Genomic DNA, 72,089 nt, shown 5'->3' with positions numbered 1-72,089 from the left:
TTTGCTTTAAAAAATGTTTTCTCTCCCATATTTGGATTGGTTTATTTCCTCCTCATTGCATGGCAGGAAATAATTAATGTAGTTATTTTTCATTCACTCAAGAGATATTTTTTTAAATTGCTTTCCTATATAGCAGGCTTAGGCTGAGAAATAAAGTCACAGTTACCCAGGTATAATCCCATCCTACAAGGAAACTGTGGTCTGGAGAAGACAGAGGGGTCAACAGTAATTAGCACAGAATGGGCACCTAACCGAATTTGGGTAATGAGAAGACGGAAATGATATACAGAAACCATAATAATTATTAGGCTTTATCCTGGTGAAGGAATGGTGAAGGATTTTTAAAATAAGGTACATTAGTTGCAAAGGTGCTGCGTGTGCATCTGATAGATTCCAATGAGTTCGGTAGGATTGATGGGAAAAGATTAAAACATGAAAATTGATTAGCAAATGGGACCCATATCATGAGTGGTTTTATAAGGTATGTCAAGGAATTTGGACTTGATACTGAAACTATGGTGACATGGATGTAAAATGGTTAAAATTTTTGTTTCATTAAAGTCAATCTGACTCTGGCCAATGGTTCAGTGATCAGAGCATGGGCCCTCACACTGAAGGAACCTGAGTTGGATTTCTGGTCAAGGGCATGTGCCTGGGTTGCAGGTTTGAATCCCCAGTCTTGGTTGGGGTGCCTGTAAGAGAGACACGTTAACTGAGGCAAGCAATCAATGTGTCTCTCTCACATCCATGTTTCTCTCTCTCGCTCCCCTCTCCCTTCCTTCACTCTCTCAAAAAAATCAGTGGAAAAAATATTCTCGGGTGAGAATTAAAAACAGCAACAAAATGCCCTAATTTGTTTGGCTCAGTGGATAAAGCATCAGCCTGCACACTGAAATGTCCCAGGTTCGATTCCAGTCAAGGGCATGTACCTTGATTGTGGGCACATCTCCAGTAGGGGGTGTGCAGGAGGCAGCTGATCAATGTTTCTCTCTCATCAATGTTTCTAACTCTCTATCCCTCTCTCTTCTTCTTTGTAAAAAATCATTAAAAATAAACAAAAGAAAAAACCCCTCACAAAACAGCAACAAAAAGTCAGCCTGGCTGGATGGTGGAAATTGGGAATAAATCTAAATAGCAAAAGCCTTAGCAGATGCTAGAAGAGAGAAGAAACATGGAACAGGTGTTTGACTAAGCTTTGCTGTGAGTAATGGGTAGAGAAGGATAAAAGAAAGAAAAACAGATTTTAGTTGTAGCCCATAATACTTAGAAGAATGCCTTCCCTGAGGTAGGAAACTCAAGTGAAATTGAAAACATAGTTGTTGACTTCAGTTTTTTTTTTTTGTTTTTTTTTAAATATATTTTATTGATTTTACACAGAGAGGAATTGAGAGGGACAGAGAGTTAGAAACATTGATGAGAGAGAAACATCGACCAGCTGACTCTTGCACACCCCCCACTGGGGATGTGCCCGCAACCAAGGTACATGCCATTGACCAGAATCAAACCCGGGACCTTTCAGTCCACAGGCTGACGCTCTATTCACTGAGCCAAACCGGTCCCGGCTGACTTCAGTTTTTATTATGTAAATAAGTTTGAGCTCATTTGGCATGCCTCAACCTATGAGTGTCAACCTATGAACCAGGAGGTCACAGTTTGATTTCCAATCAGAGCACATGCCCAGGTTGCAGGCTAGATCCCCAGTATGGAGAGTGTAGGAGGTAGCCGATAAATGATTTTCTCTCATCATTGATGTTTCTATCTCTCTCTGAAATCAATAAAAACATTCTTTCTAATTGAGTTTGAGATACCTGTGGAACATCCAGTTGAAGTGATCCAACAACATTTGCATGTAGGGATGTGGAGCCAAAAGGAATGGCTCCTGGCTAGAGATGGAGTTTGGAATTATGAGGATATACAAGAATGTAAAGCTCAGTTCTCAACCCTATAGTTGTGAGTGTGGAATTCGGGCCTGAATGGCTTAAGTTGAAATCATCAGTCTACTTCCCCTTCTTTTGTGACCTTGGTGGGGGTGAGGATGGTGGTGGGGGGGAACCTTTTCTGTGCTTCAGTTTCTTGGTCTGTAAAACATGTTTTGTTTTTTCATTTTCTTTTTTTTAAAAATATATTTTATTGACTTTTTACAGAGAGGAAGAGAGAGGGATAGAGAGTTAGAAACATCGATGAGAGAGAATCATCGATAAGCTGCCTCTTGCACACCCCCTACTGGGGATGTGCCCACAACCAAGGTACATGCCCTTGACCGGAATCGAACCTGGGACCTTTGAGTCCTCAGGCCAATGCTCTATCCACTGATCCAAACCTGTTTCGGCTATAAAACATGTTTATCATCATACCACATTCAGGGTTCTCTTGGCTTACTACCATCCATTTAATAGTACCCCACATAGAGTAAGAATAAATAAATAAATAAAAACATCAGTTACATATAAGAAATGTAACTTCCTGTTTGTATAATTCTACTTTGGTATATATGGGAGATATATATATATATATATATATATATATATATATATATATATAGAGAGAGAGAGAGAGAGAGAGAGAGAGAGAGAGAGAGGGAATTTCTAGAGCTAGGATTTAAAGTTAAACTTAATTAAAATCATAAGGACCCTCCGTTTCAAATACTGAGCCAGAATCAATATTTATATTTCAAGTGTGATCTGCTATTCCTGTTATTATTATTATTTCTCAATATTTTTATATCAGCTTTGTGTTAGTGCTTGGAAAATGGTGCTCTGTGCGACCAATCAAGCACAACAATGTTGAAACCAAGAGTACAAATTGCTTCTGTTCTTTAAAGTAAAGGTTCCTTTTGTAATCTCTGTCACAGTATTTTTATAGATAAGAGACATAAATTGTTTCCTAAGAAAACTCAGAAACTTCTTATACAAATAATAAGTGGCTTGTTTTCAAAACACAAAGTTTATTTCTGAAGTCAAGGTTTATGTTCCATGAAACATCTTAGCCCGAAAATGTAGTTATGGGAAATTCTTTGTGGAGCCCCAAAGTAGCTGCTATAAGCATTGAAGTACCCCCCTGAGTGAGACATTCCCAGCTTGATGACTTGATGGCTTAATTCACTTATATGGTGCTCTTCAGAGTGATTTTGTAGCTTTAATTTACTTATATGCTGCTCTTCAGAGTGATTTTGTAGCTTTGCGTCGAAAACTAAAACCAAAGTTACTGAGTCACAGATAAGTGAAATTTACACTCATGAACAAGGAAGATTGCTATGATCATTTTTCAGGGTAAAAAAAACCACTGACAAGACATCAAACTTCAAATATAGAAGTTTTACTCTGGTGTTAATAAAGCCAATGGATGAACTGAGCACTAGTTCATAGACATAATTACTGGCAAATGGCTTAATTAAGGTCCTGTTGACTGTTTATTAACACTTTGAGTAATTTGCCTAATTTGAATGAAGACTTCCTAGAATACACAATCCATGACTTTCTGTACTTAAAAGATAATTGCTGATTCCTGCTTTCAAATAGCATCTGCCCAGTGATCTCCACGGGCGTTCTATTCAAAACCACACTGGACCATCCAGGATAATACTTAAGGGAGAAAACAAAATAGCTTTGAAGGAAAACACAGATAAAGTATTTGCTGCTAATTGTGGAGCAGAGTTGAGAATAGAGCCCACTCATTCTTTTGCTTTTGGCATTAGCTGGTTTTATTACTTGAACTAGAAATTGTTTCCATAAACATCAGAGTGAATATCAGAAATCTGAACCCCCCCTCTCTCTGCCTCTTGGTTGCTCTTCTATAAACTGTGACAATGGGAGAGACTGTTGCTACCCCAACCCTCATTTTACCCTCACCAATACATATGCCATACGGAGACTCCAAATTGAGATAATTTCTTTGAGAACCATGGAAAATCTGTTTCTCATGATATATTTTGCCCATTAATCCCAACAATCACTGGTGATTCTAATCTAGACAGAGACAATTACTAGTAGGAATTTGGTCAAATGATGTTCATTAAAATGACTATACAACTCAAGGCAATCTATAGATTAAAGCAATTCTTGTTAAAATACCAATGGCCTATTTCATAGATCTAGGACAGATTTTCAAAAAAAAATTTATATGGAACCCAAAGAGAGCCTGAATTGCCTCAGCAAGCTTGAGAAAGAAGAGCAGAGATGGAAGTATCACAGTGCCTGATATATCAAATTACACTACAAGACCATTGTTACCAAAACAGCCTGGTGATGGCCAGAAGGAGGATGCCCACAGCTGGCTGGAGGTGAACAATAGGGAGGCGAAGGAATGGGAAACATCTGTAATAGTGTCAAGAATAAAAAAAAAAAAAAAAGATTTTAAGATTTTGTCATTATATTTTAATATTAAAAAGAAAAAAGGAAATCTGAGTATATTTAGGTATTTGATGTTATATTTTAATGAAAGAATAACAAAATTGTTGTATATAATGAAATTGTACTTATATTAATTTTTAATTTTAGTTTCCTGTAATTTTTAAATGTTCCATAAATAATACAGAAAGGATAAAAATAATAGTGATATTAATGTAAAAATTAGTGTGAGATAACCAATTTTAATGAACAAGAATATATACAGAGTGTCCCCAAAAATGTATACACAATTTGAATAATTATTAATTCTAATAGGTTAAATTTGAAAAGAAAAAAAAAATCAATTGAGCTATCAGCTGTTAAGTATGCATATGTTTTTTGGGGGATATCCTATGTATGTTACATCTATTTTTAATATCTTTGTAAGATAAAAATTATTAGAAGGTATGTATTAAAATTAAAATTAAAATGGGTTTAAATTTCATCTCTAACTGTTGGCTTCCAGAGTGATGCAGGGCAGGCCATATCCTTTCTTGGCTAGTCAGATATTGTTCCAAATAAATAGGAAATTTTTATCTTGAAATGGCGTAAGCCACTGGTGAGAGCATCAGTCTGCACACTGCACCTAAGGGTCTCGGGTTTGATACCTGGGTTAGGGGTTCACTTGTGCCCCCTCCCATCAGATGGGGCTTGTGTGAGAAGCAACATTGTGTGTTTCTCTCACATTGATGCTCTATCTCCTCTCTCTCTCTCTCTCTCTCTCTCTCTCTCTCTCTCTCTCTCTCTCTTCCTCTCTCTGCCTCCTTTGCTGCCTTCCACTCTCTGAAAAGCAATGGAAAAAAACATTCTGGGGTCAGGATAAACAAAAAAATAAAATAAAACTAAAGACAAATATAACTAACTAAATAAATGGGGTTAGTGTATCAACAATCATAAAATGTTGTCAAAAGTAAATGGGTGGATTGCCCAGAAGAGCTCTGAGTGCAAAGTAAGGCCTAAATAGTAAGTAATTATTTTTAAATTATTCTTTATAATTTTAAATAACACTTTATGAATAATGACAAATGTTGCCAAATAGAAGGGTATAATTCATAAATACTTCTATTTAGCACTTATACTGTATACTTTTAGAATATCCTTAATTCTATTAACATAACTTTTAAAAATGTGTCTTGTGTTTTTCCCTCTCCTTGATAAAATAAACTTGTAATGCTAGGATAAAGGCATTGCAGAATCATAGAAGCAGTCTCGCATGGATAAACGTTTCTGTCATTCTGTGGCTGGGATCAAAGGATCAGAGAGCAATGAGAATCCAAATCAGAGGGCCACAGCACTCAAATTAAAAATATTTAGCAAGTGATAGAATTTGATCATTGATAATACAATCAGTTGATCTGTAAACAACAGTGAATAAGTTGCAAGATTAGAACCCAATACTCTAATATCCAGGACTATTGGTAGGAGCAACATCCTATACACCAGAGGGTTGTGGGTTCAATTCCCTTTTGGGGCACTTATATAGATTGTGGGATTGGTCCCACTTGGGCTGTGTACAGGAAGCAACTGATAGATGTTTCTCTCACATCTATGTTTCTCTCTCTAAAATCAATAGAAAAACAATGACAAAAACCATATCCTTGGTAAGGTTAAAAAAAGAGGGGGAGTTTCAGAAATTTCAATGTCTTAAGCCAAAGGATTTTATCATAAACTAGAGGCTCAGTGCACAAAATTCATGCAAGAGTAGGCCTTCCTTCCCCCAGCTGCCAGCACTAGCTCCCTCTGGCACCCGGGACCCAGACTTCCCTCTGGCTGCCAGCATGTGCCTGGGACCCAGGCTTCCCTCAAGGCCCTGGCTTTGTCCAGAAGGACTTCCAGTCTAATTAGCATATTACACTTTTATTATTATAGATGTTCAATTGCAGGAACTGTGACATAGATTGGATGAAATCCTTGCCTAGCGGAGATCTTTCCTAAGTGCCTCTCAAATAACCCTATATAACTATCTAATCTACATACATGTAAGACTGCTTGCTTTGGTGTTTAGATGACAGAGTAAATTTTCTGAATATTCACTTGGTTCTATTTATGACCCTACATGAGGCCATTTTTGATGTTTATGACAATTCAAATAGTCTATGAGATAAATGTGATGAACTATAATGCCCACCTTTAGTCACACAGGTGATAAAAGATAAATTGATGAATGATAGAACAATTGGAAAATATTGGAGACATAAAAAGTAGCAGATCTGAAAATTTGTTAAATTCAGAGTTACTTCATCCATTACTGTAAAAACACTTAGCACAAATTGAGGCTTGCTACTTCATCTTATCAAGAGATTTGTATAAATAACATATTGGGACAAAGTTATTAGTTATTTCCCTTTCTTCTATCTGTATGAATTAGCTTTGGTAGAGCATTTTTCCCCCTCTTCATTATGCATACACACACACAAAAAAAAAACTATCCTCTAGTAATTACAACTTGTTTTTTTTTTATATTTTATTATGAATTTTCCATAGTCTAAATGGTCTGAAAAATGAATGTATAAATATTTTTATGGTTTACTGTGAAGTCATTACGGTGTTAAAATATTTCAAAATATAGGCCGCAGAAGGGAATTTTAAATTTTGTACTGCTTTAAACATCTCAGTATAAAACAGATTATAACTTAATATGGCCAAAAAGCAAGAAGTAAGATGGATTTTAAAAAATATCAGTGATTTGTATTTAGCCACAGATTTTTATCTAAACAGGTTATACTGGCTTTCGTGCAAAACACAACAAAACAAACACCAGCATACTCATTTCTTCCCTGTTATTTAATTTAAATTCTTGCTTTTTAAACACCAACTGATTCCCAGGGCTAGCTAGAGCTCAAGTCATCTGGGCATTTATGAAATAGGATACAATGTTAAATGTCAGAAGAGATATTGCTGGATTCTTCCATGGTATGACAGGAAATGCGTTCAGGATTCTGCATAGAATTGGAGGTATAGTGGAGGGATTTATTAGAGCAAAAACAAAGGACTGCCCCAGGGACACCAAGCCCGAGGCCTCCTCTAGGACAAGAAGGTCCAGCTCCATTTGGCTGTGGGAGAAGTCCAGCCTCGGAGGCCACAGGCCCAGACTTGTCCCCTGCAGTCCAGGAGGACTGCCAGGCCCCAGAGCTGCCATGCCATTAGCTGGGCATCTGAGGCTCCAGTAGTCCTGCACAGTCTTTGCTCCTGTCCGGCCTGTGATCAACACCTGTGCTTTGGCCTGTACAACTGCTGGAGAGAGAGAGAGAGAGAGAGAGAGAGAGAGAGAGAGAGAGAGAGAGAGAGAGAGAGAGAGAGAGAGACAGAGAGAGAGAGAGACAGAGAGAGAGAGAGAGAGGGAGAGAGGGAGGGAGAGAGACTGGCCTTTGTTAAGCTTTGGTTGTATTTCCTGGGGCTTGGAAGAGAGTAGGCTTACTTTCAAACTATTCAATCTATTTCTTGGCTCTTCCCTGGGAAATGCTGGTGCCTCCCCCTGCCAAGCCCCTTTCCTGAATCTTCTGGGGTTTGGAGCCCTTATCCTATTGGCCTTTTCCCCCAATTTTCCCAGGCTGGACTCCTCCCCTTTATTATGGGGGCTCTCTTGGTTTCCACAGGGCAGGCCTCAGCAGAGGAATTTCCATTCACTGGTTATCCCTCCCCCTCATCACACTGGGAGAGTGACCAGTCATTCCAGGCTATTCAGGGAATAGTGTCCTTAGGGCAGAGCCTGAGGCTATTTCCTGAAGTGTCTCTGAAGCTGGTGTTTTTTTGGTTATTCTGATTTAATTAGATGTCTGGCTCTCTTGTCTTTTATTAATATCTAACTAGCTTCCTACTGCATCAGCATGCATATTTGAAATTTCCATTATCTAATTGGGAGCCCATTATTTTCTTAGGCATTCATTTTATTTTCTTTACATTCATTTTAGTTTCTGTATACTTTTGGCGTTACTATGGAATGAAATGGATTCAATTATGAATGAAATTGGTAAAAAAAAAAAAAAAACTAATTAGAAAATTATTTAAATACTTTGTTTATAAAAATCTTTATTTTCACCCCTTTTCATACATCTAAAATATTTTAGAAACCCCATAGGAATTATGCACTGATCCTCACCATGCTCTCAGACCTTATGCAGAACTAAAATTCCATACAGGCGGAGAAAAAAAGAGGTGAGTTTATGCTAAGAGACATTTTTGTTTAGGGAAATCTTACAGATATTACAAATAGATGAAGACAAATAAATGTACCAACAAACCCTCGACTTTGAGGTCTTTGATTGAACAGACTTCGGATTTAACTGACCAAAGTTCTGGTCTGTATGTCATATGTGAAAATTAACACCCTGTTGCATTTAACATGCTTTTAACTAAGATTTACTTATAATTAAATTAACATGCTATTGTTTTTGTTATTAATTCACTGTTATTTTTAATAAATTTTAGAAAATAAACCTCATATTTAGAAAATATTTCACTGACATAAATAAATATTATATATCTACAGCTATAGCCTACATATTTAAATTCAAGAGTCACCGATTGTAAACAATGTTCAGAGAATAATTAGCAAGTGGTCACACCACATTGTCCAGGGTAAGTGGATCTGTTGGTATGACTTTCTGCAGCAGTTTTAACACACACTGGCAGATGTTCAGCATATGCTAAGGCATGCCCCAGTCATGTGCAGTTGCTTACTCCTGGTGACTGGTGAATGAATGCATGCCTTTCCTAGACCTATTCAGTATAAATGTGAAATTATGTATTCATTGTGAAACACATCCTTGCAACTCTAACCGTAAAATAGGGGCCACTGGAAAGAGTTAAATTAAAAAATTAGAAGTCATACAAAAGTTGGAGTCGGAAGTCTGTGTCTCATATTTGTGAGTAATATGACATAAAAAAGCAAACTGTATCAGACATTAAGAAAAAACAAAGACAAAATAAAAATATTGCATTGTATGGGATATAGGTGCAAACACCAATTCCAGAAAACATGATATTGGCACATGGAGCTTCATTTGAAGAAGCATTGTTGAAGTGGTATTCACAGCAACATTCTTTTAGGATTCCAGTTTGGTCAGTTGGATTGAAATATGAAGCAATTAAATTAGCAAATCATATGAATACACCTTTCAAAGCAAGTGATGGATGGCTTTGGCTTTTTGCAAAAGGCACAAAATTATGAACAAACGAATTTACAGCAAAGCTTCAAGCTCTACCAGAAAATATTGAACCAGTTAGCCAAAAATTAATAGAATGTGCAAATAACAAAATGCTATTACAGTCTCAGATTTACAATGCTGACAAAACTGGCGTTCTGTGCCTGAAAATACACAAGCCTCCAAATATGAAAAATCGACACCTGGAAGAGAAATCAGCAAGAATAGGATCTTGTTGCTGCTTTGTCAACGCCAATGGATCGAATAAACTGACACCTGTACTTGTTGGCAAATCTTGTAAACCAAGAGTATTAAAAAATATAATGAATCATCTGCCCATTTTGATTTATAACTCTAAAAAGGCATAGTTCAACTCGGACATTTTTCCAAGATTGGTTTTTCTTTTAAAGAATTTGTATCTGCAGTCAGGAGAAAGCTTGAAGTACCCCCAGAAGATGCAAAATGTTTATTGTTTATAGACAATACTTATACTCATCCATTCGGAAATACTTTATCTTCAGAAGATGACAAATTTAGATGTGTTTTTTTGCCAAAAAATACAACACACTTATTTAGCCCATGGATGAAGGGATAATTCTGGCAACCAAATAAATACACTGCAGTTTTTAGAGGAAATAATGGTAGTATTGTAGGGTAAAGATAAAATAATGAAGAAGTATTATACAAGAGGACAGTGTGCCTTACAAAACTTAAAGAGTTACAGTTTAAAATTGGCAATTGTTAAATTTGCTGTCACATGGAAGAAGTGAAAGGGTGAACACTGGGAAATGGTTGGAAGTATTTGCTTGATGAAGAAGATGCAGCCTTGGGTTTAGAAGGCCTAAAGGTTACTGAGAAGGCAGAACAGTGCAGAATATTAGTAGAGAAGTAGCTGAGGAAGATTCTTTCTAGTGGCCAGAAGATGAAGGGGATTCTGGGAACCACATCATGACTGAAAGTGGCAGAGCAGGTAAAGTTCTGACTTTGGAAGGTGGGGATAGGAGTGAAGACAGTGAGGAAGAAACAACATGCCCCAAAATAAAGTTACCAATGATTAGATTGCATCTCAATGATCAAATAATATTTCTTGACAATTGATCAGGCAATGGAATTTAGCTTTATTACACCCATTTTCATAATTTCAGATAATTAATTATAAAAAAAAAACAACACACAGCAGACTTCAACAGGTCAAGCAAAACTTGATAGTTTTTAATTTTTTCAAAGCAGGATTACCTACACCAAGCACTGCAACATCGCACATGAACGTCATGCCATAACAGAAGGGTCCGGATGTATCATCATCCCAAGACGATTACATAGGAAAACCTTTTTCTGTTTTAATAAAATTTAGATTTTGTTTTTTTAAGGACATTGTTTATTTGTTTGATTTAATATAATTAGTGTATTTTTAGAAAACTATTTATTTAGTTTTAGATTGCATACTTGTTTATTTCAGTCTCAAAACTACAATGAGTACATAAACAATAATGCATATAGAGAACTTTTCTGTGAAATTAAACTTTTCATACATACTTAATTTTAACTACACAAACATATCTAGTTAACTAATTTGTCAATTTTTTAACATACACATTAGGAAAACTTACTTTATTATATAGTAAACTTTTGGCTTTAATAGATACCCTCTCACCCAAATTGACCTATTCTATGGAGGCTTTACTATATGATTATTAGGGGAGACATAAAATATATAGAGATAAAATGAATTATTTTTAGTTCAGTGATTGCAGTTTATTGTATCTAGTTGAAGGCAGTAAAGATGAAAAACAAAGTAAATTAAAATTTTCAAAATATAAAGCATGGACTAAAAAGGCATATACATCACAATATGGCAATAATCATAAGAAATTGAATGGATTAGATTGAACCAAAGTGGAGATATTCCTGGACTAGACAACTACATGAGATCAAATACTTTGTAGTTTGAACAAACAAATTTTTAAATGAAAAGTATTCAGAAAACAATAAAATAAGAGATTAGAGATATATTAGGAGCAACAAAAAAGAAACTGGATAACAAATTTAAAATGAAAACAAATTTAACATAAAAATGATGGAGATGGTACGGAATGATGTATCTAAAATACTTTCTCCAAAATATAGGAAACAAACTATCAAAGACATGAAGAGAAATAGGCAAATGAACACTTATGTTGTAATATCAATCACTGACATAAAAATGATGAAGCAAAATATGGTAAGATTTGGTGTATGTGCATGACATATGCATAAAGCAATAAGATCCTATCAGTGTAAGTAGATAGAGGATAGATAGATAGATAGATAGATAGATACATAGATAGATAGATAGATCTTATCTTTAATGCAGTGAAAGCACTATCTTTTTTATTTGATCATTAATAAAAAACAAACAAACAAACAAACAAACAAACAAACAAACAAAAACAGCCTTGTAGGAGGCCAAAAAGAAAATCTCAGAAATATAATAAATATCAGAGTGTAGTCAGAACAACATATGTTACTTATTTTAAACTAGAGGCCCAGTGCACAAATTCGTGCATGGGTTGGGTCCCTTGGCCTGGCCAATGATCAGGGCTGATCCTGGCCATTTCACCCAGTCCCCATAGGGGCTGATGGGGCAAGCTGGCAGGGGTGAGAGAACACGGGAGGTTGGCCAGCCATAGAGGTTGGCTTGGGAGTGCACTGACTGCCAGTGCATGTCATAGGGGGGGCAGATGCTCAATGCATTGAGTGTCTGGCCCCTGGTGGTGGTCAGTGCACATCATAGTGACCGGTCATTCTGCAGGTTGTTCTGCTGTTCAGTTGATTTGCATATTAGGGTTTTATTATAGAGGATAAGTGAACAAAACTGAAATGTCTATAACAAAAGAAGGAAAACACTCAGTCAAGGAATATGAGAGCTGTCATTCAATTTAATGTGACTTCAGTCACTACACATAGAGCTAGCAGAAGAAATAGGATGTCTATATGCTAAGTGATGAGTTTTGTGACCCTAAATAAAGCCATGGGAGATTTAATTTAAATGGTGGTTATTACAAATCAAAATATGCTCTTCAATAGCATGGAACTCATCTGAGATCCAGTAACAGTTCTTACAGACTTGCCATTGCAAGTAACATTTTTATGACAAAAGAAGAGGAATCAAATGAGTAGGATAGCACATCTTTTGATAATCAAGTCTAGAAATTGTATATAACAGTATTTAACATTTTGGATGGGCTTGATAGCCTTGTACTATATTTGGGCAGCAGAGCTTTGGAGATTGTTCCTGAGATAAACCAAAGAGAGCAAGAAAGCAGAGAGGATGTGACACAAACTAGCATAGGGCACTACAGGTAAAGACAGTGAAGGATATCCAAAATTCTGTTCAGGAGGTCAACTCTGCCATTGCCTGGTGTTTACCGCACATAGAATGCCTTTGTCACTGTTTCTCAAAGGACAGTTCAGTTTGAAAATTTATCAACCATATATTAGTACAGAATATATTAGTACCATATATTAGTACCATATATTATCAACCAACCATATTATATCAGTACCTTGGCTTTTTAAGAGGAGAGGGTGTTTTCATTTACACAAGTTGGTATTTTTGCGGTTTCAACGAGTGCTGATACTATGAGATGTACTTCATACTCTCTGTTAGTTGGTGTGATTATTTCATTGCTTAGTAAGGTGGCTTAGTTGAAGGCTAGTGCAGGAATACAAATTCTGATTCTGTTAAAATTTTTCATGTTCATGTTTCTCTCCTTCCCCCACCCCCCACCCACCCCCTAACAAAGCAGAAGCAAGGACAGCTTCATCTATATTTAGGAAGGAGATTAAACAGCCTCCACAGTCATTCCAGGATTTACTAGCCGTATCTGATGAGCATCTTCTTTTAATTAACCATAATCACGACTTCACTGTCTTTATTTTGGTGATGGAGAATAGCCAATCAGCATCCTTCAGCGTTTGTTTTCCTGATTCAATAATCGTGGTTTTACAGTTCATCACTATTGCTTGAAGGAGACTGTCTTACCCTCAAAATCCAGAAGAAATATTTTCAACTTAATTTGTGATTTAGTAAAAACAATTATTCTTTTTCTTCAATGATGTATTTTAAAGTAATTTGATAAACATAATCTGATTAACTGAGTATGTAATTTTAGATAGTTTTTATGATTTTGTCATGTAGACAAAAACTAAATCAACTGCATACAATGTGGCAAGGATTAAAATACCCTTCATCTAAAATGAAAAGAAAATCAACTATTGTTTTGTCCTGGAGAGGCAGAATAAATGAAAACATTTTAATAGCCACTATAAGATGGCAAAAGAAAGTTAAATACAAAATTCTAATCTTAAATAAATAAAATCTAGCAAGATAAAAAAATTAGCTCAAGTTTATATTGTTACTAAGAAAATGTAGCATTATTTTCTATAACTGATATGTTTGCTTTCATTCTCCTACACCCCAAATGGGAGCAGGAGATGTTTAAATATCTACTTATAAAGTAGATATTTAAACATGCCACTCAACGATAAATCAGGGATGTCTGGTTTAAATGTCCCTTTAATATGAAATATTTCCCTTTTTTGGTAAATTGAAATCAAGTTTCCTAATAGAGTTAATCTTTCTTCCCTCTTTTCTCTCACAATTCTCAGTCCTAGTGGAAATGAGTCTTCATGGTGACTCTTGGAAAGAAAGAGGAAGCACAAACTCCACCTTTCTCTGTGGGGCTCCAGCTGAGCTTCTGTAGCTCACTGACATCTAGGCATCAGCCCCTGCTGCATTCACCCCACTTGTGAGATATCAGGTCTTATCTGTCCTTTGGGTCCATGTGGTATCCATTGCTACTGACAATTGACTATATGTTTGTTAATCTCTCTCTCTCTCTCTCTTTTTTTTTTTTTAATAAGTTTACCACACAAGGCAGCCTCCTCTTTCCAACCACAGTCCTTGACAGTCTTTTCCATATTCCTGTGTTCTTCTATGTGAGTTAGGGAAGAAAATTCGTGTCATTGCCATGTGCATAAGCCATGGAGAAGTAGCAACATTATCCTATCTGATGCATCTCACCAACTTCCTTCTGCCAAATGTGCTCTATTGCTCGGCACCTTTTTAAACATAATACTAAATAAATGTGGAACTTTTCCCAAGACTTGTATCCCACCTAAACTCTACCCAGTACCCAGGCCAATAGGATATTGGCTTCAATATTTTCAGGGTTCCCCCCTACACCTGGATATTTCCATTAGTTACAAGTCCTCACTTCTTTCCACTGCCGCTAAGGGTTAAGAGATGGAATTTTTGTCTTCTGTATATTTCAGCAATGTTCTTTATGTCCTATCATAACTGTTTATCTTCACTTATCATCACCTATCTTCCTACTAACTGCTTCCAGTCTTTACTCTGCAGCAGAATCACCTGGAGGGCTTGATGAAGCATATATTGTAGGGCCCTAATCCCAGAGTTTCTTATTGAATAGTGTAGGAAAGCACCTCAAAATTTCCATGATACTAATGCTACTGGTCCAGAGATAACACTTTGAGAAGCACTGTCCAATGGCAAAGATGACATTTAAGTTCAGAACCATTGCTTTACTAAACAACTTTATTGAGGTATAATTGACATAAAACATTGGCATGCATTTATTTTATACAATTTGGTGAGTTTAAAATATGCATGCACTTGTGAAACTATTACCACATCAAAGCAATGTACGTATTTATTACCGCAAGAAGTTCCTTTGTGCCATTTATTTTTGTTTTTGTTTGCTGTAGTAAGAAAACTTAACATAAGATCTAACACATTTTTTTTATCAGCCTCTAACACATTTTTCAAGTGCACAATGCAGTGCTGTTAGCCACAATACTGCAGATCTCTAGACTTCATTCATCTTACATATATGACTTCATATCCATTGAACAACTACCCATTTTCCCTTTCCTGCCAAGCCCCTGACAACCATCATTCTATTCTTTGTTTCTCTGAGTTTGACTTTTTAGATTCCTCATATAAGTGGAATCATCTATAATAATAAAAGCATAATATGCTAATTAGACCAGACAGCTGAATGACCTTCAGGACTTTGTTCCAGACATCTGGATGAAGCCATGGTGGCAGGGGCTGAGGCAGAGGCAGTTAGGGGCAATTAGGCAGGCAGGTGAGCAGTTAGGGGTAATCAGACAGCCATGCAGAGTGGTTAGGGGTGATTAGGCAGGCAGCCAAGTGGTTAGGGTCAGTCAAGCAGGCAGAGGCAGCTAGGGGTAATCAGGCAGGCAGGCAAGTGGTTAGGAGCCAGTGGTCCTGGACTGCGAGAGGGTGCAGGCCGGGCTGAGGGACGCCCCCCTCCCCCATGCACAAATTTTGTGCACCAGGTCTCTAGTGCAGTATATAAACATTTATTGTCATAAGTTAGTGGTAGTTTAAGAAATTTGTAAAATGTTTAAAAATAGTAAAAAATACATGATATCTTTCAGACTGATTCCCTTTCAAAGAATAATAATTAAAAAAAAATAACAAGGGTGAGAAATGATGTTGTTTCTCTAGCTGGCAATCCATCCTTCCCTGGCAGCATGAAACCCATAGATTCAATGAAAAGGAAGCCAGAGGGCAAGAGGATTTTCAAGATGTGAAATATTTCAAAAAACATTCTTTCCCAAAAAAATGAACAAAAAATAAAATGGAAACTAGCCAATAATACCTCCACTACTAAAACTAAGGAAGGGTCAACTTATGCCATAATTTTTTAAAGTGGTGTCAAGGGAGAGAGAGAAAATATATATATAGCAGTAATAAAGTTTTAGTTTCCACTTCAATCTTCCCAGAAGCAGTTCAGAGAAACAAATGAGACATCATCTCATAAAGACTTCACATTTGGAGAAAAGCAGATAGAAGATGATTAGGTAGCCAGTAAGAAAGACATGAAAATCCCAGAAAAAAAAGTTCTTCTCAATCCTTCAGAGTCCATCAGGCATAGACATTCCCAAGATTTGGGATTTGTTTTTCCATTCTGTGAGGAAAATGGGAGAGAGACACTCAGTATAAATGTGCTCTTAGAGAGATAATTATTTTTGCCTAAACCAGGGCTTAAACATGAAAGAGAAATGAGATGTTTTCTGTTTCCCAAATTTTCAAGTTCCCCTTTGTTTTTTACCCTTCTTAAGTAAAGCTGTGAAACAAGGGCTGAAAAATTGGAGAAGAACAGTGTGTTGATTTTGTATTGTTGTGTAATAAAATTGTCGCAAACCCAGCAGTTTAGAATAACTTGGTTATTATCTGAAAGGTTTGGTAAATCAGTAGTCTAGACATGCTTTGCTGGGTCTTTTGATCAGGTTGGCCTCATAGTCTGCAAGGAAGATGTTGGCTGGTATTTATTCTCGTTTGGAGGCTCAAATGAGGAAACATCTACTTCCAAAATCATTTAGATTAATGGCAGAACTGACTTATTTGCTGCTCTATGACTGAGGGTTCTAGATTTTTGCTAGCTGTTGACTGTATTTTGCCTTTAGGTGCCTCACAATTTCATGCCACATAGAATCTCCAAATGTCCCTGTACTTCATTTAGTCCACAAGGAATGCTTTTAGATCCAGTGGGCTAAGATAAAACAACATGTAACAAACCAACTTAGGAGAGTGACATTCTCTCACCTTTGTCTTGTTCCAACTCAAAGGAATGGAATTTCACCGAGGTCTGAGCACCAGGAGGTGAAAATGATTGTAATGTGGAATGGAGAGAATGAGATTCAAACACACTATATTGAAGACAAAAGAAGGTGTAGAAAAACAATGACTCACTATATATATATATATATATATATATATATATATATATATATATATATATATATCCCAACAAACAAGACAAAAATTTAACTTAATGAGGGATTTATCCTATAGAAGATTTTACAGAGAAACACTTGCAGGGTAAAAGGATTAAAGCAGAGAGGCAAAGACTAGGGTAATGCTTCTCAAACTTGAGGAAGTAGCTAGAAGCACCAAGAAAACGTGGAGAAGATAAGATCTGGATTTAGTAGGTCTAAGTTGACACAGGGCTGGGGCTGTCCATCAGACCCGAGCTATGGATGAATGATTACTCTGACACAATGTTTGCTGTGAAAGAGGGGGCTAAGGGATTGCCTGGCTAAAGGAACCAGACAGCCTCTATCACCTGCTGGTTAAGCTTTTATTGTAACAGCAGTTTGAGATAAAGTTTATCTTTTAGATACAATCAGTAGGGTAAATAGTATTGGAAGGACACGTGTGTCTGCAGTGTCCTTTAAGCAAGGACACCCAAAGATTAACCTAAGGATTCCAGTGAACACCTGGGGGTATGCACATGCACAGACTTATTTGGAAAGGTCAAGGAATAATTAGGGGCACTGCCTTCGGTACTCCCCTAATTGGGAATAACTATAAACAGGGTGGGCTGCCTCCAGCACTCTTCCCTTATCTTGAAATGTCCTCCTTACAAACTTTCCAACCAAGTCCCATGCTTCCCCACACAATAACATGTGTTTCTAGAAGTTTTCTGTGATGTTGACATTGCTGATTCAGGGGCACCACACGTTGAGAACTATTACCCAAGGGAGTTTTAAATTTTTCAGACTTGAATTCTATATTGAAATAAGACAAGTCTAACATCAGTTTTCTGTCTTGTATATAAACTGATTCATAAGCTGTAGGTGATTTAAAATACCATGCTGGATGTTTGTGGTTGTTTTTGGTTATTTTTAAATTTTTTTGTTTGTTTGTTTCCAGTATTACAAATCTGATCCTTCTACAATTGTATTAGTATTTAAAATTGGGATATCATGGTGTTCTAAAATTTTTGATAAATCATATTTTCTCTAAAGATATGTACCTTTTTCTTTACACATCCTTGGATGCTTTTTTTCTGGTGAAATATGTTGACCAGAAGTCCAATTAGCATATGTGTAAGAGAATGTGCCAGCAAACGTAAAATGACTTAACAACAAAATTACCCATTAGCAACTTCAGGATAGGTCTTATGTCTGCTCATCCTGGCCCGTCCATCATCATTTCTGATACCTGTTCACTGTGATTACGTAATTTTCTCTACCAACCCTCAAACTCAGGTCAGTCAGAATCAGCACTACCACCAAGAGCTGTTATTTTAAAGCGACAAATTAAAATACAGATGTAAGTGTCTAAGGGACAGTACAACAAATTAATGAAGGTTTTTCCACCAACAGCATTGTGCTTTTGTTTCCTCTGTTGTTCATGTTAGAGATAATTGATTGAGAGGGAAGGCAGTAATGATAAGGAAAGGAACCTAATCAGACTAACATTTCTAGGAGTCTATAGAATGGAGATAATGAGATTTTTTCCTACCTGCATTACAAGAATTTTTTGTGAGAATCAAATAAATGATGTATGCAAAGGTTCTCTGAAAATAATTAATATCTGATTTTAAATAATTACTCCATGGATAAACAAGAGATTTTCAGTATTCTCCAGGAGTGAAAAAAGGCTTACAAGTAAGAGAGAGAGAGAGAAAAAAAGAAAGGTTAGAGCAAATAAAATATAGATGCAGCAAATAAAGAAGATTAAAAACCTCAAAAAATATGAATACACGGATAATGAAATAGAATGAGTTAACTTAGTCCAAGTGCATATAATCAAGGTACAATTGTTAATGGACTATATTCTCTATTTATTTTTTTAAAAAAATATTTTGATTAATTTTTTAGAGAGAGAGAAAGAGAGACATCAATGAGAGAGAAACATTGATGAGCTGCTTCTTGCACACCTCCTAATGGGAATGTAGCCAGCAACCCAGGCATGTGCCTCTACCAGGAATTGAACCTGTGACATCTCAGTGCATGGGATGATGCTCAACCAACTGAGCCACAGCAGCTAGGCAAACTATTTTTTTTTTTTTAAAGCACTCTTGAAGAATTGTGGATGTGTTCTTCAAGAGGTAGCTGTCTCATCAATGGAAGTCCAAAGTGAATGGATGAACAAACATAAGCGAAGCCAACTACAGAGAAAAAGAAGACATTGAAGTCACAATATCATAAGCAAAAAGCAGAATTCTTGAGAGCATACATCAAAAAGGAATGAGCCATTTGTATGAGAACTGCTATGCACCTGTCTTAGTCTTCTATTGCTGCTATAAGAAATGACCACAGGCTTAGAGGCTTATAACAACCAAATTCATGATCTCTGTAAGGCAGAAGTCTAAAAATGGGTATTATAGGACTAAAATCAACACGTCAGCAAGGACATGCTCTTTTGTGTCCTTTGATTGTGGCCCGACCTTCCACCCTCGAACCCAGCAGGGGAACATCTTTCGCTCTGATTTCTGTGACTATTGTCACATCTCCTTCTGCCTCTGACACATCTGCGTCACACCTGGGAATAACCTGTGCTAATGTCCTCATTCAGCATCCTTACACTTAATCCTTCTCTATCCCTTTTGCTCGGTAATGTACCATAGTCACCTGTTCCTGGGGAATAGCATGCAGACATCATTAGTGGGCCATTTTAGTGAAAGTCACTTGTTTATATGCCTTCATCATTTCAGCCATGGGAGTTGGAAGCCACTCTTGGTAAAGGGCTCAATTCAAACACATAAGTGTCAAATTTTTAAAATGTAAAATGATTAACAACTATTTATTTATTTATTTATTTATTTTATTTGTGAAAAGCAAGTGATGGAAATCCAAAATGTGGTTGATGTGAAGGCCAAAAACAACAAACAAACAAACAAATAAAGAAACACATAAACAAACAAACAAAAAAACACAAAAAAACTTAATTCTTGGTTTTTATCTGTTAATAGAATAAAAACAATAAATAATTCAAATATTAAAATTAAGAATATACACTACTATGTACTATGTTAACAAGGTAAGGGTAGTGGAAAGAATGACAGGCAAGGGCAAGGCAAGGCTGTTAGAAGAGATGCCATAGAGAATGTCAAAGGCTCAGAAACAGAAAAAGTAAAATCAATGAACCACTGAAGTACTAATGAGCTAAGAGTTGATTGTGCACATACCAAAAAGACGGTTTGCCAACAGGGAACACTCAAACCAGAACATGAAAGGAAGCTTAGAGTATCTGTGGTGAGGCAAAAGTATCTTTACAGTTGTTCATATGGAAATAATACAATAATTAATAGATAATAATATAGAAGTAAACTCTATGTTTTGCATGATCACAACTACAAACCTACTTGCCTATAAGCTGCTTGCCACAACCCGTATTGTTGGCAAGCAGCTTATATAGTGAGAAAAACAGTGATTGTTTATTCTTTACAGTGACGGTAATATAAAAGTTTTCAGTTATCTACTATCAATTTTGGAAAGAGTTTAATATTTACTCATGATTTCTAGAGGCATAAACAAGAAATGACCTAAGTCAAGTGAGTCTTGGAAAAAAAAAAAAAAAGCTATATTAAGCTGTGTCTGTATGTTTTTGTTTGTTTTTTGTTTCTGACTAAACTGATTTTGTCTGCTCAGGGAATTTTTAAGTTTGATATCTGTACCTTTTGGGTTTCTAACAATAGATTGCTAAGATATGGTCTCTCCCTGGAGGTGACATTTGATAAAGTTTCTAAAAATATGTGAGGGAGCAAGTAATATAAATATATCAGTGTTATGAGGCAAGTATTTTTCAGACATAGTAAATAGCAAAGATAAAGGCAATTCTAGAGAACAATCTTGTTTTCTGTTTTTGTTTTTTTGTTTGTTTGTTTGTTTGACTATTTGTTTTTTAATACTCATCTGAGGATATTTTTCCATTGATTTTTTTAGAGAGTATCAGAGAGGGGAAAGACAGAGAGAAATATCCATCTGAGAGAAAAACATCATTGGTTGCCCTGCTGACTGGGAGATGCCTGCAACCAAAGTACTGCCCTTTACCAGAATCAAACCCAGGACCCTTTGGTCCGCAGACTGAAGCTCTATCCACTGAGCCAAACCAGCTAAGGTTGGAGCCATCTTGGGTTATCTGAGGAACCGATAGGCCTGAATAGCTAACACAGTGAGCAAAGAATACATGTTTAGGAAGGTCATGAACAACCTCAGAAGGTATACTTCTTTTCCCTGAGTGTTATGGGAAGCCACAGAGAGCACTAAGAGTGTGAAATAAGAAAACCAAATAAAAACATAAACACATAGCTTTTATACAATATTGAAGTGTGAGAACAATTTTAAGGTAAGTGTTCTGAGTAAGTATAAAGCTTAAAGGTATTATAGACTAGATCGGGAAAGGCCAAAGTTCAGTTTCTTTGAGAATTTTGTTACCATTCAAATTCTCAGAAGGTATGGGAATATTTACTTTAAGTTAATCATGGGGCCAGATTTAAAACCAGCAAGACTGGGAGTCTTGTTTCCTAGCTAGTGGTTAGACATTTGTTTTGTTGTTGCTGTTTTGTTTTCATTTTAAAGATTGATTTCAGAGAGAGAGAGAAAGCTATAGGGAGAGAGAGAAACATTGATGTGAGAGAGAAACATTGATCAGCTTACTGGGGGTGGAACCTACAACCAAGGTAGGTGCCTAACCGGAAATCAATACTGCAACCCTTTGGTGCATGGCAAGATCCTCCAACCAACTGATCCACACAGGCCAGGGTAAGGATTTGCACTTACTAAGAGGGGTGGAGAATAATAACTGAGATCGAAAGGTCCAGTAAGGACTACTGTGAGAGAAACACATCAGTTGGTTGACTCCAGGACAAGTCTTTCAGAACCTTTCACAGGTGAGACACCAATTACTTTCTATTTCAGAAAGATCTTGCTTTTTATGTGGATAATTAAGTAGAGACATCAGAGCAGAAGAAAGACATCAATTAAGTGGCTCCCTAAATGTTCTGGCTCAGAAGTAATGGCAGTTTTGGCCAGATAGCACTAATGCAATGAGTGCAATGGAACAGATGTCCCTGCCAATTGCTGTTAACGTCTCTTTCTTTTCCAAAAACAAAACAAAAACACATGACCTTGTGAAAATATTGCAAGGGCCCTCCCAGAGTCTTGACAGGAGCTGATGAAAGCAAGGATCCTGGCACTTATAATTCATTAGTTTTACTGCATATCCATCTCTGTTCAGAATGTTTATTAATGTGGTTGGGAGGACAGCCCAATTCCGTTGAGAAGAAAACACAGAAGAAGAGAAAATAGCAAACTCCCTGAAGGACTTTGCCTCAAAATGGAGTAAAGAAATGGACTGATGGCTTCCTACATGGTACATGGAGAGAGTTAAGTTTTTGCTTTTTTATATGATTGAGAATATGGAGACATGTTTATATGCTTTTGTAAATGACCCAGTAAGGAAGAATTTGATGAAGTAGTAGAAAAAGAGATGTTATGGATACCAAACCTTTAAATAGAGTAAGAGAACAGACTGTCTTTAAGGAGAAGCAGGGATGCACACTCATTCATTGTCATATGAGGGAAAGCAGGGGTACCTGGGCATGAAATCGGGAGTTTGCTGGATATGGTAGAGGTAAGGTAAGGAAGTTTTCTTTATATGTTTTCATTATCTCAGTTAAATACTCATATTTGAGATAATCCCCTGAAAGGTTTGAAGACCAAAAGTTATGAAATTGCTATCTTGAAGCTGAAAGGATTGATGAGGAATACACAATAAATCACTGAAAGTCCTGAAGGTCTAGTTGTTGTTTATGGACATAAATTTAAAGTGAGACCTATCAGCGTGGCTTGAATGTTGCTCTAGATCAGTGGTTCTCAACCTTTCTAATGCCAAGACCCTTTAATACAGCTTCTCATGTTGTGGTGACCCCCAACCATAAAATTATTTTTGTTGCTACTTCATAACTATAATTTTGCTACTGTTAATGAATCATAATGTAAATATCTGTGTTTTCCTATGGTCTTAGGCTCTACAGATCCATCTGCCAGGTTGAGAAAGGCTAGCAGGGTTGCCATTGGAAAACACAGATATTTAATTATGATTCATAAAAGTAGCAAAATTACAGTTATGAAGTAGCAACAAAAATAATTTTATGGTTGGGGGTCACCACAACATGAGAAACTGTATTAAAGGGTCACGGCATTAGAAAGGTTGATAACCACTACTCTAGTGTCCAGAAGATCCGTCTGCCAGAACTACTATTCCCAGTATTCCTGGTACTCTCTGAGCCCTATGTTTTCCCTTCCTGCTCTGTCTCCTTTCCACGGCCTCACACTCTGCCAAGTCCTCCAAACAGCTATTTCTCCCTCTCTGCTTGCTGTCGTTAGAAAGGTTGATTAGATTCAGCCTCTTGTGTACAATCCCAGAATTAGAGAAATTGGTATAAACATGTTTTGGATTTTACCATTTGAATACACTAGTGGCCTGGTGCATGGATTAATGCACAATTAAAAGGAAATTAATTAGAAGGAATATTTTAATTTCACTACTCACCCTTTCTCTATAACAGAAGTTTCAACCAAATTCATGATCAACAATGACAGATTGAAACACACATGTGTGATTGGCACCAGCCCAAATCAACTTAGCCTTTTATAGATATAGAATAAACTTGCTTAATTAAACTTGCTTTCTGATTTATCTAAACTTTTTCCAGCCTAGTGAAGCACTCCAACTTCTCTTTCAGGTAATTGTCAGCAGCACAGCAGTAAACATCAACATGAAGCAAATTATTATTGTAGGTCAGACAGGGAGAACAAAGGATAAAATATTTAACTGCAGCAGTGTTTGACTATATTCTGTGCAGTGAGAAAACCTGAAGTCATTTTCAAGGTCCACCATGTCTTACTTCTTTTCAGTCTGGTCAATTTTCTAAGCTTTCTAAATCTCTGTTTTCTGGCTAATAAAAAGAAAATAGAATTTCACTGAGTCTCCTATGTACCTACTCCAGGACATCTCTGAGGATCAAATGAGATAAGGCACAGGAAAACACTTCACAGACATTTGGTGAAAATGTTAAATGTTTGTACCTGGCTATAAAACAAGCTGTGTTCCTAGGCTGAAGAAACTGCAAGGAGGCTAATTGTCTCTAGGGAGAGGACGCCTGGCGCGCCCATGTGGCATCATTACCAAGTGCCCACAGCAACTGTTTCCAGGCTGGGTGGGCTATAGGCTGCATTTTGCACCATAGGATCTCTGCAACAATGTCTGCAATTTGGTGAAGTGTCACTCTGGGGTGGTGGCGGATCCTGTGTCCCACTTGGGGGAAGCCAAATATTGCTTTGTGGGCACGAGGTCCACGATGTCCTGTCTCTGTAAATGGCCAGTGCATGTTATGGCAGCTCCTGAATTGAGCGTCTGCCCCCTGGTGGTCAGTGCACATCATGGTGACTGGTGAACAGACACTTAGCATATTAGCCTTATACATATATACTAGAAGCCCAGAGCATGAAATCACCCAGCCCCACGCACTGCGCGGGCTTGCTGTGCTCGCAGCCCTGCCCACCTGTGCTGGTCTTTGGTCCTTATGGCATTAAGACTAGTGGGCTTTTATAATATATAGATACACTGAATGAAAATCTGTGCAAGGATGTTGAGAGAGTATGTAAGGATAAAATTATAGAGATGAGCCACAGTCTCTAAGTCAGGTAAGAAAGGAAGAACATTTTCAGGCAGCTGATGTACAATAAAAAGCATAGTAGGATCAGTGACTAGAAGGCATTGGTGAGATAAAGTAAAGCTTGAATATGACTTCATGTAAAATAATGATAGATATGGAAGATTGATGAGCTGTCAGTGTGCCTGCCAAACTTTGTACCTGACAAAAGTCATATGCAATGTACTCAGTACTTATGAAGTATTTAAAAAGTCATTCATGCATAAGTCATAAAGAAAACCTCAAAAATTGTGAAATTAAAGAATTGAACCATTCAGCTTATCTAAAGAAATGCATTAAGTTAAAAAAGGAAGAAAAAAGTTTAAATATAAAAATGAATTCTACTGAATCTGTGACTTGTCATTCATGGCTGCTGAACATTTTGAACTTTACCACCACATTTTGAGGGTTATCCTTACTGTATCCTGAATTCTCATGGTAGCAAATGATTAACTGGGTAAAAGGAGGAATGAATGAATGAATGAATGAATGAATGGAACACAAAATCCTGCATTTCCAGTTTAATTTCCCATCAAAATGAAGGTCTATGATTAAGGCTATGTCAATCAGATATGCACATGGGGCTCACTTACTTTGATGTGGAAAAACGTCAAGTGAGAAAAATCAGGCTGAGAGAAGATTATTAATTTTGTGGTAATTTTCTGCAGTCCAGGGCAGCAATGGCAGTTTCTGCTTTGAGACATAGAATCACTGGAGCTTTAAGCAGTGGTAGCAATATCCAAAACCAACACAGTTCTAATTAAGGCAGCAATCTCTCAGATCAGTTCTATGATAAACTTCTAAGAATCATTTGTTCAGAAGCTTAGAGTCTAGCTCATTTCCCCATTCTTTCTAATAATTTTATAACATAAATTAATTCATATGTCCCTTTCTCCTAAAACTAGCTAAACTAGATTCTGTTGTTTAGAGCTAATAATACTAGCCAATACACCTCTACTTGGAACTTGATAAACTTAAAGACAGTTTTTTTTTTTTTATAGTTTGTATAAAAAAAGACAGGAACATTATAAACTGATGAACCAAAAGATAGATATAGAGACAGTAAAACAACAAGCAGACGTCAAATTACAGCGGGGAGGGTAGGGAGATCTGGGGGAGATAATAGATCAACCAAAGGACTTGTATACATGCATATAAGTACAACCAATGGACACAAAACTCTGGGGAGAGAGGATATGTATGGGGGGGGGGGGCAATGTTAAAATATGTACACAGATAATAATTTAATAAAAAAATGTAAAAGAAAAAAAAAGACAGGAAAAATTATAATAAATATAAAGGAGATAAAGGATAATGAAAATGCAGTATGTTCTAATTTATTAGAAAGTGGGAGTATTTATTCTTCAGAAGCAAATGCATAATTTTAAGTATTTCCATTCCTTAAAGAAAAATAATTAAAATCAATATACCTGTTGCTTGTTCGGGAGATTTTTTTGCTAAAGGATGAGTTGAGAACTAAAATGAAGTAATACTGCAAGGAAATTATTTTACACACTGCAAGGAAAGTAAGAGAACTTCTGTAGTGGTATCTATAATTATCAGCAGTGGAAATACTAATACAACTTTATCAGATAAACAGAGTTAAGTCTATGAAAATTCTTTTTTTCCCCCTCAACTAATGCAAAGTGACTAGGACGCAAAGTAAAAATGTATTTATGATAACATTAGTAAGTATTTTATAGGCATGTAGACGAGGTATAAATGAAACTTTAAAGAAATGTAAAACATTTCTAACAGTTGTGAGATTGTAGGGTCATTTTCTTCATTCTTTTGTTTTCAATCAATTTTATTAAAGTATAATTAAATACAATAATTATACTTTAAATATATATTTTTGAGTTTTAGCAAATCCATACATCCATGAAACCACCATACAATTGAGATATAGAACATTTCCATGAAATAATTGTTCAAGTATCTCATTTAATTAAAAATTATTTTTGTCTTTATGTCATCAGGTTATAGAGGTTCTTTATATATTCTGAGTGTAAGTCTTATGTTAGAAATATTTATTGTAAATATCTCCTCTAATCTTTGGCTTATTTTTTAATTTATGTAATACCTTCGTTTTATAAGAAAGTTTTAATTTTGGTGAGGTCCTATTTATCATATTTTCTCTTATGCTCAGTATTGTGTCCTAAAAAAATTTTAGCATCTTGGTTTCATAGGTATTTCCCTATATTTTGTTCTGGAATATTTATAGTGTTAGCATTTATGTTTATATTCCATCCTCCATTAACATTTTTATAGGGTGTGAGGTAGGGTCAAGGATTATTCCTTACAACCCCAAATAGATATAAAGTTGTTACATTACCATTTGTTCAAAAGTCTATTAAATTAATTGGTTGTAAATGTTGATTCTTTTTCTAGTTTTTTTTTATTCTATATATGTAATATATTCATTAGTTTTTATCTCAATACCACATTGTCAGCTTCAGTAAATCCTAAAAATAAAATAGTGCAATTTCTTGAATTTTGTTGTTTTAAAAAATTCTTCGGCTTTTTTAGATGCTTTTTTTTTCCTCTATAAATTTTAGATATACTGTCAATTTTAAAAAGCAAACCAACCAACAAAAACTCTTAGGATTTTTATTGGAATTGTATTTAACCTATAAATAAATTAGAGGAGAATTATTTTTACTGTAACAAGATTAAGTATTTCAATTCATAAACACAGTACATTTCTTAACTTATTTAGGATTCCCTTATTTTCCTTCTGCAATGTTCTGTATTTTCTGTGTATAGATTTTATACTTCTTTTGTTAAATTAATTGCCAAGTATTTTATGTTCAATACCAATTTAAATGGTAATTTAATTTTTTTCTTTTCTTATTGTTTATTGCCAGCATATAGAAATGTAATTGATTTTTTAATATTGACCTTCTATTTGCCAGATTCATAAATTTACTTAATAATTCTATTAATTTAAAAATAATTTTCTTTCATTTTTCTACTGAAATAATTTCCACCCTCATGTAGAGACAGTTTTAATGTTTTGTTTCTCTCCCCAAGATTTATTCTTTTCATTTCTTCCTTAAATTATTATATCAGTTGGGGCCTCCAGTACACTATAAAAATGAAAATGGGGAGAGTAGACAATTTGACTGTTTTCCTGATCTTAGGAAGAAAGCATTCAGTCTTTTTCAATTAAGTGAGGCCCAGTTCAAAGTAAAAATATGCTTCATGTTAAAAAATGATTTTAAGACAGCAATAGCATTAAACAAAATTCTGTAAGTTATTTTTATTAAAATATAGTTAATGCACAATATTCATTTGTTTTAGGTGTAGAGCATAGTTATTCAACAGTATACACCTAAGTGATCACCACAATACATCTAGTAACTATTTAACACTATACAAGGTTATTACGATATTATTGACTATATTCCTTATGCTGTACATCACATTTCCATACTTATTTATTTTATATTATAACTGGAAATGTGTATCTCTTATTCTTCTTCACCTTTTTCACCCTTCCCCACATTCTTTTTCCCTCTGGCAACTCTCAGTATGTTCTCTATATTATGAGTCTGTTTCTGTTTTGTTTTGTTTTGTGTTTTTGACTTCACATGTAAGTGCACTGTTGGTGGCATTGCAAATGGTACAGCCACTGTGAAAAACAGTAGGAAGGTTATCCAAAAAATTAAAAATAGAACTACCATATTTCACTTCTCAGAATCTTACTAAAGAAAACAAAACAAAACAAAACACTAATTCAAATGGATAGATTCATCCCCATGATCTTTGCAGTATTATTTACAACAGTTAAGCTATGAAAGCAACTTAAGTGTCCATCAATAGCTGAATGGATATACTACATGTTATACACTTGCTCCCCCCATAAACACACAATGGAATTTTACACAGTCACACAAAAGAATTAAACCTTGCCAATTGCACCAACATAGATGGGCCTAGAGGGTATTGTGATAAATGAAAAGTCAGACAGAACAGAACAAATACCATATGATTACACTTATATGTAATTTCTTTTTTTGCAATGGTTGTCTAGTTTTGGTCTTATGGTTTTGCTGGCCTCATAAAATGAGTTGGGATAAGTTTCCTCTAATTTTTAAGAGTGTGCACAAGATTGGTGAAATCCTATCTAATAAAGAGGGAATATGCTAATTGGCCATCACACCCTCATAAGGATGGCGGTGCCCACAGTCAATTAGGAGGAAATATGCTAATTGACTGCCACTCCCTAAAACACATGTGTCAAACACAAGGCCCGCGGGCCAAATCCAGCCTGCCAGGCCTTGCAATGTGGCCCGCACCGTGCTGTCATCACTGCACTCCGCTGTCAGTTTATGACATTGTCAGTTTATGACTGTTCAGTAAACCATTCAGCCCGCGATTTAGGCTGGATTTTAGATTTTGGCCCCTTCTCTGATTGAGTTCGACACCCCTACCCTAAAAGATGGAGGCACCCATAGCCACAAAATGGCAGCACCCAGTCCCCTTAGCCATGCTGGGGTGGCAGGCATGTGGCAAGGCAGCCAATCAATGATTCTCTCTCATCATTGATGTTTCTATCTCTCTCTTCCTCTCCCTTTCTCTTTGAAATCAATCAAAATATATTCTTAAAAAATATCTACTTAATAAAGACATATTTTTCATATAATTGCATATATGTCTTTATGTTTATATGTTGATATCAAAATACTTGTGCATCCAAAAATTATTTTAAGACTAATTTATAAAAATGGGACTAAATTCCATTTGTTGTAATAAAATATATATCATCACTTTTAATATATACATAAAGTAGCTAATTTCTAAGTCTTCATGATGTTAAAAATTAATTTTCTCTCACTTGATGTTTTTATTCAACATCTTCCTTTTATTATTATGATAGTAGTAAGGTATTTAATTTTATGCATTCCATTTTATTAAGAAAGTTTATGTGGTACTGAAACTGGAGCTATCTGTTTTCTAATCTTTATGAATTTATTTAATTCTTCACAGTGCAAGGTTTCTATTATATACCTGAAATAGAAAGATTGCTTGTCTTTTACTGTCTTTCCACTCGGTTTCCTTCTCTATTATATGTAGGTTTTGTAATCTACAGAGACTGGGATTATTAGGTTTCTTGGACAGCTGCAATGCTCAACTTTCCATAAACTATTAGTGGAAATTTTTCTTTAAAGCACTTCTCTTATTTCTCCTATTATTTTACTTTACAGGTTTCTATCAATCCCTCTTCAAATCACATAGATTCTGCAATTCTTTAGCCCTTGATGTTTTTCTCCATTGTTTAGTAAAACTACCAGTGTTTCTCAAAATGTGGTGAATAGTGGAAACAACTCCAGGTATAAATACAAAACAGTCTGGGCTCGCAGTGCCCTGGATGACCAGTTCAGTCTGAGGAATCTCTGAAAAGTTGTCATGCAGAGTGGGGACCTTGCCACCATTGTGTGAGGGAAAAACAAGCAGATGGTCCCTTTAGTTAAAGCTCCACGTGTGGCAGTTGTCAGCCTGGCCCCAGAAACATCCCAGCCAAGGTGATGTAAATTACCATTGTTGCAAATGACCTTGAACATTTTACTAAATGGGACTGTTTATAGGCAATTATATTTATTCCATCATCGTGTCTAACCTAATAATAGAGTAATATGCAAATTGACCATTACTCTGCTACAAAACCAGGCCCACCAACCACGCCCACCGCCCTATCAGAATGAGTATGCAAATTAATTGAACAAATATGGCATTTAATTTGCATGCATGGAGGAAGGGAGGAGTGAAGACTGAAGACAGCATTGAAGGAAGCCGGAGGGAAAGTGGAAAGCAGGTCTGCTGCAGTTGCTGGCGGGAAAGCACTGGCAGCGCATGCGGGGCAGGGCGAGGTGCACAGCAGCAGCAGCAGCAGCAGCAGCAGCAGCGGGTGCAGCGGGTCTGGCGTGCGGGGCGAGGCGCTCAGTGGTGGTGGTAGTGCAAGCAGCCCCAGAGACAGTGGCGGGGGTGGCTGAGGGCACGTTGGGAAGGTGGGACGGGCGCTGTGTGACTCTGAACTAAATAATTCAAGTCCAACTCCTAAAGATGCCATATCACCTCTTTCATGATTTGTCCCTATTTCCCCATCATATCATGGGTTTTCCTTCTTATACTATTTTTTTTTCCTTTTACTCCTATTAAGTAGCTTTTAATATTTTTTTTTAGCTCTTGTTAGGTATGACTGACAAATACTAGCAAAAATTATATATATTTTAGGTGTACAAAGTGATGTTTTGACATATGTATACATTGTGAAATAATTACCATAATTAAGCTAATTAACATATCATCTCACATAGTTACCTTTTTTGTGTGTGTGTGGCAAAAGAAATGTAAGAATAACCCAACCCTCCGAATAAATATCAAGTATAAAATATATTATTAAGTATAGTCACTATGCTATATATTCCACCTCCAAAGCTAATTATTTTATTCATTCAGATGCTATTGTAAATGTGATGGTTTTTAAATTTCTTTTACAGATACTTCATTTTGTATAGAACTGCAACTGATTTTTGTATGTTGACTTGCATTTTGCAACTTTGCTAAAGTTATTAGTTCTAACATTTTCTTTTAGTAGAGCTGAAACCATAGTAATGATCTGGTTATGATTCGACAAAAGGAGTAAAGGGAACATTAGATAATATAAGCAAGCCATTTTATACAGCTTTGCTAATTTAACAGTCTCCAAGTCTGTTCCACACTGATGGATGGGAGAAGGACCTGGACAAAGGCTTAGTAAGATCTGAGTGACGTGGGAAGGTGCTTACTTGTTTGTCAGTCACACCCGGGAACAGGTAATTGTCCTGAAGGGACACAGCCACTGCAATGTGCAAAAGCTGAGTATTTAAACTTCTGAACAAAGGAAGTCCTCTCAGCTCTTGGCTCTCTTGGGATCCCTGTTGCATGGTGCACACTTCCCTGCATTTACCCATATGGCTCATGAGCACGTGGGATTCATACAAAGGACTGATAGATTTCAATTAGCCTGAATGCTGAATTGGACCTGGGGGCAACCTTGAATGCTAGATCTGGACACCGGCCCTCTTTTGGGCTCTGCTGGACTCTCAGCTTCCCCTTTTTCAGGACAAGGTTAAAGGGCATGGGACTTGCAACTCAAGTCATGTAACTCCACACCAATAAAAAAAAAAAAAACATTTCATTTTCCTGTGAGAATCTTAGAAAATTCATTTTCTAAAGACATTGTAAGAACTCCACTCCCATGAATGAGAGAGAAATTTAATTCTCTGGTAACAGCCTTTAGAATTTTCTCTCTATATTTTGTCAACTGCAAACAGACAACTTTTTTGTTTGATTTTGATGTCTTATTTTTATTTTTCTTACCTAATTTGCTCTGGTTAGGACTTCCACTATTGTGTTGAACAGAAGTGGTGACAGTGGACATTCCTGTCTTTTTCCTGATCTTGGAGTAAAACTTATAAGTTGTTTTTTTTTTCCATTGAACAAGATACGATGTTAGCTATGGACTTGTAATATATGCTGTTAGTTATTATGAAGTACATTTCTTCTATCCCTAATTTCTTGAGTTATTTTTATCTTAAACTGATGTTGAATTTTGTTAAGTGATTTTTCTGAATCTATTGAAGTAATTATATAATTTATTATTCTGCAATCTGTAGAATATTACATTTACTAATTTGCATATGCTAAAATATCAGTATATTTGAGGGCTAAGTCCCACATGATAATATTATATGATCCTTTTAATGTGCTGCTAAATTTGGTTTGCTAGGATTTTATTGTGAATTTTTATATCTATGTTCATCAAGGATACTGACCTGTATTGTTCTTTTCACAATATATACATATTTCAAATAATTATGCTGTATACCTAAAACTAATATGTTATTATGTCCATTCCATCTCAATAAAAAAATACCCAAATAAGCAAATGCAATTCCCACTCTGCTAAACAACAAAACAACAACAAGAACAACAACCACAAAAGTAGTGCTCTTGGGTTACATGAAACAATCAAACTCACTGTACATGATTTATTGGCTATAAACAAATTTAGGATGGGCAACAACTCAGATTATAGGACAATAACATGCTTATTCTTAGGCACACTTAATAATGTGCTATCAAGTCCTTCTTTGGGAGGCAAGTGATCTGAAAGCCAGCGTAGAGTGTGAGAGGGCCACATCATCTGTGGAAAACTAGTGATTTTGACATCCCACTAAGTGTTGTTTTTATTTATTTATTTATTTTTATTTTAACCCATTCTATTTTTTTTTATCAATATGTTTTTATTGATTTCTGAGAGGAAGGAAGAGGGAGAGAGAAATAGAAACATCAATGGTGAAAGAATTAGCTGCCTCCTGCATGCCCCACACTGGAGATCAAGTCTGCAGCCTGGGCGTGTGCCCTGACTGCAATAAAACCATGACCTCCTGGTTCATAGGTTGATGCTCAACCAGTGAACCATGCTGGCCAGGGCCATTCTAATTATTAAATCAAAAATTTTTTATGGCTTAAGCCAAACATAAGTTTATGTATTAATTAATCTTGAACAGAAAAGTCATAAATATGCTTAGTTTTGCATTAAAATGAGATTTATCCCAGGTAAATATAATGTTTCATTGCTTTGTTTAAAGTTTCATTTATACAGTAGAGGCCTGGTGCATGAAATTTGTGCATGGAGGGGTGTCTCTCAGCCCACCCTTCACACTATCCAATCTGGGACCCCTTGAGGGCAGTCAGACATCCCTCTCACAATCCAGGACTGCTGGCTCCCAACCACTCTCCTGCTTTCCAGCCTGATCACCCCCTAAACACTCCCCTGCCAGCCCAATTCATGCCTAACTGCTCCCCTGCAAGCCTGGTCACCCCCAACTGCCCTCCCCTGGTGGCCTGGTAACCCCTAATTGCCCTCCCTTGCCAGCTTGGTTTCCCTTAATTGCCCTCTCCCACCAGCTGGTTGCCCCCAATTGCCCTCCCCTCCCCCCAATTACCTTCCCCTATAGGCCATCTTGTGGTGGCCATCTTGTTTCCATATGGGGGTGGCCATCTTTGACTACATGGGGACAGCCATCTTGTGTGTTGGAGTGATGGTCAGTTTGCATATTACTCTATTAGATAGGGTGATTGACATACAATGAAATGGATATTTTAAGGAAAACTTTAACATTTTGACATATATATACAATATCATAAAATCAATTATATATATATATGATATTATATATATATATATATAACATCATAAATTATAACCACAATAGAGATAATGAACTGGATTGTGGATAGCAAACTCAGAGATTTCTCATGTCCCTTTGTAGTCCAAGGCTAAGACTGATAACAGTCTCTCACTATACAACCGTTTGCATATTCAAAATTTAAATGCATGGAATCATTCAGAAAGCATTTTTATTTAGTTTCTTTCACTTAGCAAAGCATTTGGAGTAGTATAAATATCATCATTGGTTTGTCCATTCATCTGTTAATGAACATCTCAGTTTCTAGTTTTGTGCTATTTTAAATACAGATGCTATGAATATTTGTATACAAGCTTTCACACGGAAAGTGCTTTTATTTGATAAGATGTGTAGGTGTAGAATGCCTAGGTGTTACGGTAGGAGACATAACTTTTTAGAAAGCAGCATATGGGGCTCATAGTTATATGTCTGCCAACTCTTGATGTGATATAGCCAGTCTTTTTTAATTTCAGACATTTTAATAGCTATGTAATGGAATCTAATTGTGGTTTTAATTAGCATTTCCCTAGTGGAAAATTATGTCAAGTGTCTTTTCATGTGCTTATTTTCCACCCATGTATCTTTGATAAATTGTTCAATTCTTTATTTTTTTAAAAATTAATTTATTTAGTTAGTTTATTTTCTTCCTATTGAGATCTAAATGTTATTTAGATACTCCAAATGCAAAACTTTTTTTTATAAAAAATACTAGAGGCCCAGGGCATGAATTCATGAATGGTGCATTCCCTAGGCCCAGCCAGTGATTGGGGATGACTGGGGCCTATTGGAGCCATCTCACCCAGTCTGGGGCCAGCCTATGGGAGGGACCACGGGAGGTTGTCCAGCCACCTGAGGTTGGCTGTTGGAGCACACTGACTACCAGAGGGCAGCTCCTGCATTGAGAATTGGCACCCTGGTGGTGGTGGGGTTGGGGTTGAGGTTCTCCCTCAACCTAGCCTGCACCCTCTCCTATCCGGGACATCCCTCTCACATTCCAGGACTGCTGGCTCCCAACTGCTCGCCTGCCAGCCTTCCAGTGCATATCATAGCTACCGTCCAATTATCCAGTCATTACAGTTGCTTGCTTATGCTTTTATATATATAGACTAGAGGCCCATTGCACGAAGAGATTTGTGCAGTAGGCCTTCCTCCCCTTGGCTTCCAACACCGGTTTTTCTCTAGCCCTGAGGACCCAGGACTTTGCTCTGGCCAGAGTCTGCCATCTTCGTCTTTGCTGCAGACTCTGGAGTCTGCAGTCTTTTCTGCACTGCAGCACTCTGCTCCTGTAGATCCCTTTGCTCCTGCCCTCCCTCTCATAGCAGGCATCCTGCCCCACCTGGCCTTTCTGAGCCTAGAGCAGCTGGGCGGCTGCTAACTTTGGCCTTCTAATGTGCCTACTCACCCTGATTGGCCATGGGCATAGAGGAGGTATGGTCAAATTTACATGTTTGTCTATTATTAGGTAAGATTGTTTGCAATTATTTTCTTCAAGTCTTTGGTTTGTCATTCCTACAGTCTTTGAAGAACAGACTTTCTTACTTGAAGAAGTCTAATTTATGAATTTGTTACTTTATAGATTTAGCTTTTTATATTGTACCTAAGAAATATTTACCCAACCCAAGTTTACAAAGATTTTCTCCTATATTTTCTTCAACAGGTTTAGAATTATAGATTTTATATTTGCCTATGTGATCCATTTTGAATTCATTTTTGTATATGGTTTGAAGTATGGATTGAAGTTCATATACTTACCTATGCATATCTATTGAAAATATGTTCTATTCTCTACCAAAATGCCTCTGAATCTTACTTATAATTAACTATGTTAATTTATGCTCCAGCAATCTTTTTTTTTTTTTTTAAATATCTGGGATTTAATACCATATGATCTTGTTTAATGTAGCATTTTAGTTAATCTTGAAATGAGATAACATAAATCATCTAACTTGCTTTTTCAAAGTTATTTTGGCTAATCTACATTAAAAATGTTCAGTATAAATGTGAGAGCTTGCCAATTTTTACAAAATGAAGATGTCCTTTACATGAAATTTGTAGGTGAAATTGGGGACACAACATCTTAACACCATTGATTATTATACCTATGAAACTTTGTCTACTCTTATAATTCACATCACAAATTAAACAGCTTGGGTAAGAGCAGTCACTCTTTTACTGAGTGATTCTAAAAAATAATGTAGTCCTATTTCACAATATTAGATATAATTCTTCTGGTAAGACATTTATCTCTGTGGCATATTTATGCTAATGAATTTCTTAGAATTCATGATAAAATACACAAACACATATATCAGAGAAATTCTTTGTATTTCATTCTGCTTCAAGATAACATACTAAATAAAAATAAGTGTGTAGGGGAGTCTCTTATCAGGTCATTTGTGTTTGAAACTGAAATTATTATCATAATTCTCAGTGACTAAACTCTAAAGATCTATCCATTAATGTTCTTAAATGGATCTTATTTAAATGTGGGGAAAGGGCTCAAATGCATTTTGTTCTAGCACTGAAATATTTTGCACATGGGGAATTCACCATATTATATCCCTGGTAATCACTTTGAAAATATGTCAATAATTTGTAGCACACAGAGTACCTGGACTTTATGAAGCTGATGATAACTTCAAAGCTGTTTTCATTGGTGACTGAGGTTCGGATATGATTGATGATTCCTTAAGGGAGTCTATATACTAAAAATAAATGATCAATTAAAACGTTTACTTTAGAAAAGTTGCATTTGAGCTAAGTTAAAAGATCTGGTCTGAATCTCATGGGATCTTTACTTTCTCTTGCCTTGATCAATAGCAGAAACTTAGCACTACAGGGAGCAAGGTCACTGAATGAGAGAGGAAGATGAGGTCTTAATTGCTCCTGTAGCTAGGGGTCTGATGTAGGATATCATTTGAGTTTGTGTTACAACAAATTTTATTCATCTTCTACCTTTACATAAGTAACCAAAACACTGTCCTAGCCCCTGGTTGAGCTTTAGTCTGCATCTTCTAAATTCTAAGTCTAGCTTGTTGTTTCAATGGGCTAGTCATTAAGGACTACATTATCCCAGCCTTCCTTACTGCATTTTTATTGATTTCCCCCAATTTTTAAAATATATTTTTATTGATTTCAGACAGGAAGGGAGAAGGAGAGAGAGAGAGAAACATCAATGATGAGAGTGAATTATTGATTGGCTGCCTCTTGCATACCTCCTATTGGGGATCAAGCCCGCAACCAGGTATGTGCTCTGCCCAGGAATTTTTTATTTTATTTATTGTATTTAAGAGAGACAGACAAACAGATAGAGGAAAAAGAGAGAAACTTGTTGTTCCAGTTATTTATGTCATTCGTTGGTTATTTCTTGTACTGATATATGCCCTGACCTGGGATCGAACTTGCAACCTTGGACTATCTGAACAATGCTCTAAACAACTATGTTACTTGGCCAGGGTCTAATTTCCCCAGTGTTAAGTTATATTAGTCTGTTTGGGCTACTGTAACAAAATACCATAGACTGGGTAGCTTAAACAGCAGAAATAACCCCTCTTCTTATTTGTCACTAATCCCATCATGAAGACCTTACTCTCACAACTTAATTTAACAATAATTGCTTCCTTAAGGCCAACTTTTCAAATACTAACACACAGGGGTTAAAGTTTCAACAATTCAGTCCCAAGCACAACCCTTGACATATGATGGTTTGTAATAAACAAAGGCTGATTTGCCTTGTCCACTTATACACCTGACAGTGGCAGGCAGGCTGACTTTCCCAGTTTCTTCTGTCTGTTCCAGAACTAACCAGCAGCTAGTTTCTTCTGTTTACAGGAGAAAACACATTCAAACAGTGTGTGCTGAGTGTCACCACAGTAGTTGAGAAAAAAATCTATATGTCCCAAAATGCCATATCACAAATAATAAAACAACATACATATTAGAATTTACAGCAGCAAATCATGTTTCATCATCTCTTTAAAATTAAGAACTGTTACTTATCAATAGCTTATTAACACTGCTTATTTGCCCACTTAACCACTCCCTTTGCACAATTTAGTTGCAAAAGATATAAAGAACAGTTTCTAATAAAGGATGCCATGAGAAATTTCATCAATAATATTGGTGTTTTACTCCCAGGATTTATAATAATTTATCATTCTAGTAACAGACACTGCCACTTCCAGCTCTAAAATGCCTCATGTCCCCAGACACTAAGACTTGTATGATCCAAGTAGAAGCTCACCCAAGGTGGGGTTGGAGTCTTCCTGATTTTCATTTCTTACTGTGCTTTATGATTTCACAAGTTCTAGCACTATATTTCTACCTTTATATTTTTCAGGTTGAAAATTTCTTCTGTATATAAGCCAGAGATTCCTGTTTCTCATCCATCTAGATTGTTTGTTCTCCTTAGTTATATAATATTAGCATAGTGTTTGTGAGCATAGATTCATAAGGTCTGAGTGTGAATCCGATTGTCACCAGTTAGCCACAGTGCTACTTTTCCTTCTCTGCAGAAATTGGCATATTAATAGTACATTATGGCACTGCTGAGAAGACTGAGTGAGCTAATACATGTAAGGAGTTTAGATTAGTTCCTGGTATGTGCTGAACAATTAATAAGCATGAGCGACTATTTTTCTGTGCCATGGAATGGCAAAATTTATAAATCTGAAATATTTATTGAATGCGGAATTTACAGAAACAGTTATAATTCTAATTCTCTCATTAGTTTCATAGATTCTCTGTTTATGACATTCACGAACTAATAATAAATGTGTTATAAATGCATTGCACAGCCACTATTGATTTGATATAATATTTTATTCTTAATTTCAAGCATGATGTGTTATTTGCTGTTTAAATTTTTGACTACAAGAGCTTAGATTTAGCAGACAATTACAAAGAGCATAGAATGTGTCTACAGCAATAAACAAATAATTTTAAGTATTATAGAAAAACTATAAAAAAAAGTTTTGTACAAAAATATTGAGCAACACATTGGAAAGATAAGACTTCAAATCACAAAAACAAAATACTGCAAGTTATCCAGCACAACACTCTAATTTCACAAATGGGAAAACGGAGACTCAGCTGTATTGATTACCAAAGATCAGAGTCATTAATTTGGACTGATGATTTATAGTAGAGTTTTCTTCACCATTTTTGAAATAGAGATCAATAAAAATAGCATGGTATATATTAGTTTTACGTATGTTAATTATCAGAGAGGTTTTTTTTTCAGTTCTAAATTGTATTATATCATTTTCACTGGTGACTTTCTCTTTACTACTTTTTATGTATTCATAATAAAAGGCTACTAAAATTATATGCTTTACCTAATAACTTATTGTTCATGACTATTATGATTTTCATTTTAAAATCTTTTTTTTTCTCCTGAGGTTCATGATAAACTGTATCTCAGATTGAAAAGCAAGCATGCAAAATGTAGAATCAAATTGAATTCAGTTTCTTGAATGGAACGTGTATTTGAATTGAAACACATTGTTCCTTCTTGCCACCTAAACTAAAACATGAAGGAGTCTCTCTGTGAATAGATACATGACACTGTTGCAGATTGAGCCTTTGCAAATATTTAGTTCTGTATTTTTGCACAATTACAAAAAGTTCTCCCCTGCTAATACAAGTTCAGTTTGCCAATATGACTCTTAAAAGATTCTTACATTTTCCCAAATAATTATTCATCACATATGTAAATTTCAGAAGCTGTGAAGTAAATATAAATTAGAACACCTGAAGAAGATGAATTATGTAGAACAATTCATTAAATCATTATACAAAATTACTGCTTTCTTAGGGTTTTAAAGATAAAGCTAGGCGATGCTCTGGGCTACCATCTATTGCAATAGTTAAGTTTATATTTTTAAAGAAATTAGAGTCACTGTTTTCTGTTACAAAGCCAGGCATAAGTTTTTATAATTGCTGTCATCACAGATTTATTTTTAACTACTCATAAAAATAACCTACACAATGGAATCCCCAAATGAAAACATGCAGTCCTGATTTAGAAGCCATCAGTGTCTGTTTCAAGCACCAATGTGATGCTGGTTTTATTTTTCATGTCAATTCAGGAGCATATCAAATTGATAAGCCATGTGTTTTTAAATATATATATATATATTTTTTCCATCAGGGCTATTAAACATCTCATATATCAGGTATAAAAATGTCAATGCTGCTGTGATGCTTGAATGGGAAACAAATTAATAGAGATTTGAAAAGTGGGTAAACATGAGTTTATTTGATATAAATTAGCAATAATTATTCTATGGTGACATTGGGGAAATGTAGAAAAGGAATGGCTAAAAGTCTACATAATCAACCAAATGTAAGTTATTAATGAGCATCCCACGTTGTCTTTTGCCAAAGAATTTCAAGTGGTTCAGGTAATAGTCACAAGCCATTGTCAGCCAATGGGGTAATATTGAGTATATGGCATAGGTATTAGGGCATGCTAATCAATAATGTATTGAATATGATGCAACCTGCTTTTCTGCATTGCATTTTAATTTTTTTTATTACAAGTATAAATCCTGGTTTTAGATTTAAAAAAAAATCTAAGAAGGTACACAGAGAAAATTGGGAATAATCAACAATAGTGTTCCCATCACTAGGTTAACTAATCTTAATTGTTTGGTGTATTTTTTCAGTGTTGTGTGTGTGTGTGTGTGTGTGTGTGTGTGTGTGTGTGATTGCGCGTGCACGTGCACACAAACTATATCTTTAATACATTATTTGTATAGAAATTAAACAAATTGTTTAATATGCTTAGTTTAAACTTTATAATGAAGTGTTCATATTATCAAACAATCGTTAACATTCTTAAATTATTGAATGATTTTCTCACAGAGAGATGTGGCTTAATTCATTAATAATTTTCTCCCACCGGAACGGGTTTGGCTCAGTGGATAGAGCGTTGGCCTGTAGACTGAAAGATCCCGGCTTTGATTCCGGTCAAGGGCATGTACCTTGGTTGCCGGCACATCCCCAATAGGGGGTGTGCAAGAGGCAGCTGATTGATGATGTCTCTCTCATCGATGTTTCTAACTCTATCCCTCTCTCTTCCTCTCTGTAAAAAAAAATCAATAAAATATATTTAAAAAAATAATTTTATCTTATTGTAAATTTTCTATATTTGAATAGATTAAAAAATGTCTTCAATGAATATTCATTTTATGATCATTTTTGATATTGTTATTTCTTTGGAAAAATTATATGAGTGAAGATGGGATCAAATTGTGTTGTTTGTGTGTGTGTGTGTGTGTGTGTGTGTCTGTAAATTTTTTGCATTACATTTTTTAACGAAACTTTACATTTATTCACAGTTCCAGCAAATCTGTTTGAGAGTTCCTTTATATAAGTACCCTCTCTCTGTTCTTTCATATAAAATGTACAGATGTTTATTACATCAGTTGAATTTATTTTCATCTATAAAGTTTAGTAAGCATGGTGCTACAGGGGAGAATATAACCCAGAGAAACTAGAACACCTAACCATAGATGGAAAAGAGGAGGTGGGTCTGTGGTAGATAATTCTGAGAAGGAATCAAGAAAGTATGCTGATCTATTTGGTTGCTATAAAAAAATAGGAGTCATTTAATAATAGTATACTTCAGTACATTTAATATCAGATGTGGAGTATTAAGGTTCTACTAGAGCTCTCATTGGTAATGAAATAGCAGCCAGTCACAATTGTCATGAGAAAAAATTTAGTCTTTATTTTGTTTTGTTTTCTTGAGTGACCTTGTTTCTTTTTGAGACACTTTAATTAGTAAGTTTGCACTGTGTTAATTTTGTTCCCAAATTACACCTTTCTTTAGAAATCATACCAATTAAGACTGTTATTTTCATTATTTCTGTATCAATTTAGATGCCTAACTAGCATTTAAATGAAGTCACCATTTATATCATTAGTATTTAACAATATATTGTAACAGTCGTCATCATCATATTTTTGTTTATAAAACTTAGATGTTTGCCATTCCTGTATATCACTCTTACAAAGCATTTCATATCTTTTTAATCTAAATTACATATGTGTATGTATAAATTACTTACCATATGTATTTTCCTATAGTAGATATTCAGGGAATTCACTATTAAGCACTCCTTAAACTTTGAGATTATTTGTTGATAGATTGACTATAAAAAATAGTAAGACTTTTAAAGTCTATCTGTGTCTGGTATTTGTTCTATATCCTGGTGTTTAATCTTAAAATCTCTATTCATATTGAGTGAAGTGTGGGATAGATGCTAAGTCTTCAGTGTTTTCCTTTGTTCCTCAAAATTGCTGAATCAAATTTCCATCTCTTTTTTCTTCTTTTTCTTTATTTGTTTGATCTGGATTTTATACAAACTTCATTTTTTTATTATTAAACGAGAGGCCCCATGCACAAAATTCATGCAAGAATAGGCCTTCCTCCCCTCAGCTGCCGGCACCAGCTTCCCTCTGGCAGTCCGGGCTTTATCCAGGAAAGTCCTCTGGAAGGACATCCGGTCTAATTAACATATTATACTTGTATTATTATAGATGGACAGCTAGAATAAATTAGCCTTGTTCTACTTGATATTGCTAGATTTGTCCTTAGGTTTTCTGTTGATATTGATTTTTGAGCATACACACACACACACACACACACACACACACACACACACATACACACACACCCCAAATGAGAAAGCTCCATTTGTCCAATGGCTTTCATTGACCTCTGAAATTAATGATTGCAATGGAACCCTACCATAGTCTCCTTTATTGGCTTTGAACCACACAGAAACAATGTATCATAGTTGGAAACAGAGAGTCATTTTAAATATTTTCTCCCATTTGGCTTCACTGAATAGAAGTCGAGAATAAACTGTTTAAAGAAGATCCTATCTGTAGAACTTTTAAAAACTACTCTGAGAGCTTATCAATTTTAATATATTCCTGAGTCTCCATCAGTCAGTATTTGGGAAGAAAGGATTTAAATGCTTGCCTTTAAGTTGTCATTTTTTCATAAAAGTATTATTTATCTTATTTTGATGTCTCATCACCAAACAAAAACATCTATTATTGGTCTGTGCCATGTTAATACAGTGACATTCTCAGGAGCTACTGAGGTTTATGGGGCTATTTTATCTTCTTATAAATTGTCTCAGAGCAGTTTGCTTTTTCCTGATCAAGCTGTCACTTCTCTGTCTCCAGATACCAGTCAACCTCCTCCTACTATTTTCCTGGTTCTAAAATGCCAAGGTATTAGAGAACAGATATTAAATATATCCTTTTTAGAGAGTTTCTCAAAGACTCTCCTAGCATAAAGAACATTGTCTTTAACAAATAAACTGTTATGTCTATTTCTGGTGGTTTTTAATAATATTTTTTTTCTTCAGTGCATTTAAGCAGAATCAAAATTTCTGTTTTTAAAAAATTCTGTATGTTAAGTTTGAGACTCACATTGTGTATGGCAAGTGGGAATGCCAAATACACAGTTGAAGAGATAACTCTGAGGGTCAAGGGAGAGGTCAAGGCTAACAATACAAGTTTGGAGACCCATGGGGTGTAGCTGACATTTAAAGCCGTAGGGACTAATGAGAACCCCAAAGGGGATACTATGGATGGAGAGGAATAAAGGTCCAAGGTCCAGGGCTGGGCACCTTCTTGGTAGAAGAGGAGTAAGAGAAACTTACAAAGAGAGGCCAGTGAGATAGAAAAAACAATCCAGGAGAATATTTTGGTTGAATTTCAGAATTAATTCAGTAAGGGAGGCAATGTGCCAAGTATTGTGGGGAGTTTGAGTAAGCTGAAGATTAAGAACTGAGCATAATTTGGCAAAACGGAGATCTTTATGTCCTTAACATGAGCAGTTTCAGTGGAGTGGCAAGAAGGATATAACCTGTGTGGAAAGAGTTCCAGAGACATTGGGAAATGAAGAAAGAGGAAGAATTGCAAACCTTCCTAGAATATAAATTGGGGTGGAGAAATGGAGAGGTGGCAGTTATAGCTTTGGTATCATGTATGACTAATTTAAAGAGAGAAGGATAAAAAACAAATTGAGCAGAAACACAACATGTGCGTCAGAATTGGTATCTCAAAATGTAGGAGAGTTCTCCAGGAGGTCTCCCCAAGATATCCACACACAACCATACAAATGGACAATTTAACAGAAGACCCGGCCTATAGTTGCCGGGAGGTGGGTTTTAGATTGTCAGTAAATGATATAGGAGTGCCTCGGGCCAGGTAGGAGCAATAGGAAAGAAAGTTGGCCACTGAAGTTGTAAGATGGATGTGGAGGTGAGAGTAGCCCCAAGGAGCCACATCAGAAGAAGTCAGCATGGACCAGGGCTCCAGTAACAAGGGAGATGCCCTGGATAGCACTGCTGTGGAGATTTGAAACTCCTCAGGGTAATCATGTTGTGAGAAAGGTGAATCTGGGACAAGCCAAAACCAGTAAGGAGGAGAAATAGCTTGGAATGGGGAACACTGACAGAGTAAACTTGAACTATCTCTGAAGGAATACTTCCCCAAGTTGGTATCCTTGATCTCTCACAGATAAATTCCAAAAAAAGATAGCTACAAAAAAGAGAGGACAGGCAAGTTATAATGGAAAAAAAAGAATATTATTTTTGAATATGCTGAAAATGAGGTGACAATAAGGTATGGCTGTAAAGCAATTATATCTATCTATCTATATACATATATAAATCATTATACATGCACATGTGTAATAATGTAATACTTATAGTATTAAACATACACATATTTATACATAAATATTCATATGCACAAATAACAGTTATACAAATGCATCTGTGTATAAATCTATTTGTGTGTGTGTGTGTGTGTGTATATATATATATATATATATATATATATATATAGTCTGTGTGTGTGTGTGTGTATGTAGATTGGAAGAGGCCAAATTGAAAAGAATAAGAGATAAAATGAGAGAAGAAAATAAGGAAGAGGAGGAGGAGTGGTGAGGAGGAAAGGGAAAAAGTGAGAGAGATCACTTGTACTTTTGACAAGGAAAGTCTTCAGCTCTGAATCCCTGACATTCTCCATGGGAACCATTACCTTTGAGAGCTTTGCTTTATGTGTGCTGCTACTTTTAACCTCCAATTTAGTAGAAATCAATGCCTATCTATGACCACAAGCTCATGAACTTTGATTGATTCCTTGTTTTTTATTTGATGGCAAGTGTGAATAAGTAATTTTTTGTGTTTTACCTTTAAAATAAATTAGACTCTATTATTAAATGGATGGACTCTTGGCTCTGGTCCCATGTTGGTCATTTCAAAATTGTAATCACCCATTAAGTCATTAAGGCGATTGTTTGTGGATGGGTGATGATGTAATTAATGATTTGAGTAGGCTTCATCAATCAGATTCAGGAAGTCAATTTCTAATTTTCTCAAAACACAAATTGGATTTTCACTTCCTTTTATTCTGTCCCATCTGGTTATGAAAAGTAGTCCAGTGTTCCCTTGAAAGAAGATGAGGATGCTTTCTTTCTTTTTTTTTTTTTTTAAGCTGGTGATACAAGTGATACAAGTAGGCACCTAGTTGTTCTATGGAAAATGTTCATAGAATTGATTAAGACATACCAATGTTAGCTTAATTCCTGGAATATTCTATGATATGCTTCCTGAAGAAAATTATATCACCATTTGTGTAGCCTTGTAGACAACTGACTGTAATAATTATTGCACTCTATTCTGTTACTTTCTGACATGTTATTCCTAAAACAGGTTGAATTTCACATGTTGTTATGGAAATCAATGAAGTAAAATTTATGCAAAGGATTTAGTAATCTAAATATTTTTTTCATGGTGTCCATAATCACAAAATACCTCAATTTATACAGGCTTACATTTAAAATTGTTGATTTGACATTAGTAGAGACATTTAAATGTGATTTTGGAATTAGTCTCAGTATTCCTCTTTTATTCCTCATGAAAACATTGAGTCCCCGGTTTTTAAAGCTGCAGCATATCGGGAATTAATCCTCTAGTTTAATAAGTTATGACAGTTTTTTCTTTAAAGGATATTTTGTGGCATCTTTCAGCAGCCTCAAATGCTTTCTTCAGTTTTATATATTTCAAAATTGAGAGTGTTGCACTGAAATTTCAAATTTTTAATTAGAAGAAGACACTTGGTTCTAAGGAAAGATGAAATAGAAACCAAACGTTTACAGGTAAGAAAGATTTCCAATAATAAAAAAATAGAATGAGTTATTAGAAGGTATTTCCAAAAGTGGTATCTAGGTAAGCGATGACCACGTTAATCACCCTTTTACTGGTTTGAGCAATCAAGTTATCATAAAAATATGTTAATTCTTTACTGAGCCCATACTATATGCCACTCTCCACATTACATGTTTTTCTATGAGTTGATTCACTTAAACCAGGATTTCTCAATTTCCGCACTGTTGACATTTGGAACCAGATCATTCTTTATTGTGGAAAATTGTCATGTGAATTGTAGAATGTTCAGCAATATCCTAAGACTCAATTCGTTGGCTTACAAGAGTAACCTCTTATTCCCAAATGTAATAGACAAAAACAAAACAAAAAAAACTTTAGACTTTGTAAAAAACCCATGGGAGCAAAAATTTTCCCCATTTGAGATCAACTGACATAAGCCCTGAAACAATTTTGTGATGTATCTATTATTGACCTCGGTTTTGGAATAGAAAAATGATGGATAAATGTTTTCAAATTTTCCGGGTAGATAACCAAAAGAGAGGTTGCTGTGTCATATAGTAAAAAAAAAAAAAAAAATAAAAATAAAAAGAATAATGATAAAACACCATGAAGTGTAGATAACCCTTTGGGAAGATTTATTGATCATTTTTTATGGCTTGTGTATATAATGTGTAAAAGAAAAACTGTCCTTAACTTTTTCCCCACTTTTCAAAAAATATGTTTCATTGATTTATAGAGAAGAAGGACAGAGAAGGAAACATCCATGTAAGAGAGAAATATCAATCAGTTGCCTCCTGCACGCACTTTGACTGGGGATTGAGCCACAACCTGAGCATGTGCTCTGACCCAGAATTGAACTGGTGACCTTTTGGTGCATAGGGTGGCACTGAACCACACCTCCCAGGGCCACAACATTTTTAAGAGAAACTTACTCTGCTACATGTAGACTTGCTGTATGTAAAACAATTAGAGACATCTGATAAAGAAGAGGTAGAAAATCACATATCTTGTAAATGTTCTTTTCGAAAAAAAGATCAGAGAAAAGGAATTCATCTGAAAATAACTCTTGGAAACGGAGTTATTAGGCCATTTCTAGAAGTAACACCGGAAGCTGGAGCACAGCTGTTAGAGGAGGTGGAACAGAAGGTGGTAAGGAAGAAGAATAACAGAGGTCTGTGGCATGCTGCTCATATTTAGAAGATATTTTCATATTGTTTTTATTGCTATGCATGTACAGTTTTCTCATGACCAGATATAGTGAACAAGTTTAAGCATCTAAGTTATATATCTAATATTTCTAGAGGTTATGAAGTGCCTGATATATGTTAAAAGTAGATGTATTAACATACACATTTTGTAAATATCTTTCTGTTTAAATGCAAGTGATGATTGCCTCAATGCCGACATAACACAAATAGATGCGCTATATGGTTAGCTCCAGCTCATGATATCCCAAGTGCTCCTAGTGGGCTGGCCAAGCCTCGATAAGTGCCCTCCCTCCTGCTACTGCAGTAGCAGCCAGCCTATAAAGCTTTGCCAGGTAGAGAGCAGAAGCTGCCATTAACCTGGCAGGTGGGCTTATGGATCTTCAACCTGACTTTAGTGAGCCCAATGGCTTAATTTTATGCCTTAATTTTGTACTTTTTACAGAAAAAAAATGTTCTCTTTATGTGTGCGGGTGCGCCAGTCATTTCTCCAATTGTCAGAGCAAAATTGAGCCCTGGCTCACACCTGCCATCCTGGAAAATGCAGAATGTGTTACCCTCTCAAAGTGGCGACTCTGAAATGTCTGAATGGAAAAGGCTCAGGAGCACAGATGAGTGTTGATACAGGTGCAGAGAATGATAATTTCCCTTTTAGCTGCAACTGCAAAGTAAGACAAAACCAAACCAAATCACAAACTTTGTGTTTGTTTATGTGCGTTTGGGAGGGCTGAGAGAGATTCAAGAGGCAAAAGCCATTTTTAACCATTGCAGAGCTTCCCGATCAGCCTTTGACTTGGGAAACAGTTTCATAAGAAGACTGGAAAATAGGATATTTGCATGTATAATTCAAGGAAGAATTTCGGGGGAAATATCTAATAACCTCTATCATTAGAAAGCGTTCTATCATTGATAACTTCCATCCTTTCTATTCTGCTCTAGTAAGTTCACAGTTCAACCTCCTGGAGCAGTATACATAGACATGTTATAACAGATGGTCCAAAGATAGTTTTTATGAGGGGCAGGGAATATGAAAGGACGGATTTCCACTAGAAACAGAATTCTTGACGCTCATTAGCCAGTTACAAAATAAAAGTTTGAGAAGTCAGCCCTGCAAACTATATCTGAGAATTTAGAGGGAATGATATACAAGTAATATGAGGTCTTCCTGTAGCTTATGCATGTAAATAATAATATGTTTGCATGGAGACTTTTTAGTTCACAATCTTTTTATTTTTCTCTCAGAATCTTATAGCTGTGCTCAGGACTGACTCGTTTGTCTTATGTCTGCCAGTAACCATTTTACCGAGTTGTTTCTTGGTTTTCCTTTTATTGTTAATTCTCGCCACTTGTATGATTTATTTCCGTAATCTTGAAATTAAAATAATTCAGTAAGAAATGGTTCACAAGGAGCTTTCTTATTGATTGTGTCTCATAAAAATTATCTATTTTCTTCAGATAAATTGTTTCCCGATTATTAATTTAAATACAGTGTCTCTTTATCTGTTCCTTTCTTCCTCAAAATTGTAACATCTATATATTGAATTTCTTGTCTCTTATTTAGTTCATAATTCATAGGCATCTCTTTATTCTCTGAGTATAATTTTCATCTCCTATAGTAAACTATACTCCATGACCTCAATTGTATTTTTGAGTTCTGTACGTATGGTTTTGTTGTAGAGACACATCGTCTGATTTCTGAGTCATCACTTTTTGCAGCTATAATGACCTTCAGGCAGTGTTGAGAACCAGCCTTTAACAAACAGTGGCTACATTTTCTTGTTTCTTTCTGTAAGTTCCTTTCGCGGCAGGATGCCTAGACCTGATACCTTTGATTGTTCCCCTTCTTTTGAACTAGTAAGTATTTTTATGAGTCTGGCATTTCCCGCCCCTCTGGTCTCATCCAAATTGGCTGTGTTCAAAGGATACTGCATCCATAACAACTCAATTTAAGATCTGAAAGTGACTGAAAGACATTTTCACATACACAGGGTCTCAGCCAACGTGCTACTGTCTATGTAACCGTCTTGGAAAACTATCAGCATATCTTCGATATTAGAAGAACTCAAGAATAAGAACATGAAAAGATAAAAAAAAAAATCTAAGTTGTTTTTGTCACGATAAAGATCTGTTTAAAACAAAGAAGACAAGGTTAAGTAAGAGGAGGAAAAATGTAAGTTTCCTGGTCAATTTTCCTGTAGACAGACTCCAGAGGATACACGCTCAGTTATTGCTCTGTTTCCCTGTTTCCTATTTGTTTTTACTTAAGGGTGTATTTACACAAGCTAAATTTTGAGACAGCGATGAAGTGCAGTATCTTATTTGTTATCTAAAAGTTAAGAAGACCCTACAACAATTAGAATAAAAAATAAAAAATAAAAAGAATTGGTATGCTGATATTTAATAAAAAGTCAAAGTCACTACCTCTTGTCTTCTTAGATGATATTGGTGGTACTTCAGAGAATATGGCTTTTTATGTTTTTTTAAAAAGGGTGTAAATTGAGATGCTTTGACGTTATATTATTCCCATGTCTGAGGTCCTCATTAGAAGAATGAAGTTGATTGCTAAAAAGAGAGCCACAAAAATGATGAAGTGGTACACAACCTGGGTATCAGCCACCCCAGGGAAAGTAAAGAAGGGGAAGGATAGGATAGTTATTATCAAATCTTTAAAAGGGATAATAAATTTATTCTCCTGTGCTCCAAAGGCAGAAGGAAAATTAAAGACTGAAATTACAGTGAGAATATTTGGTTTAGTAAAAGAAAGATGTTTGCCACACTCAGACCCTTTGTCGCTGGAGCTGTTGAAGCAGAGGCTGAGTGAACACGGGAGAGGACTCACCGTGTTGCGTGGGAGGTTTCTCGCAGGATTTCACAGGCCTTTCTCCTCCCAGCTCCTGCAGTCTTCTCGCTAAATATCATGTTTAATCTCACCAGAGCTTGAAGGTTAGAGAGCATTTGTTCTATTCCGCTCAAATAAAGCTTTATAATTAAAGGAGTGTTTGAATTGTGAAATCTGCAAAGTTAAATTCCATTGCATTTCATTTAGTAAAATTAAAATGCCTAGTGGCATCTTGGGCAGAGCATTAGCTGTATTTAGACTGGTAATTAATGTCTAATTGGACACTAGTACTCAATCTAGCAGGAATGAAATAATGGCTAAAAATATCAGCCGGTATTTAAAAAGAAATGTGATATATATCCTAAAGCAATTTTCTTAAATGCCAATTATAATTTGACATTTAGAGCGGAGTGATGTGATTGCAGATGAAGGCTGCACTGTGATCCTATGGCATATGGCTATGCATTCTTATCTGAGGACTATAAAAACATTTTCATATTATAATTCATAGGTATTTAAAAATAAGTATTTTACTTCTGCGAAAATTCACTTTTTAGTAAATATACTGTATAATAAAAAACTAAGAGCCCAAACCGGTTTGGCTCAGTGGTAGAGTGTCGGTCTGCGGACTGAAAGGTCCCAGGTTCAATTCCGGTCAGGGGCATGTACGTTGGTTGCGGGCACATCCCCAGTAGGTGGTGTGCAAGAGGCAGCTGGTCGATGTTTCTAGCTCTCTATCTCTCTCCCTTCCTCTCTGTAAAAAATCAATAAAATATATATTTTTTTAAAAACTAAGAGAAATGAATTATTTATAATAATTTGAAAATAATCTTAAAGATCTTTATAAAATATTAGAAATAATTGTGTTAATTCTAATATTTTATAAAGATCTTTAAGATAATTTTACTTTTTCCTGAAGCCAAGCTGATTTGGAAGGCCTTTGTAACATGTAACTAGCAAAAGCACAAAGGAACAATACATTCTGTATAATTTCTCTTTATTTATGCAAGGAACTTGAATTGCAATTTAATTTTCAGTACCAATTATGAGACAATTATATATTGTCAGTTAAATGTAGACTCATATTCTTTAATTGATAATTGAGACTATTATCTTTATATAATATTTGTATAATCTGTTCAGTATATGTTTTTTAAAAATATATATATTTTATTGATTTTTTACAAAGAGGAGGAGAGAGAGATAGAGAACTAGAAACATCGATGAGAGAGAAACATTGACCAGCTGCCTCTTGCACACCCCCTACCGGGGATGTGCCTGCAACCAATGTACATAACCTTGACTGGAATTGAACCTGAGACCCTTCAGTCTGCAGAGCAACGCTCTACCACTGAGCCAAACCGGTTTCGGCTGTTCAGTATATGTTTTAAAAAGAAAGTTACCATAATGTTGAGCTAAGAATTGAAAGCACATGTATTTTTATCACCTCTCTCTCTCTCTCTCTCTCTCTTATCTCTATCTCTATCTCTATCTCTGTCTTTATATATCTCTCTTTCATCTCTATCTCTCTGTCTCCCTAGCTACTTATCTATTAATCTTACTGCAAGGAATTGTTTCCAGTGACTGTGGGGGGTGACAAGTCCTGAGATCTGCAGGGCAAGTTGGCCAGCGTAGACTCAGGAGAGCTAGCTGATGGTGCTTTTTCAGCCTGAAAGCCACAAGCTCGAAATGGAGGAAAAAGCCTTTTATTCTGCATCAGAAGGAAGGAAACAAATGGTGTCCCAGTTCAAAGGTGCCTGGTGGGAACTTTCTCTTACTCAAAGGATGGATGGTCAGCCTGTTTTTGTTGTTGTTGTTTTTGTTTTTCCCCCCCTTCTATTTAAGCCTTCATTTAATTGGCTGAGGACCATCTACATTAGGGCAGGAAATCTGCTCTACTCAGTTTTTTTTTATTAATTGTTAATTTCATTTAAGGGCACCCTCACAGACATACTCAGAATAATGTTCTGCCAATTATCTGGGTACTCAGTAGCCTAGTGAAGTAGTCTAATAAAACGGACTACAACAGGTAGTAAAGGCCAAACATAATGTTGGAAAACATTTAAATTGATGAACTAGACTCTACATGTTATTGAATATCTAACTTATATTGTTACAATTACATTGTCAGAAACTTTTTGACAAATTACTGTTAAAAATTAAAAATGGAAACCAACCAACCAAATAAATGAAAAATTCTAAGTAAAGTCCATAGAGAAGACCTGGTTTTGAATAATGCCCAAGGTAATAAAAGAAACACAATCATCATTCCCCTCTCATCATCATCATCATCATCATCATCATCATCATCATTTTGATATAGTATAATACATTGTATTTAGGAAATCATTATGACATCGTTTCCATGATGACATCCATTCATATTAGAGCATTGTTGTTCCCAGAATATTACCAGAATTTTAATAAAATTATGATTGTAGAAACTATCAAGAACTGGGGGTATATGATCATAAAGAATACCAGAGGGCAAGACTTTTACATTTATTTTTATGGGGTCACAAGTCAAGCCATAACATACCTCTTCTTGGTATTGTGAGAGAATTTTCTCCTTATGTAAAAAGAAATAAAATATAAGAGCAGAACTATTGAAATTGCGTATAGAAAACTGTAAAATACATTAACTATCCAAAGCTAACTCTTTTTAAAAAAAATATGTTTTTATTGATTTTTAGAGAGGAAGGGAGAGATCAAAACATTGATGAGAGAGAAACACAGACCTATTTGCTGCCTCTTGCATGTCCCCTGCTGGGGATGGAGCTACAAAGCTATTGATAGCATGTGTCCTTACCCAGAATTGAACCAGGACCTCTTGGTGCATGGGTTGACACTCAACCAGTGAGCCACATTGACTGGGCTAAAGCTAACTTTGGGGAAAAAATGAAATTGATAAGTCTATTACCATAATGACCAAGAAAAAGAGAGAAAGCAGAAATTACAAATATTAGAAATGAAATTGAGGCTGTCATTGCCATACAGAGTAAAAGAAAATTAGGGAATACTTGAAATAATTCTATGACCATGAATTTGATAATGTTTTATAAATGCTCTAAAACCACAGTGCCAAATTCCACATTAAAAATATATACACTCTCTAGGATAATTTTGATTTTTTGCAATTTGTTTTTCAGAGCTCAAATTTCTCACAAACCTGATATCTTGTGTTTTTCAAAAGCCTTATCTATTAATGCTAGATTAAGATGTGTAATTAACATATATGAACAATATCTTTAGTGTAAGAACACAAAGGCAATCTTCACTTATCATCTTTCACAGAATCCTTGGACAGAACAGGGTGTGGTCCTTTGAGTATACTCGGTGAAAATCCTTATGGCAAACTCCACCTTGCAAGCAAATATCCTTGACCTGGAATTTGTGGCTCTTTCTTGTACTGTCTCTTTGATTGCTATAAGTTTATGTTTAATGATGATGAGTGATGTATAAAGATAATCTAGAAAATTATATATTTGAACAATTTTATGTTATATAACATATAATTTACTGTGAGTTTAAGTTATTTTTTTTTTACCTGTTCTTATACTGCTGATGGAAAATCATGAGCTCAGGAAAATTTCCAAGATTCTGTGAACATATTATTTCCAATCTTCTTTAAATTAATCTAACACCCCTAGGAACCAATGGCTAATAAAAGGAAACTGACAATGGTCACACATGTTATATCAGCATTTTTTAATAATCATTGACTATTCTGAGTAATAACTGATGCCTGTCTAGTTTCCTAAAATTAGCACCAACAGAAACGCCTTTCTTCCCATTTCTTATTCATGATGTCAGCTTCTTTTATACCAGCTGCATGTGGAATATATTCATCTTGTCATAAAAAGCAAATCTACCATCTATTGCTGAATGTAAGACTGCAAGGAGGTTTGATGGTATTCATAAACCACATCATGCTTCTTTTGAGATGCCTTTGCCATCAGAAAATAATGTGACTAGTTTGAAAAGATTCACTGACAAATCTCTAGCCTGTTCTTGAAATGTAGTTTATCTCTGTGCTCATATTGATTTTCATATAGAGAACTGAAATTGGAAATATACTTAATACTTGGATTCTGTACCTCTTTAAGAACTATAAATGTCAGTCATAAAAAGTTCTCACATATTAATTGACACATTCTGAAAATATATTAGCATACATTTAAGTATAGTTTTGAAAATAATTCAGGAGAATTGTGTCTTAAATCTGATTTTTCTATGTTGTATTTTTATGGTGAGACAAATGAGTACAAAATGATTTGAAATAAAATTTTAATCTTTCACCTACCTAAAAGGCAGTTTTCAGTCCATTAAAATAACGCATAAGGGGAAAAGTTTCAGAGTTGATGTTTTAGATGTACTTTCAGATACATAACTTTATAAAAATAATATTTTTTTTTACCTTGGTTGTTTTATTCAGCAGACTAATGAATGATATAATTTAATATGAAAAACTTTAAATAAAAATAAAATATTGGTCAACTTATGGCTATGAATATAAAAAATCTTTCAAAATAACATGTGCTGCCCTAACTAGTTTGGCTCAGTGGATAGAGTGTAGGCCTGCTGACTGAAAGGTCCCAGGTTCAATTCCGGTCAAGGGCATGTACCTTGGTTTCAAGCACATCCACAGTAGGAGGTGTGCAAAAGGCAGCTGATTGATGTTTCTCTCCCATCGATGTTTCTGACTCTCCCTCTTCCTTTCTCTCTGTAAAAATCAATAAAATATATTATAAATAAACAAATAAATAAATAACATATGCTTTTGGTGCCCTTTGGATTATCACTCCCAAATGATCACTCTAAGTAGTGAATAACTTCTATCTTAGAAGATTTTTCCCTGTAATACAATATAATCTTATAAAAACTAAATTCGTTATTAAAATGGTTTTATTATTTATAAGGCTCAAGATATAGATCTAACATCTCCCATTCAGTGTTAATATAATTTATAGTGCATCTATTAAAACAAATTGCATTGTAAATTAACATAAATGATTTAAAGTTGATTAAAAAGAAGAATTCAAAATTATTATGTGTCTCAAATCAAATCTCTACCTTTTGGAATTTTTAGAAATTTAATCTATTAAAATTTGATAGCAAACTGTCCAAAGAAGAGTTTTGGTAGGTATGTGATCAAATCTTATATGTGGCATTGGGTTTCATATAAATGTCAATTTAATTTTAATTCAAAAGAAACTGGATTCTATTTAGTGTGTCCTTTAGAAAAAGCCATATTAAAATGGGGTCTGTAAGAACTTTGAACATTAGAATGGGGGGGAAAAGTACTAATGGAGGAAATAGAAAGCTACTTTAGACAAGCTTCTATTCTTACTTTGCTTAAGGATAGACCTGCAAGTGATGGTTAAATTGTAGTGGCCATTCTGTTACAGATGTCTACAAAACTCAAATTCTAGTGGAATTACTCTGCAATCAAACTTGGTTCTGATGTTTAAAATTTCTCCTAGGTATATTTCTTTCTTTTTACTTCTTTTTTTATGTATGGAGTGATTTTCTTGTTAGGGTGATATAATATCAGTCTTATATGAAGTTCAGAGATCTATAATATAGCTCAGAGCATTTTTTACCCCACAGAGCCAAATTAAAGATGAAAGGGGACAGAGAGAGAAATGTTCACTGAAATATAAATATTTCATCTTCATTAATTCTTAAAGTAGGTACAAAGAATTTTTTTAAAATATGAACTGTTTTATGTAAAAAGCTTAATATTTCTGCTTTAGCTGGTTTGGCTCAGTAGATAGAGCATATGCCTGTAACTGGAGAGTCTGGGTTTGATTACTGTCAAGGACCTATGCCTGGATTGCAGGCTTGACCCCCCAGTGAGGCATGCAGGAGGCAGCCAATCAGTGATTCTCTCTCATATTGATGTTTCTCTCCCTTCCTCTCTGAAATCAATAAAAATATATTTAAAAGATAAAAATAAAAGCTTGGTATTTCTGACTTGAATGTTTTTCCTACATTTGGTGACTTAAGTTTTTTTTGTTTTGTTTTGTTTTTCAAGTTTATTATGGAAAATCTGTCATTTATGTTATGAGTCTTAACTGTGATGAATCAGTTTGGGATATCTTTTTAATTAATTTAATGCAGTTAGGATTATCTCAGATCAAAAAGCTTTTTATGGAAAGTGTCTTTGAACATTTTCCATTGTGGAAACATACTGAAAATGTTTTCAGAAAACAATAAAGCACTAACATACATTCCCACTGCTCTATTCCTTTATCTCCCTACAATTGCTTCTTCCCTCTTTTTATTACTAAAATTCTATTGAAGGCCTGACAATAAACATAACAAAACACACATGCTCACAGCACTAAACTATAAAACTGGTAATCAACATAATCTGATAAATTGGAATGATGCTCTAATAAAAGCACCTGTTTTAAAAAGAGGGGAAAAGAACAAAACCACACATTTTTGTTTTATCTTAAAAGTTGCCCAGAAATCTCTTTTTTGAAACTACCTATCCCATCCTGAAATGATATATTAAACCCCATTTTCCATTGCAGGCTCAGAAACCTGTGTTCTGAAGCTCTAGAATATGAACAGCTATTCATTTGTGAGCCAGGTGGAGGGTTGGTGTCTCTGCTGCTCCTGCAGCCATCTGTTCAGAGATACTCCATTCTCAGAAGAGAACTGGGTAGGCCACAAGGGCCACGTAGGGCCTGAATTTAAAGCTTTCCTTTGGAGTTTTCATTCCTAAAAATAGTAGGCTTTACCACAGATACAAGAGAGCAAGCTTCCATATCATTTCATGTGTAGAAATATAGTTTCCATGAAGTATAAATATGCTTAGACACTCTTTTCAAACTTTTTAATTATCTTATTATTACAAAGCAACTACACATCTTTAGTATATGCATTTTATTTATGAACCTTCTAGGTACAACTTTACTGCAGCATATTATTTACATTTATTAAAATATTTTTTTATTGATTTCAGAGAGGAAAGAAAGGGAAAGAGAAATAGAAACATCAATGATGAGAGAATATCACTAATCGGTTGCCTCCTGCATGCCCCACACTGGGGACCAAGCCCACAACCTGGGCATATGCCCCAACTGGGAATCGAACCATGACCTCCTGGTTCATAAGTCAATGCTTAACCAGCAAGCCTGTATTTATATTTTGAAACATGTGCAAAGTGTGAGTTCAGGATCTCAATCAAGTTTTTACAATATCTGTTATATGCTCTAATAGAATAAAATGTCAATACTTTTACCAAGAGAAATATGACTAAATTTATTTTGTAATTTCAAAATATTGATTGGGTGCTTGGTGATACACTGGCTCCCATGTATGGTTCTATGTTAACTTAATTTAACTAAATGGTTTATTATCTGTCATATCTGAAAAGGATAGTCCACAAAGGGACATATTATAGATCTAAATGGAAATGGTACTTCAGTGGTGCTACTTAATAAATCAGGTTATTTTTCATTCCTCTCTACTATTTCGTAAAGTTTTATGTAAAAATCTGTTTGCAAATCTTATGTGATGATGTCAAGAAATTTTTCTTACAAAGTCAATGAAACATATTACATATTTGTATTTTTAAGAAGTAAGTTTAAAAACCACATCAAAACTTCACTGGAAGGACCTTCACTGGATGAGTTTGAATAAATCAGAACCCATTGTTTGCTAAGTACGCTGATGCAACTTTTTATAGATATGCTTCCTTTTTTGCTAATAAATCATTTATAACAGATTATAAAGTACAATATTTGCTAATTCTTCACACATGGGTTTCATTAAGAAATAAAATAAAACAGTTACTTTCTCATTTGGGGAAATGCCACTTTTGACTTAAAAGACATATTAGATGAGTGTTTTTATTTGTAAATATATCTTCTAGGAATTAAGAAGGGCTACAAAAGAATGAGAATCTGCCAAAAGGACACCATAGCCAATCTGAATGAGTTAGATGGGCTGAATGTTTCAACACTGATAAAAGTTTCAAGCAAGACCCACAGATGAATGCCAAAACTTGTAGGCAAAAATGAAAGGGGCAAAGGCCTATCTGCACAGCCTCACGGTAAATAATAAAGCACCATTTATCTATTACAAAGAGAAACTAAGTTTATAGTGGAGAAATTTGGCAGATATCATCTTCACTGGGTAATATGAAAACACACATGAAAAGATGCTCAATCTCACTAATTATCAGAGCAATGCATGCTAAAACCACGATAAGGTATCACCTTACACCTCTTCGAACGGTTATCATCAATAAATCAACAAACGTCATGGATGGGGAGGAATGGGAACCCTCCTGCACTGTTGATGGGTTTACAAATTGGCATTGACACTATGGAAAAGAGTGTGAAAGTTCCTCAAAAAGTTGAAAATAGAACTATTTTATAACCCAGAAATTCCATTTCTTGGAATATATTTGAATAAGGCCAAAACACTAATTATAATAGATACACACATCACTGTGTTCAGTGCAGTGTTATTTACAATAGCCCAGATATGGAAGCAACCCAAGTGTTCATCAATAGCAACCCAACTGGATAAACAAAATGGTACATACCATGGAATATCACTCAATAACATAAAGAAACAAAATCTTACCGTTTGGAACAACATAGATGGATCTAGAGGATATCATGTTAGGTGGAATAAGTCAGACAGAGAAAGACAAATACCATGTCATTTTATTTTATTTTTATTTATTATTATTTTTTTTAATATATATTTTATTGATTTTTCACAGAGAGGAGGAGATAGGGATAGAGAGCTAGAAACGTCAATGAGAGAGAAACATCGACCAGCTGCCTCTTGCACACCCCCTGCCGGGGATGTGCCTGCAACCAATGTACATACCCTTGACCGGAATACAACCTGGGACTTTTCAGTCCGCAGACTGATGCTCTACCACTGAGCCAAACCGGTTTCGGCATACCATGTCATTTTACTTAAATCTGGAATTAAAGAAAAAACTGACAAACAAAGCAGACACATAGATAGAACAAACTGAGGGTTTCCAGACAAGAGAAGGTGGGTGAAATAACTTATTGTTGAAAAATATGAAGGAATTAAAAGCTACAAAATAGTCCCAACATAGGAAAATATAGTCAATGATATTGTAATAAGTATGTATGGTACCAGGTGGGTACTAGAATTATCAGAAGAATCACATTGCAAATTGTATAATTATATAACCTCTATGCTATACACCTGAAATAAATACAAAATAATATTGAATATTAACTGTATTGGAAAAAAACAAAATTATATCTTAGATAGGCCAATTCTCATCCATGCCAGAGCTTGGTGGGTACAGCTTTGTCTATCTTGGTTTGGGCCAGATACATCTGTATAATATCAAGGTCAAATTAGCATGTAAACTTGAAACAATGTCAGTCTCTTCTGAAGGCAGAGAACATAGTCATCTTTGTGCCAGATATTTAAAACAACTTTTCTTGCTATAAAACCAAATGTGCTTATTATAGATATGCTGGAAAACACAGGACAAATACAATAAAAAAATAATCATCAATAGTCCCACTGTGCGAAGATTACCCATATCTGAAGAGTTGTTTTTGGGTTGATTATGTGTGCGCGCATGCTTGAATATATATGTATGTACATATATTTATCACACATTCAGAAATTTCTGGTTCCTGCTCTTTTTTTAACCATGAAAAATGTAATAATTTCTTTGTGAGTATAAACCAAAACAAAACAAAAGTGAAGAAATGTTTTAAGTAGACTGTAGGTAGTTTCTTGTTAACACAAAAAAGAAAGACAAATTTGTATCATGCTTCTTTGTTAAAGAAAAAAAAATACTCATTTTAGCAGTATTTTATGAACTCTGCCATGGCATAGCCATGAACTTTGTGCCCTACAAAAGATTTTCATGGTCATCTCTACCTCATTTCACAGTACTCTAGAGATTATCACATTTAAAAAGTTTTAATTTTATAAACTTCATTATTGGCAGTGATAACCTCTAACACTTTGTACCTTTCTCACTTCATCTTTATTCCTGTAATGTCTTGACTACTAATAAATTTCACATTATAATCTTTGCATTGTTGGCCCAGAATAGCTCTGTTAATTTCCTCAATGTTTATAGTTGAAAGAATACTGTTTTTATCATTACAGTTTTTAAAGTCATTAATGAAATAACTTACTGTTGAGAATATATTTCCACTGTTAATCTTTCCTTAAGTGCATGCAAAATGTAGTTCTTTGTGAAATCTATAATTGAAATTTATGAACTGAATACTTTAAGCAGAACCATGTTACAAAGCTCTGTGCTCTTATTAAACTGTAGAGCAATCTTCCCACACTGCATCATTTGTACTAATACTTGTTTCTTTTGTCTTTTGCCTGTGTTTTCTATGATTTTTCTAACAGTATATTTCCAAAAAAATATTTCAACTCATTATTTCTGTGTATTATTTCAGCTTCTATCACAATGTTAGGAAGATCAAGGGTTTACCCAAGTATATAATTTTGTGTGTGTCTTTTGTTACTATGTAAGAGATCACAAGAGTAGCTTCATCATTTTTTATCAAGTTGAGTAGCAAGTTAACTTACAGACTGGTGATTGATTGACACAGCTTGTTCCTTGTGGGCAAGATAGGGAGTTGATAGATCCCAATTACTCCAACAGCTTCCATGACCATTATCATCTACCTCCGGCCTTGTTTTATGTTCAGGGCAGGGCCCATTCAAATGATAGTACCAATAACCTTAGAGGCTTGTCATCTTCTCTTCAGAATGCACGGTCATCATTGTTTCCTAATAATGAGGCTGAGGTAAAACTCTTGCTGGGGTAGAAGTGTCAGGTTGGTCATTTCCTGCCCATTTCCCCTTGCTTGTATTATTAATATTTATGTTCACTCAGAAGTTTCTTCCATTGTATTCTGAATGTGCTAACTTCTGTGATTTTCCCACATGGGAAACTTGACTGCATTATTCCTAATACCGAAATGATGCAATTTCCCTTAGAAAATACTTACTTTGACAGAATGTTTGCCTATCACCTCTCAGTTTTGTGGGGTTTGGTCTTAACAAGAAGATTGTACAATCTGTTAATTCATTTGACCACATATTCTCCTCAATGAGTCTTTTTTTTTTTAAATGTTTTATTGATTTTATACAGAGAGGAAGGGAGAGAGATAGAGAGTTAGAAACATCGATGAGAGAGAGTCATCGATCAGCTGCCTCTTGCACACCCCCCACCGAGGATATGCCCGCAACCAAGGTACATGCCCTTGACCGGAACCGAACCTGGAACCCTTCAGTCCCCAAGCCGATGCTCTATCCATTGAGCCAAACCGGTCCCAGCTCAATGAGTCTTTTTTGTTGTTGTTGTTAACCTTCATCCAAGATGTTTTCTCCATTGATTTTTTTAGAGAGAGTGGAAGGGAGGGGGAAAACAGAGAAACATCAATTTGAGAGAGAATCAGCGATTGGTTGCCTCCCGCACATACCCCAACCAGGTCCAGGGATCAAGCCTGTAACTAAGGCACATGACCTTGATCAGAATTGAACCCAGGACTCTTCACTTCACAGGCTGATGCTCTTTGAACTGAACCAAACCAACTAGGAACTCAATGAGTCTTATTGTTAAACCCCACAGGGTGGGAAATTTCCTTTCAGAAGACTTATGTCTTTGCATCCCATGCCTGCTTGGAGTCTTCCTGATGCTCAGAGAAATTGTGGGAAACAGTGTCAAATCCTGCATCAAATATTAGTAAATATTAATTTATTTCCTACTTTTGAAACAGTAACTATAAAGTAATAATAAGTTGTATATTGCCTTTAAAATAATAAATTGTAGTACTGCCTTTATTAGTAGTAAACTAATAATAAGTTCTAGTATTTCCTTTAGAGACCCTAATGGAATATCTTTCATGCTTGCTTTAGTGAGTGCATATACTGTACTTTGTAGAAAAATGATTTAGATTGAGTAATCTAGGAAGGAAGAACAGATAGTCTCTTTTTGGACATTGAAAGAAGATTTTCAAATACATCTAGAAGTAACCGAGAATTGAATTGAGATCTCATTAAATAGAACTTCAGCAATATTTTTGAGAATTGGTAAACCCAGCTATAGGGTTTACTCAGGCCAGGCACTCCTCCAACCACATTATATGCATTTATTTAGTTAATTCTCACAATTAAGTATGTATAATTTATTTAGCTCTTTATACAACTAAGGGGGTGGGGAGATACTACAGATGAGGAAACCATAAAATAGAGTATTGAAAACAAGGCCCAAATCTGTGGCCTGGGTCCAGAGGAGCTCCTATTGGTAGGTACCACTATGTTTGGCTGCCTCCATACCATTCATGGAGAGATGAAAAGCAATCATAGTAAACTAAACTAAATTTAGATACATTTCTTTCCTCTTTAAGGTAGTGAAAACATATATAACCAATGAAAATATCCTAAAAGTAAAAAAAAAAAAAATGTTAATGGTCATTATTTACGAAGAAGAGTCAAGAATTGGGGAACAGGGGAAGTGAGCATTTAATTAATTTATTACTTTCTGTTCATTTTAATATTTTAACTGAGGGGCCAAAATTCATTCTCTCTCTCTCTCTCTCTCTCTCTCTCTCTCTCTCTCTATATATATATATATATATATATATATATATATATATATATATATATATACATATATATATATATATACTAAAAGTGTACTATGAAAATTGTCCTCTCCACCAGGAGGTCTGAGAGTTTGAAGAGGGAGCAGGGCCACCCAGGGGAAGGAAGGGAGGCCATGGTTGATAGTGGTGGCCGGCAGCCAGGTAGGCAGCAAGCAGCTTCTAGGGACCCTACCAGTGCACGGATTTCATGCAAGGGTTATGGGGAAACTTCAGCCCAGCCTACAGCCTCTCCAATCTGGGACCCTTTGGAGGATGTCCGACTTCCGGTTTAGTCCCAATCCTGACAGATGGACATCCCTCTCTAAATCTGGGACCTCTGGCTCCTAACTGCTTGCCTGCCTGCCTGCCTGCCTAATTGCCTCTAACCCCTCTGCCTGCCTGCCTGCCTGCCTGCCTGATCACCCCTAACTGACTCTGCCTGCCTGCTGGGCTAATTGCCTCTATCTTGTCCCCCTGTGGCCTAGGCCTAATCGCCCCTAACCACTTCTGCCTTGGCCCCCAGCCTAAGCCATAGTTTGGCCTTCCTCTGCCAGAGGCAACCTGGCTGATCAGGAAAGGTGCTTCCCCCATCACCCAAATGCTGCTGCCACTGGCAGCCACCATGGCTTCCTGAGCCTCAGGCCTCACAGCTGTGTGCAAACTGCCTAAGCCTGGAGCTGGTCCTCCCCGGGCAGCCATCATCTACACTTTGCCTGAGCCTCAGGCAGCTGCTGCAGTTTTATCCGGAAGAATGCCTTTGATGGTTGTCAGGAAGACATCTGCCCTAATTAGTATATTACCCTTTTATTAGTATAAATACTTGTGTGTGTGTGTGTGTGTGTGAATATATATGTGTGTGTGTGTGTGTGTGTGTGTGTGTGTGTGTCTATATTTGTCTATATTTGTCTATATATGTCTATATATGTGTGTGTGTATATATTTAGACATATATATACATATATAGAGAGAGACATATATATACATATATATATATTGACTTTAGAGAGGAAGGGAGAAGGAGAGAGAGAGATAGATGATGAGAGGAAATCATTGATTGGCTGCCTCCTCATGCCCCCTACTGGGTATTGAGCCTGCAACTCGGTCATGTGCCCTTGTCCACAATTGAACCCAGAACCCTTCAGTCCACAGGCCAATGCTCTATCCACTGAGCCAAACCAACTAGGTCTGAGGGGCCACATTCTCTTAATTTTGAGAAAATAAATTTGAAAGAAACAAATAAAGTTAATCTCTAACAAAATATTTACTATATGCCCTAACCGGGTTGGCTCAGTGGAAAGAGCATCGGCCTGCAGACTGAAGGGTCCCAGGTTTGATTCCAGTCAAGGGCATGTACCTTGGCTGCAGGCACATCCCTGGTGGGGGTGTGCAGATGGTGGCTGATCAATGTTTCTCTCTCGTTGATGTTTCTGACTCTTACCCTTTTCTCTGTAAAAAATCAATAAAAATATATTAAAAATATTTACTATAAATTTTTTGTTATTTAACATTTTGGAAATGTTACATCTTTGCTGGTAATATCATTGTTTCCATTGACAAAAAAAAACTTGAAAAATTAAAATTTATAACTTATCGGCATAATTATAAATAATTATTTTCCTATATGTTAATGATAATCAGTTACATATTATGTAGGAAAACTGGCATCCACAATAGCAAAAAAATAAAGGAGGAAACAAGAATACATTTAGCAAGAAATCTGTGGGAAATTTTGTAAAGGGAAAAAACTTGACTTAGCTAGGACCATACAACAAAGTGGAACATGTGGAGAATCAGCCAAGCATAGGTTTTGACACTATCAAAACCGGTCTGCATGTTTAGCACAATCCATTTTGTATTTATCTTCTTGTTTTTTTCTTTGTTTCCTGCTCTTCCATTGCTTCTTTTGTGTGCCTTTTTATGTTTATTAACATAGTTAGTACATATTCAATTGCTTCTGTTTAGTAAAGTTTTATCATTTTTATAGCAAGAACAACTGACAGACAGATGGTTTAGGATATTCATTTCATTGAATTATATGTTTCAAGACACCTAAGATATAGGATTATACTCTATAATACATAATGATAAAGAGTGTCATTACCATATTGTTGGAAACTTTTCTTTTGGAAAAAATAGTGATTTGACAAACTAACTAAAATGTCCTTGATGTTTTATAAATAAGACAAATTTAAAAAAGGACAAAAATATGAATGCAACACAGAAAAGCACCCTTAACATTCAGAAAATGCTACTATTTTATCAATGACTGTGAGAAATACACGTATAACTAGAAATGCACCTGGCCTAATTGATTAAAGAGAGCTGAAAATGGGGAGGAAGGGTGGAACACCTGAACAGGTACAAATACTTGCTTAAAAGGAATAAATATTTCAGGTAAACTTGTAATTTTATAAAGTGATAACTGAGTGTGCATAGACATGTATTAAAAGGAGTGTATAGACATGTGTTAAAAGAGATCATGAGCCTTCAAATTAAACCCAGGCTGCTCCCAGGTACCATTTCTCTGTCCTACCTATATTCTACTATGCTGGACACCAATGGTTAGTCCCAAATTCCTTCCCCTCTCCTCTTATTCCTGAGATCTCTGCAACTGAAGAAGCAGTAACCATCCTAGAGGTCTTTGCCAATAGGACCACAGTTGCAGGTGAGAGAGAGAGAGAGAGAGAGAGAGAGAGAGAGAGAGAGAGAGAGAGAGAGAGATCAATGATGAGAGAGGAAGGGAGAGGAGAGAGAGTGTCAGAGAGCATCATTGATTGGCTGCCTTCTGCATGACCCCTACTGGAGATGAAATGGAGATGAAGCCCGAAACCTGGGCATGTGCCCTTGACTGGAATTGAACCTGAGTCCTTTCAGTCAATAGGTCAACATTCTACCCACGAAGCCAAGTAAGCTAGGATTATTAATAAAACTTTTAATATATGCCAGAAAGGTTAAAGATTTCAACATCCACTCCTGGTTGTTGAAGCTCTTATATTCTACTATGCTGGACACCAGTGGTTAGTCCCAAATTCCCTCCCCTCTCCTCTTATTCCTGAGATCTCTGTGCCTCAAAAAGCAGTAACTGTCCTGGAGGTCTTTCCCAATAGGACTGCAGTGGCAGGTGTGAGCAGTGGGAAGAAATCCTAAGACTATCTTGATTATGCAAAATGATAGAATCTTCCATTGCAGAGGGTGCTTGAGGATGCAGTTTCAATCTGGTCCATTCAATTCAAAGTCCCTGCAGTGTTGTTTCAACACATCTAAAGTAATAGAGGTGATTGATAATAAATTTCCTCTAAAACACTGGGTCGCCAGATTTAACTTGAGACTATTATCCCTTTCCCCTTAAACAGCAAATGAATTGCCTTTGGATTCCATTGCTGTATTTATTGATCTCTACTTTTCTCTTTCCCCACCGTATCTCATAGTTTTCCTCATGACAGCAATTCTAACAGTGTGGTGCCCATTTCAGGAAGACTGTGAGGTCAAAACTACCTTACCAACCTGGGCATGTGCACCTGACTGGAATTGAACCTGAGTCCTTTCAGTCAATAGAACAACATTTTACCCACAAAGCCAAATCAGCTAGGACTATTAATAAAACTTTTAATATATGTCTCACCCATTACACTTAGGATCTGTGAAGAGAGTCCTCTTGCATTATTTTTTACTAATATATACCCAGGAGTGCCCAGGTTGTGTTATGTTGGTTAAGTTACTTCACATAGCTGGAACTTAACAATCTATTATGTAAACTGGTGATAGCCCTGCCAATTTCAAATATTTTTTAATAAATAAAATAATGACTCTAAATTCTCTCATACATGCCTGAGAGATAATAAATGCTCAAAATGGAACTTGTGTGATGGGGTAGAGGTCAGTGAGGACAGTGATAGCAGGGAATATAATGGAGGAGTAGTAGTAGTACCAATAGCAGTTATTGATTTTACTTTCAAATTGAGATGTAATATAATATTATACACACACACACACACACACACACACACACACACATATCAAAGACCTTTTACATATATAATTACCTACCTTTACATCACCCAGGTAAAAATACATATCGGTCTTTTTTGTGTTTAATTACAACATTTTGCAAGAATATCAAATACCAGAAATTCATTGTAAAATGAATTGTAATGCTCAATTTGGTAAACTAACACAATAAAAATGATAAAAATATGTACTAGAGAACAAGCACGTAATTAGATATTATTTGTGCTACTAACCCTTTCAAGAGCATCAGGTCATGATTCAGAAGTTATTTTGCTCTAACCAGATTGGCTCCGTGGATAGAGCATCGGCCTGCATACTCAAGGGTCCCAGGTTCAATTCTGGTCAAGGGCATGTACCTTGGTTGCAGGCACATTCCCAGTAGGGAGTGTGCAGGAGGCAGCATATTGATATTTCTCTCTCATCGATGTTTCTAACCCTCTCTCCCTCTCTCTTCTTCTTGTAAAAATATAAAATATGTTAAAAAATAAAAAGAAGTTAGTTTCATGTTCAAAGCTGGCTTATTTCCTGGCCACCCTTTGTAAAATTTAATTGTTGCTCTTATATTTTATAGGATTATTCCCTTAATTTAATAGTTTTCTCTTTTGCACTTAAACTATCCAATCTTTCTTTCACATACTTGACTTATCTTATTCTAATTGTGTGTCTTCTCCACCAGAAATAATTCAAATTGAATGAGGACAGAATGGTTTATTTATGCTTTCATAATCAGAACATAGAAGATGATGTGACATAGCAAGTGCCCATTCAGTACTTGCTAATTTTGTGTTGAAACAATACTACATTTAAAATATATGGATAATGCAAATGTTAAATTATAACCACTTTATAGCGATAAGTTTGAAAATATGACTACCGTTGAAAATAAGAGAAGTAAAAACCAGAGTTGTTTGCTAGCTTTCTTTCTGTTTATGTATTTGTTTGTTCTGGATGTTATTTATTCAGTGAATTCAAATCTGGGAAAAGCAATAAGGAAAACATGACAGGGAAGGCATATGACATGATTTATCCCACTTGCTATCTAGCCTTACAATGACTGGGGATAAAAGCCAGTTCGGTAATTAATCCATATGATTTGTCAGGTTCCCACAGTATGCTAATATCTCCACCTCTCCAAGCTTCAAGTTATAATATATTTCATCTGACCTTTTGAAAAAATTTTTTTTCATCCACAAGTAAATATCTAATGGCAAGAACTTGACAATTTATGGCCAGTACAAATGGAATTTTTGCTAATTTTTTATAGGCTATGAGAAAGCACAAAATATAGTAGGTCAGCAATTTCAAGAAATGAATACAGAGATCAAATAAAATAGACAAATTAAGTAAAATCGAGCTCCTCTATGAGGCTTTGATGCATGATAGGAACTATTCAACAACAGGGATGGGAAAAGTCATAGTAAACAAAACCACATGAGACATATCTCAAAGGGATAGATGCTATTATACAACTCTACCCATTCATTTTCATGTGAGGATGCAGAATCACAATCATCTTCTCCGACAGTTTGCCCCCATAGTTGACAGAAACCTATACTTTTATATGAAACCTTTACGTTTAAAAAAAAATTAACATTTGCCGAAACCGGTTTGGCTCAGTGGAGAGAGCGTCAGCCTGCGGACTTAAGGGTCCCGGGTTCGATTCCCGTCAAGGGCATGTACCTTGGTTGCGGGCACACCTCCAGTAGGGAGTATGCAAGAGGCAGCCTGTCAATGACTCTCTCTCACTGATGTTTCTAACTCTCTATTCCTCTCTCTTCCTCTCTGTAACAAATCAATAAAATATATTTTAAAAATTAACATTTAATTTAAGTGTAAAAATGTTTGATTAATGATTTATAGAAGGAAGAAAACATGTCCTAAAGCTGAAAAGTGGTCAGGCCTCTGATTTTGATTTCTGGCCCTGTGTTTTTTATTTGTTTGTTTGTTTTTTATCACTGTTTACTCACAAAACCAGGAACACATTAAATGTCCATTTATGTGAGCCCAGGGTCAAAACACAGGCACACTATTCTCTACAGTTGGATTACATTATTGACTAATATATTGACAGATTCTAATTAGAATTTTAGGGGATATTTTTTGTTATTTTTTTTTTTTTTTGCTTTTAATTGCTCTTTTAATTTGATAGAGCTTGTAAAATGTTCATTTTTATTGCATCTAGTATTTTTGTCAAGTAGCAGATGATACATTTGCTCTTAAAAGAAATCCTTTAAACAACAACAACAAAAGGAAACTACTATCTTAATTTGTTCTTTCTGAAGACCAACTTCAATTTCACATTTAAAAAATAAGTATACTATATACTTATAATTTTTATCTCATATTTCTTTGTCCGTCTTCATGGAATATCAAGAAAAAAGTAATTATATCTCCTTTTTATACATTTAAATGTTGCTTGAAAAACACATATTGTCCTCACTCAGTCTGTTTGATTCTTTCTCTTTTAGCAACAGAGTCAATTTCTCAGCCTCTTAATCATTTTCACTGCTTCTTCCTGGATATTCTCCAAATTATCTGTATTCTTGAATTTGTAGAGCTTTTGAAGGAGCATAATCTATAAAGATAATTAAAGTAAGAATTAAGTATTGTTAAATTGTCTTTTGACAGTGATTGTGAAAGTCTGTATTTCATTAAAACGATGTAAAATGCAGTAATTTTTTACTATCCAATACTTGCCCTCCACCTTTAGAGTTACTCTCTATTTTTAATAAGTTGATATTTTGGAATAGCTTGAGTTCAGAATAAGTTGAAAATTATGATAATAGAAAAGTGATGGGTGGGGAAAACTCTTTGTTTCTAAAAATTAGAGAACCACCATGAGGCAGGGAGAATCATCTTCAGCCACAGGTTGATGTGTTTTATTTTTGCTTCTATATCTTTCTGTATGGTTACTCAGACATTTATTAGGCACCTGCAATGATGGAAGATTTATAGCCTCCCACCGCACTCCATTCCATTTTAAGTTAAATGAAAGGATCAGAAAGCTTTTTCTAATTTCTGCCCTAATCTCTGTTGGCCAGCAGCACCCAGTGAGTAAGGAGCAGAGTTAGAATTTTTTGATGGCTTTAGTCTAGAACCCAATGTTCTTTACCACTGAGTGTTTCTGTATTGTATGGAAATACCACAGTTCATTAGACATCTTTTCTACATTGCAAAACAGACATGCTGGAAATCAAACAGCTCACATAATCTCAGGCAGAGTCCTTACATACTTAAGTTTATATCAATATTGAGAAGTTTTAGGCTTCCCGGCCTAATCTTGCAACTGTATGGTCTCAGTCCACCCATAACAATCAGCAAACTAGTTGGGAGGTCATAGGTTAGTAACCTGCAGACAATTTACTGACATATTAAATATAATTAAAAAAGAGTACCATTCTTTCATCAACCTTATCATAAATTAATGAATTGGCTGGTTAATGAAAACAAAATAAATCAAAACTGTTTTGCTTTTGAAGGTATGAGGGCTTATTAATTTTGTGACTTCCTATAAAAATCAATAGATGTCAGGAGACATAAAATAGAAATATACTTGAAAGCATTATATTTAACTTGCTCAAACTTATTTTTCTACTTTATGCTATAGAAACAAAAGCATAGAAAAAAAAAGTATTTTATCAATATGCATATTTTGTAAACAACCAATGTTTTTCTTGATCAAAGAAAACCTATAAAAGATGTGTATATTGTCCCTTTCCTAATTTACATTGTCATTGTTTAATTAAATTGCAGTTTAATATTTGCAATAATTAACAAAATAAATTAATTCCACCCTCTGTAACAATTTGTATAAAACCTGAAGTAAATGACTTTAAAATACATTAACTTTTATATTTAAATTATTAATTAAAAGTTTAACTTCAAATGCTATTTAAATGAATGTGTTGATTAGATTAAAAACTTATTTGTTAATAATTTAATTTAATTTTGAATGAGTCAATATAAGTAATCTGGTCCAGTTTAACTCACTCTCTACTTAATAAATGTTTAAATAGATTTGTGGTAAAGTATCTTAGAAAAAACAGCACTACATTATTTTCTGGAAAGAAAACAATGTTTAATATAACTAGCTAAAATTGTACAAAAGCTGGTTTTTGGTCTTTGCAGCTTTTATTATACTATGGGTGTCATGCTTTAGGAATAGGAGTCAGGCCAGTGTAAAAATTTGGTAGGGTATTTTCACTTTTTCTTTTTATCATTTGCAACACTTCAGGTATCATCTAAATTATCTATTTTAAAACAATTGAACTAAGTTTCTCTCTGTAACTGTTGTAGAACAAACAGTACCTTTTCTTGAAGTTATCTTTTTTTGATGACTACCAATTTTGCCAATAGACACTTCTTAAATATTTTTAAGTAAATGGACTTATTATCATATGCTATTTGCATGATAAAAAGCAAATAATAATTCAAGCCAATCACTAACGTAACAGGATACAATCCATAACTTTCTAATATTGGAAATTAAATGGCCCTATGTAAAGTGTTTGACTTGACTCTCCTAGTTTGTGTAGGACACAAACGTTATCCCTCCGTTGCTTGACCTTGTTAGGTTCACAGTTACATGAATAAATTACAGAATGTGCCTGGAACTCAGGGAGCAACTCTAGAAGCTAATTTGGTTGGTCCTTTTGCAGCCCAGAGCTCTACGACAGTCAATGATACAATCACAGACATTAGACCAACCAGTGAGGCCGCTCCTGTTTTGAGGCAGAGAAAAATAAGCTGCCACACATGCCTCACGACTTTATTATTGCAATTGATCACATTTATGAAGACCTCATAAAATTGCAAACAGTTATAATACAAAAAGGCAGTTATAACAATGCAAAGTGGTCCATCATCACCTCTTGATGACA

Source organism: Pipistrellus hanaki (assembly GCF_964339955.1).
Source record: "Pipistrellus hanaki genome assembly, chromosome: 12".
NCBI classification, from domain to species: Eukaryota; Metazoa; Chordata; class Mammalia; order Chiroptera; family Vespertilionidae; genus Pipistrellus; species Pipistrellus hanaki.
Note: the sequence above shows the minus strand (reverse complement) of the source record.